General features: G+C 40.6%; 2 protein-coding genes across 6 annotated transcripts; both read left to right on the top strand.

Moving 5' to 3' along the window:
• Nucleotides 1–24,282: 24,282 nt before the first annotated feature.
• On the top strand, nt 24,283–43,053 carry pdik1l (PDLIM1 interacting kinase 1 like). Its single transcript, XM_047384116.1, has 3 exons — nt 24,283–24,497; nt 35,936–36,233; nt 37,891–43,053. The coding sequence occupies exons 1-3, from the start codon at nt 24,472–24,474 to the stop codon at nt 38,629–38,631; spliced, it is 1,065 nt and encodes a 354-aa protein (XP_047240072.1). The 5' UTR covers nt 24,283–24,471; the 3' UTR covers nt 38,632–43,053.
• A 2,427-nt stretch (nt 43,054–45,480) lies between these two features.
• On the top strand, nt 45,481–71,676 carry LOC124879613 (replication protein A 32 kDa subunit-like). 5 transcript variants are annotated; one of them, XR_007041063.1, is made up of 11 exons: nt 45,497–45,837; nt 45,912–45,964; nt 46,065–46,166; nt 48,733–48,846; nt 48,937–49,008; nt 49,098–49,208; nt 53,303–53,410; nt 68,029–68,126; nt 71,119–71,172; nt 71,367–71,453; nt 71,558–71,676. XR_007041063.1 is itself a non-coding variant. In XM_047384301.1 (9 exons), the coding sequence occupies exons 1-9, from the start codon at nt 45,825–45,827 to the stop codon at nt 68,992–68,994; spliced, it is 747 nt and encodes a 248-aa protein (XP_047240257.1). In that variant the 5' UTR covers nt 45,538–45,824; the 3' UTR covers nt 68,995–69,242. The 5 variants fall into 5 exon arrangements, 4 of the variants coding, with proteins under 4 accessions (XP_047240261.1, XP_047240259.1, XP_047240257.1 ...); XM_047384301.1 differs by lacking the exons at nt 71,119–71,172; nt 71,367–71,453; nt 71,558–71,676 and adding an exon at nt 68,919–69,242 and having other exon boundaries at nt 45,538–45,837; XM_047384305.1 differs by lacking the exons at nt 68,029–68,126; nt 71,119–71,172; nt 71,367–71,453; nt 71,558–71,676 and adding an exon at nt 53,942–54,497 and having other exon boundaries at nt 45,481–45,837.
• The last annotated feature ends 413 nt before the right edge of the window (nt 71,677–72,089 follow it).

The raw sequence follows: 72,089 nt of genomic DNA, 5'->3' as shown, positions 1-72,089 counted from the left end.
TCCTCTACCCTGCCCAAGCTCTTTCTAGATAAAGAAATGAAAAAAAATAATAAAAGGATGTGTTTTACTTTGTTGAAGTCTTCCTTCTGAGCAGAGTTGAGAGAGAGGAAGGGGAAAGTTGGAAGTTAATGTGCGTCCACAGTTAACTTCGGGAAGAGCGGTCAATTTTCGTCCTTTGTCCTCCTTGGCAAAAAGGAAAAATATGATTTGACCGTCAGCAGTCGACTAGAACCAAGCACGGAGGGAAAGTTGCGTCTCCTCGAAACTCCGTGGTTTTGGTTACATGTTAAACTCACGTCTTCGATCGGCAAAGTGAAATTTCTGGCCTTCTTATTTCAGAAACCTCGTTCATGAATTTTTCGTTGGCCAACGAAGGATAATAAATGAAATCCACTTGGGACTGTTCTCCAGAAATTGATGCGCTTCAGTTGCTGGTCCAGCTTCCAGCATGAAAAGCAAATGGTGGGTCGTCTCATCCTCTGTTATGTAGTTGACGGTGGCCTCAGGGCTGCGAAGCCCCCGTCTTATCAGCCGTAGGGGCCGCTGGGTTTTGTAGGACAGACTATCCCGCGGTACAAAATGGCCGATGACGTTGGAAAGGCATAGTGGCGTCCAACAACGTGCAAATGGTCCAATATTCAGCAAACAAGTGGTCCAACATATTGATGGAATGTATATCTACAAAAATCTTAATGCAAAAGTAGAATGTTATCAATTATGTGTACAGCACTACAGCATGTAACATGAGTAACTTTGTGAACATAGAAATATTTGCCAATGTAAATCACAAAGTCAGGTTTATTTGGAGTTTTTAATATCTAACTCTAAAATAAAATAAAATGATTTCATTATGATGTATAGTTTGAGGCATTATCCAGATTACTAAACCCAGCCAAATAACAGCTCACTCAGCCACACTTAGACAGTATATTCAATAATTATCTGCAATTTAAGAAGTGGGCTGGTGATATTTGATGGAAATCATACTAATCATTTTCCCTGCTTGCACTGCTCGTCAGGTATAGATGCCTGAGCCACCTCAACTGGCTCCTCTCAATGTGGAGGAGCAGCGGCTCTACTCCGACCTCTCCCGAATGGCCGAGCTCCTCACCCTATCTCTAAGGGAGTGCCCGGCCACCCTACGGAGGAAGCTCATTTCAGCCGTTTGTATCTGGGATCTCGTTCTTTCAGTCATGACCCAAAGTTCATGGCCATAGGGGAGGGTAGGAACGTAGACCGACCGGTAAAATCGAGAGCTTCACTTTTCGGCTCAGCTCTCTCTTCACCACAACGGACCGGCACAGTGCCCCCATTACTGCGGCAACTGCACCACTCCGTCTGTCAATCTCCCGCTCCATTCTTCCCTCACTTGATCAAAACACAAATCAAAACACAGCTCAGCACAAAACAATACTATCAGTATTGCATGCAACAAGTTGATACCTTGGATTAACTACTTAACAATGACTCATCCTGCCCAGACTTCTAAATACACCTATCCGATGAAATAAAAAAAAAAAAGAACGAAATTACTTTGAAGTTGATTTCCCTCTCCACCGGTTGAGGAAGGGTCAGATCTGAAGAAAAAGGAGGGGGTAAAATCACGTGTCCGTGATCAACTCCAAAAAAAGAAAAAACAGTAAACTTCTCATCTGTCCTGGAGGGGAAAATATCAAGAACCGTTTAGTTGACTGAATCAACGAGGAGGAAACTCATCTCCTTGGAAATAAAACCTATGTGGGTTTTTCACCTGTGCCAGGTCTTCTGACCTTCTTGTATCAGACATATTTCCAGCTTTCAAGGTCTTCCAGGAACGGCAGTGTGGAGCAAAAGTTTGCCAGCGAGGTTTTGTATCTCTAGATATGCGCCTCTGTTGCATTGTCCCATGAGACACGCTGGAAATGGCAACGAAAGTTTTTTTTCCGTGGGTTTTATAATACCGAGTAATGTCAGAGCTGCAATGTCTGCGGAGCTGCTCATGTCAAACTGCCCAACCAAAATGGATGACTCCAACACCAAAAAGCCATCAGCAAAACCATGCAGCACCAGAAGTCGCATTAATGGTAAGAAGTACTTTATTCATCATTGGTTAGCAACAGCATAATAACATTATTAAAAAGAATTTAGAGACTTATTGTACTTTAAAAATGTTGGTCTTACATAAAATGCACACACTTGTATTTAGTGTTAAACATATTGTGTGGCTCTCACGGATTTACATTTTAAAATATGTGGCATTCCTGGCTCTCTCAGCCAGAAAGGTTCCAGATCCCTGACGTGCAACATATATCAACAGGTTTAGCGAAGCAAATAGAGAGTCTATCCTCATACGTTATGTAAAGATATTCTTCTTTAAAAGATGACAAACACTTCAGCTGTTGAACTGCATGATTGTGTGAAGACTCAAAATTTGTTGAGTTCAACCAAAAAAAAAGGAGCTTCAACCAGACAAAATGGAGCTCCAAAACGAAAAGTTTGAGAATCATATCCTGTGATGTGCACAAATAAAAGTTTCTGTTTTGCAAATAACTTTTTCACTTTCACATTTTAAGTTTTGAATTGTGAATAAAAAATAAAACAAAACAGGTTTTGCAGACAAAACTTTACTTCTAAGAATAAATCATTTCTTTGCATTTAGATTGAATTTAAAAAGAGAGATAATTTTTCTCCTATTTTAGCTTCCCTTCATTGGCTCCCTGTTAAATCCAGAATAGAATTTAAAATTCTCCTCCTCACATATAAAGCCCTTAATGATCTAGCTTCATCATACATCAGAGATCTGATTGGTCCATATGTTCCTAACAGAGCACTTCGTTCTCAGACTGCAGGTTTACTGGTGGTTCCTAGAGTCTCTAGAAGTAGAATGGGAGGCAGATCGTTTAGTTATCAGGCTCCTCTCCTGTGGAACCAGCTCCCAGTTTTAGTCCGTGAGGCAGACACCCTGTCTACTTTTAAGGCTAGGCTTAAAACTTTCATTTTTGATAAAGCTTATAGTTAGAGTGGCTTAGGTTATCCTGAGGTATCTCTGTAGTTATGCTGCTATAGGCTTAGGCTGCTGGAGGACATAATGAGACTTTCACTCTCTCTGCTGCATTCTCATACTACTCTCCAGTTTTGTGTTATTTGCTGTTATTTCAGCTTTTAACATTATGTTCTCTCTCTGTTTTTTTCTTTTTCTAGAAGCTACATCTGACTTGGCTCTGTGTTTAGCTGTGACACCTTCCTGGAGGGAGACATTGGCTGAGCTGCTGCTGTTAACAACTTAATGCTCACCTTATACAGATGATCCACTTGGCCCTGTTTTTCCGTGTTTAACCCTATTTTTCTCCTAGACATAGCTACTGACTGAGCTTCTACTGTGACTATCTGTATGTGCTCTCTTTCATACTCTAAACCTGAAAACTGTCTTAGAGGTCATCTGCTTAGCTGTCTTTCTCTCCTAGATGAAGCCACTAAAGCAGCTATAACTATTAACATTTTACAAACATTTTACTAACATTTTACTTAGACATAGAAAGTACTCCTGGATCAGTGCTTCTGTGTTCTTTTTCTGTCTCTGCTCTGTTCTCTCAAACCCCCAGACAGTCGTGGCAGATGGCCGCTCACACTGAGCCTGGTTCTGGTTCTGCTGGAGGTTTCTTCCTGTTAAAAGGGAGTTTTTCCTCTTCACTGTCGCTACATGCATGCTCAGTGTGAGGGATTGCTGCAAAGTCAACGTCAGTGACTGTCCACTGTCTCTACATGCTCATCCAGGAGGAGGGAATGCTGTAAGTCACTGACTCGATGCAATCTGGTTTCCCGAGATAGAAAAACTTTTTAACCAATTTGAATAATAAACTGAATCCGACTATTTGATGGTTAGGATCAATTGGAATGTATGTACCTGACTTGAAATCTGTATGATTCCATTGGATTGACTTTCTAAAGTGCCTTGAGACAACATGTATTGTGAATTGGCTCTATATTAATAAAACTGAACTGAACTGAACTAAGTCAGTCAGTCAGTCATTTTCCACCACTTCTTCCATAGTGGGTCGAGGTGAAACTGGTGCCTATCTCCAGCAGTCTATGGGCGGGTGGCAGGGTTCACCCTGGACAGGTCGCCAGTCCATCGCAGGGCAACACAGACACACAGGACAAAACCATGCACAACTCATTCACGCCTAAGGGAAATTTGGAGAAACCAAATAACCTAATGGTCATGTTTTTGGACTGTGAGAGGAAGCCGGAGTACCCGGAGAGAACCACCACATGCACTGGGAGAACATGCAAACTCCATGCAGAAAAAAGTAGTCGAACCAAGGACCTTCTTGCTGCAAGGCAACAGTGCTACCAACTGCGTCACCGTGCAGCCTGAACTGAATAATAAAAAGACACCTTTCCCTCCATAAAGACATTATTCAACCTTTTTTCAAACAATATTCTGATGTCATTTAATGAACTGGTCGAGAAATACTAACTTTCTAAACATGACATTTTTTGTGCAAGTAAGGCATTAAATTACTCATAGAACGACCCTTGAAGCACTCAGATGTGTCTGAACTGTGTGAAAATATTTCAACACCAATCGAACAAACGATATAATGAACTGAGGGACCCTTCTCAGTTCATTATATTGTTTGTTTGGTGAACTGAATGTTACTAACGCTGCTGATGCACAGAGGCTTATGGGAGTTTGGGAGTGGGTAGTGTCTATGACCATAGATGAAGAAACATGGAACACTGTTTGGTCCCATGAAAAAAAATTGTCAATTGGTACTCGAACAAAATCACAACAGTTTAAAATCATACACAGATTACATATATCACCTAATTGCAGGCACTCCTTTAACCGCTCCCTTTCTCCACTGTGTCTCAAATGTAAAACCCAGGTAGGCACTTTGACTCATTGTATGCGGAGGTGTTAATTGGAGGTGTTAATAAATTGCAAGGACACTGGACTGAGATTGACTTTGAAAGTGTATTCCACACTGACTTAGATTTGGACATATGTCACTGATTATATGTCTCCCAAGTACATGTTTAACTGCTGCAGCCATCAAAAGACTTCTCTCCATTCTTACATTTGCAGCGAGGAAAAATACCCCCTACTTTGGATGAAGTTATTTCCTTAGCTACCAGAGTTGACAACAGAATCAGAGAGAGAAGGAGAGCCAGAGCAGAAAGGTCCAACTACAAACCTCAGCTAAAGAGTAATTTTCCACCCTATGTTCCGTGTCCACCTCGGCAACCAGTTCCTGAACCTGAACCCATGCTGGTGGGACGTACTCGTCTTTCTTTAGAAGAGAGACAGAGACGCAGATTATCCAAGCAGTGTTTTTACTGATGTTCTTCAGATCATTTTGTAGCAACTTGTCCTGTCTGCCCCGGGCCATTAAAAGACAGGGTCGACTGGCTTTGAAGGGGGGGTTCGTGGACCACGCTCAGATTTGTAAAGCCCCCAGATTTAGCTTACCTGCTACTATCATAGTGAACCAGCATACCATGACCTTATTGGCATTGATAGATTCTGGCTGCGAACAGAATTTAATAGATTCTGAGTTGGTAAATCAGGCAGGTATAGAAGTTGAATTACTTGATTCCCCACGTTCTGTTCTAGCTCTAGACGATAAGAAGTTGCAGCAAATAACTCAATGAACCAAACCAGTAGAACTTTTATTGTCAGGCAATCATAGAGAGAAGACATCTTTTTTTGTGTTTCCTGTATCTCAAGGCTCATTAGTCTTGGGTTTCGCATGGTTGCAAGAACATAATCCGCATTTAGATTGGTCTACGTGTCGTATTGAGTCCTGGTCCACTAATTGTCACTCATTTTGTCTCCAATCTGCCTTTCCCCCTAGTCAACCTCAACAGGCCAAGAAAGAGGTTAAGGTAATTGATCTTTCTCATGTGCCCCTTGAAAACCATGATCTTAAGAGAGTCTTTAGTAAAAATAAGGCCCTGTCCCTACCACCTCATAGAACCTATGATTGCACGATCAACCTTCTTCCCGGTGCGCCTCTGCCCACTAGCAGACTTTATAACATCTCCCGTCCAGAGCAAAAGTCTATGGAGAACTATATAAATGACTCCTTGTCTGCAGGTATTATTCGGCCCTCATCCTCAACACTTGGGGCAGGCTTTTTCTTTGTAGGGAAGAAGGACGGTTCTTTACGTCCTTGGATTGATTATAGGGGTTTAAATCAAATCACTATTAAGAATAAGTACCCACTTCCTCTCCTCACCTCAGCTTTCGAACCGGTTTATGGTGCCACTATATTCTCTAAGTTAGATCTTCGTAATGCTTACCATCTGGTCAGGATCCGCCAGGGGGATGAGTGGAAGACGGCTTTCAAGACGCCGTTAGGCCATTTTGAATACTTGGTCATGCCCTTTGGACTATGTAATGGTCCTGCTGTGTTCCAGGCTTTAGTCAACGACGTGCTCAGAGACTTTTTGAACATTTTTGTTTTCGTATACCTGGATGACATATTGATCTACTCAAAGGACGTTAAGGAGCACCGCAAGTACTGCAGCTCCTTTTGGAGAACTGCTTGTTTGTTAAAGCTGAGAAGTGTGAGTTTCATCAGTCTTCCATCACATTTCTGGGCTACATACTTGAGGGTGGACAGGTACGTTCTGATCCAGAGAAGATAAAGGCAGTACTGGAATGGCCGGTGCCTGACTCTCGCAACTCTTTACAGCATTTTTTGGGTTTTGCAAATTTTTACAGATGTTTCATTAAGGATTATAGTCTCATTGCTGCACCTCTGACTGCACTAACTTCTTCTAAGTCCTTGTTTTCCTGGTCAACTGAAGCCGAAGCAGCTTTCCAAGCTCTCAAAGAAAAGTTCTCTCAAGCCCCCATCTTAGTCCATCCGGATTCCTCAAGACAGTTCATCCTGAAGGTCAACGCCTCTGACATTGGAGTCGGAGCGGTATTATCACATCAGAAGATGGGAGACTTCATCCTTGTGCTTTTTTTCCCCGCAGCTTCAGTAATACAGAGATAAACTATGACATGGGTGACAGAGAACTGCTAGGAATTAAACTGGCCCTTGAGGAGTGGCGCCACTGGCTTGAGGGGGCTGAGCATCCCATCCAAGTCTGGACTGATCATAAGAACTTGGCCTACCTCCAGTCAGCTAAAAGACTTAACCCATGCCAGTGTGGTCTTTATTTTTTTCTTGTTTTGACTTATGTATTTCTTTCAGACCCGGACCTAAGAACACTAAGCCGGATGCCCTCTCCAGACAGTTTGCCACTGATGATTCCGTGAAGGAACCAGCTCCCATCCTGCCACCCAGTTGGACGATTGGAGCACTCAGGTGGGAGATGGAGGACACTGTTCTTAGGGCCCAACAATAAGAACCTGACCCTGGCAATGGACCGCCAAACCGCATCTATGTTCCATCTAGAGTACGTTCCCGACTAATCGATTGGTGGCACACAGCAAAATTTTCTGCCCATCCTGGTGTTAGTAGAACTATTGCACTAGTTCATATAAGGTTTTGGTGGCCCTCGCTGCATAAAGATGTGAAAGAGTTTGTGCAGGCTTTTGCAATTTGTGCCAGCAATAAGTCCAGTAACCAGTCATCCGCAGGTCTTCTCTTCTCCAACCCCTCAGCATCCCAAATCGACCTTGGTCTCACATAGCATTGGATTTTGTTACTGGACTTCCCCTTTCCTCAGGTATGACAACAGTTCTCACAATTGTGGATCGTTTTTCTAAAGCATGTCATCTCATTTCCCTCAGGAAGCTTCCGTCAGCCCTACAGACAGCCAAACTACTCACTAAACGTGTTTCGTCTTCATGTTATCCCTCAGGACATTCAATCTGACCGAGGCCCACAGTTCATCTCGCAGGTTTGGAAACAGTTTTGTTTAGCTCTAGGAGCTAAAGTTTCATTGACCTCTGGTTATCATCCTCAGTCTAATGGTCAAACCGAAAGATTGAATCAGCAGCTGGAATCCACCTTACGATATCTCACATCCACAAACCCCTCAGTTTTGTTGCTCATACCTATCTTGGGTTGAGTATGCATTAAATTCACACGTTTCTTCAGCTACTGGACGTTCACCTTTTGAAGCTTCCCTTGGTTATCAGCCACCCCTGTTTGCTGCCGACGAAAAGGATATCACGGTTTCATCAGTCCACCAACATGTCCGCCGCTGCAAATCCATCTGGAACTCGACTATCCAAACCTTGCACCGCACTGCTGACCAAAACAAACATTTCGTTGATCGGAAACACAGGCCTGTGTTCTCTGTATGTGGGTGTGATCTGTTGTAAACAAAATGACAAATTCTTTCTTTTGTGGATGAAAAGTGCTTTTGCTGAATGATTATTCTCTGGTATTGGATGCGGTGCCGCTGGAAGTATTTTTGTTGATACCTTTTTACTTTTGGACATTTGTTATGATGCATACCCAAAGCAACAAGGTAGTCTTTCACAACTGCAGTCAGCTGCTTAACAGTAGACCTTGCTGCTGTGTGCCGTGTCGGGTTGCCATTCACTCACCCGGAGCACAAACGTTTCTTCTTCATTTGTGGATTTATGCCTCTTTTTAACACGAAATGTTCGTTGACTAGTGTCTGTAATGGTGGCCACCTTGTTTCCGTTTTGTGTGCTGGTCACTCTCCGCTGAGTTTTCTTGTCTTTGTTTCTGCAGTCTTTTGCTTTATGTCCGTTTTCTTACAAATAAAGCATTCTCCATTGAAATATTTCTTCTCTTTCTCTTTAAACTTAGGCCTGGATGCTCTGTGATTAGCGATAATTATTTCGTCTGTTCAGGGCCTGCTGCGCTAGCGCAAGGTGCATTCAAAACTTCTAAGCCTTGTCTTGACCTCATTGAAGGTCAGTGTTTCCTTTGTCTGAGTGACGTCCACAGAAAATGGGTTGTAATCTTCCGTGAGTCCTTTTAGTACCATCGCCATCAGAAGTGCATAACTGAGGGTCTCTTTAGCTCAGTTTAACGCAGCCACTATCTTTTCCACATGGGCTAGATAGTCCACTAATGCTTCCCCATTAGCCATTAGCACATTTGTTAGCTCTGTGTACAGTCCGACAATTCGCGGCTTTTCTTCTGACTCAAAATGGCGCCTCAATATTTCTAGTTTTTTTTTTGCCGTCATCCGGTGCTTTATAGAGGATTAGCGTTAGCGTCTTGTCATCCAAACAACCATAAAATTCTGCATAAGCCAGATCATTTTTCCTAGTGGTTTCCTCAGCTTCTGGTGCATTAGCCTCCGCTGCTAACTCACTTCCCAGGATAGCGTCATTGAGGCCGATGGTTTTCAAGTACGCTAAAAACCTTGCTTTCCAGATGTGATAGCTGGCTTCGTCTTCATCAAACCGCGGCAGCAGTCCCCTTCCATGCATCGCTGTACTTGGAACTTGCCTGGGCCCAGAACCTTTTGGCTCTCCTGCAGCGGGTCTCTCATGATTCACTCTTGGGGCTACTGACTCTTCCTCACCATCTGCAGCTTGTGTAGACATTTTTTCAGATGTCTAACTTTCTCAGGTACATAAGACAAAGGAGACATTTTCTAATGTTGAACTGGTAACCACACTGCCCTGCTCTGGCCTGAACATGCACTGAACGTCAAACGCAGGGAGGCTCTGCCTTTATTACCTTTTATAATTGTGCGTAACACTTCCACTCTACAAAGTAGTGCCAACCCAAAAATACAACAGTGGCATACATTGTACTCAACAGGAGCCGCTGTGGATGCACAGCAGAAGCAAAGAGTAGAGAGAGAAGGAGGAAGTTCAAACCATCTCTTCCATTGATGTTGATGGGCAGTGTGAGATCATTAAGAGAAACAAGTTAGCCTCCAAGCTTTAACATATCCCTGACTCCAGCATCTCTCTGTGGAACCTTCTGATCATATGAGCAGACAGAAATTTAAAGAGGAGTAGCAAAAGCAGATAGGTGGATTATCAGTGCTTGTGAATGGTGAGAATTGTGATGGTGTAATCTACTAGGATATGCTAGGTGTCGTTTCTGCAGCCCGGATATTGAACTATTAGCAGTAAGTTTTGGTCCATATTATTTTCCGCGAGAGTTCACTTGTGTTAATTTGACAACTGCTTATGGTGTCTGCTGACACTCTATGTGCCGTCATCAGCTCAGTTGTTGCTAAGCTACAGACACAACACCTCGATACTATGTGGAATTCTGGTATTTTAACCGTAGTTCACTCACTTCCAATGTTTCAACTATTTGTCAGCTGTTCAACAGAGAAAACAGAACATTTGTTTTACGCAAATGTCAATGATTCATCCATCTCTAAAGTAAGACCTACCCTATCAAATCACAATCTTGTTTTTCTCTGCTCGGAATATAAACCCCTTGTTCAGAGGCAACCTGTAATGAAGAGAACAGTGCTGAAGCTGAAGAAGCTACAGACTGGGATGCACTGTGTCAGCCACACGTAGACGACACAAATGCAATGACTGAGTTCTGTGTGGGTAACAACATCACCAAAACTTTAGGTGCTCCCCAAGTAACAAACCCTGGATCACCAGTGACCTAAATGAACTGCTAAACAGAAATAAAAGAGCCTTCAGGGAGGGACACAAGGGATTATTGAGGGATACACAGAATCAACTTCAAGACAAGATAGGAGATAGCAAGCAGATGTACAGGAAGGAGCTCAAGAGCAAGCTCCAGCAAAACAATATCAGAGATGTTTGGTCAGGGATGAAGAAGATCACCGGCTTCTATCAGAAGGAGGATCAAACAGATAGAAGTCTGGATGGAGCCAATGAACTAAATACATTCTTCAGTAGGTTTGATTCAGGAACAAGCTCAGCATCCTCCTCTCCTGCTAACAGCCAAACAAACATCCCACCCTCCTTTGACCCATAGTTTTCCTGTCACACCTCAAGTGTCTTCCATCCACATTCCATACTCCCTTTGCCTCCCCATTCCTCCAGTCTGTCTCTAGAAGTCAGGTGAAGAGGCAGCTGAAGAGTATGAACTGCAACAAAGCTGCAGGTCCAGATGGTGTCAGCCCTAGAGTCCTGAAGGCCTGTGCAGAGCAGCTCTGTGGGATTCTGTCGCACCTCTTCAACCTTAGTCTGACCCAGAAGAATGTTGCAGTGGTGTGAAAGATATCCTGCTTTGTTCTGGTAGCAAAAAAACGGACCTATTAGTCCTTAATAACCATAGACATCTTGGCCTGACAAACCATGTCATGAAGGTCCTAGAAAGACTCCAAGCAAACAAGCAAATATCAGGACCCCTTGTAGTTTGCTTATTGCTGCGGAGACGGAGTTGAAAATGCCACCATAGACCTGCTTCAACAAACCTACTGTCATCTGGACAAAGCCAGCAGCACTGTGAGGATCATGTTCTTTTATTTCTCTGGTGCAATCACCACATCCTAAGTGTGAATACAACAGAGACGATGATTGTATATTTCAGGAGAAACTGAACTAGGTAAAACACAATTTCTATCATGAGAGAAGTGGAGGTGGTGGAGAAGGATAAATACCTAGGTGTTCACCTGGACCACAGACAGCAGTGGAGCTGGAATTGTGAAGTCGTCTACAAGAAGGGACAGAGCCAACTGTACTTCTTGAGGAAGTTTAGGTCCTTCAGCGATTGCAGTAGAGTGCTGCATATCTTCTGTAGGTCTGTTGTGCCCTCATCTTCGGCCATCATCTGTTGGGGTAGTGTTGTGGAATTTTCTTATCAAAGTGGGTAGAAGTTGACTCATAACAAGAGAAAATCCGGACTTTGTCTTTATAAGTTTTATTCAAAGGCATTCAGCGTTTGAAGACCCTGACACTGAGGTTAGTCAGTGAAACAGAGCCCCGATCAACATTTACACACAGTATTTATACCAGAACATGACAGTGTTATCTCAACTTCAAAGAGTCTGTGTTTTATGACCCCAGACCCTTCTCGAGTTCAGAGGTGACTAGGTTACCTAGGAACAACCATCTACTCTACCTGAGGCATCACCCTAACAAATGCCCTTAACCATTAAACTTCTGATAATGGCTTTTACAGCTTCCTCCTCTAACACAGATGTTCACTGGAGTGAGGTAAACCAAAGGTCATACACTGTGGAATGCTTACTGCAAGAATTTCCATCACACTCCTTTCTTCTGATTACAAGATAATCACAACTAAAGGAAAATTCTTCAAAACCATCACCCCTCTCAGCTAACAGATAATCCAAAGCCATTCTAGTTTGCAAACTCATCGTTCTAATAGCTTAGGCTGATTGAAGTATAAGTTGTGACCGTAGGTAGTAAGTGAGCTATATAACATACTCCAGACCAAGTAGCAGGCAGATACAGATATGATCTATTTCCACACATCCAACCCATGTTCTGAGGACACGAAAACCCATCTCTACTAGGAAAAGTAACAAGAACCCTGGTTAATTTACCTGCCATGCCATACAATTAACCTCCATCCGGTAAGGCTGTAAGATTAAGAGTTAACACAAAGGGATCTGGAGCCAAAGATTCTGAAATAGTATAAGGATCAGTCCTGACAGGACAAGGTCTAGATGTATTAATGTGGGTCAAGGCACATGAAACTGGTATAATAGTTTTACAACCTTCCGTCTTTCCAAGGAAATAAGGTGTACTTTCCTCCTGTGTAATACAAATATCTGGATCTTTAATCGGATTTCTAATACCCCGAATTCTATAAAGAGTTTCTGTAGACGCACACGTTAAATTAGTCTCACTAGAAAATTTACTAACATTTCTGCTTTTTCTTACAGTATAATTCCTCACCCAAGGAAAAATGACCTCCACCAACCGGTTATCTGGAAAGAAAGTAGCTAGGGTATAAGCAGTATCAATAGGAACTGGTACCAAAAATGGTTGATCATTAATAGCATGTGGAATCAAACAACAAACATAGCAACTATCATTTCTTATCTTCCTCACGGTTTGATGCATTAGTTGCCACCAAACATTATCAGTATGATCATAGTAGTCAGAAAAGTGATGAATCTCTCTTCGAATCCGCTGATGAATATTAATAGTCAGATTAATCACACATTGTCTTTGCTGTACCTTTCCCAAAATGAACACAAGAGTTATAAAAAATACTTGCAATACCAATGATTAGCATCAGAACAGACCATCTTCCATTTAACTGCATCGTGACCTTGAAGTGGAATGTCCTTTCTTCTGGTACTGAAAGCAAACAATTTTTTTTCAAAGAAAACAAATTATAAACACAACTTAAAAAACAAAAAAAACAAAAAATCCTGCTGACTCTCCTGAGTGGCTTCAAGCTGCCCTGTTACCACTCTGGTACAGGTGGGCGGTCGTAGGAAGCTCCTCTAGAAATATATTTAGAAACAGGAACTCTAACCTGCTGGAAGTTAGGCTTCCATAGTCCAACTAAACAACGGTGGAAATGAACACATTCAAATTTGTAATAATACCATAATGATAAATATCAAGCAATAAACATAAAAGTTAGATAAAAGCATCCGAGATTTCCTCCTCAGAGTCAGTTTCGCTGTCAAAGTGGGAGGAAAGAATCTCTCACTGTGGTGTGTGTGCAGTGAGGCAAATGACCTTATGATTTCTAACTTTCAGGCAATGCGATGGCCTTAAGTAGATTCTGAAATAACGTTGCACTGCCCAAGGGATTATTGTGCCCTTGTAAGAACAGTGTTTTTCAACCACCTCTTCAATCACTCGCCAGTGATCAGCTTACAGTTCTTTGTCTTGTGGTGATCCGCTGTCCTCAACACCTTTCAGCCGTGGATGATCCAGTTAGAAGATGACTTGTGTCCTGGAAGCCAGATGAAGCTGGAGGAGCTGGAGCTTTCCTGCAGCTTTCCTGCAGCTTTCCTGGGTGTCTAGTAGGATCTGATATGGGCCATTCCAGCGCCTGGACTTCCTGTGTTTTCTCCTAGATTCTCTGAGCAGAATCCAATCGCCAGGAATAAAGGACTGGAGGGTGGAAGTGGCTGTTTCTGGTAATCCAGCCTTCACCGTCTGTGAAACTTGAGAAAACACAGTGGACAGGTTTTGACAGTAAAACAACATCCTACCTTCACACAAAGATGTGGAAGAAAATGATCTTGGCAATATCCCCATGTCCAAATTAGGAGACCTGCCAGACAGCACTTCAAAAGGACTGAGATTTGCCTGTCCTTTGTCTCAATCTCATATAAGTGAGAACAATAGGTAGAGCCTTCACAACACTTGGCTAATTTTCAATTCAAAGTCCCATTCTCAAACCTAAGTGCTTAACTACATGAACTTCATCAAAACATCCAACAAAATCAAAAGAATTGATCTTCAGACTTCACCTGATATACTAGCAGTGACCATCAGCTAAATATTCTGAATATCAAAAGGGTGACATGATGTTTGAGGAAGGTCTGATTATAGGTCATTATTTCATAGTTTCAGAATACCCAAAAAGAATTTCAAAAATGGTCTAATCTGTGGAGATATAAAATTTCACAAAAGAATCAACACCATACTTTCAGAGAGGTTTTCAGAATGTGGTCTTAGGGAGCTATGCACCATTTATATTACAACGTCTCTCTCGCATTGTCACTAAGTCCTCACTGGAGGTATGAGCTACCCTTTTTCCCATGAGTGCTAAAACGTTTGGAACCCCATGTTACTTTATTCTGACATTCCCCTCTTCTGGCGCAGGGTCCAACCCATGCAACAATCCAGCAAAAAGTTTGTACAAAAATGTTTTAGTAACCAAGATCACATTACATAGAACCAAAGAAATGAATTCTGACATAACTATGTGTCACTATGAATTTAACGAAAGCAACATAAAGAAAATCCAGATGTTTTTAACTGCAATTCAGTTCCATTAACAACAAAACACAAACTTTAATTATTCAGTTCATCAATGTCTCACTTAGAAATTTGTCACATATCATCCTGATTTGTCTTGTATGAAGATGAGTATTAGATTAATGGACATCTAATGTAATTCAGATGCATAAACCCTACAAATTGAATCTCATAAATAATTCCCACCAAGTATGAAATCTCTCAGATACTTTATCAAAAATATATTCCTTACTCTTGCATATCTTGAACTGTCAGCTAGTTTTAATGGTACCAGGGAAACTTTCAATCTAATAAATCACCAATGATTCTGCATGCAAAACTAATTCTTCAAACTAGTTTAAACTATTTCATTAACCTTTTAATAGTAAAACACATAAATCTAAAAGTCATGCTACATCCTTAATTATTATACAAAAAAAAACATGTTATTAAGGCAACAATCACTACAAGCATTTTGACTCTATTGTCTCTTAAACAGTGTTAAAACTCAGGAAGGGAGGTGCTGAGCGTTACCATGACAACAAAGGCATGAACCAACCTGGTAGGTGGGCGGAGTCAGGCAGAACTTACCTCTGATTGACAGCCTATGGGCGGACCCACAGTTTCTTCATCCCATCCCACATTAGTGTAACTTAAACTGCAAAACTGTTAACATGCACCTACCTCAGAAACAAGCTGCTTCTTAACTCTCCTGAAAACTCAAAGTTTTAATCAATCTGGGATTTAGAAACATTATTCTAAACATGGATTATTGTTTCATGCAACATATAATCAAACATTCATTTCAACAAAACAAAGACAAAACATCAAAGACAAACAAATGAACAAATTTGAAGCTTCAAGAATTCAAAGAAATTTTTAACAATCTCTTTTCAGAATATGTTTTCTCAACCATATCTTTTAATGCTATAATTGATCAATTTTGTTATGACAATCGTCAGGATCCTTTTTTAAAAAATGAGTGCACATAGTCCAAAAAATCTCAAAGTATTTAGAAGCACAGCAACAGTTTTCTCTTATATGAATCCAAATTTAGTGATGCTGAAACCTTTTGCTAAATCTTTGTACTGTAACTCTGTAATAATAACTACAATCCTGAGAGTTATTGTTATAATTCTCTTTTTGTTTGGCTAAATTTGATCGCAGCTGTATTGCAGAATTTCAAGTTAAATGCAAAGAAGTATTTTAATTTAATTCAATTCAAATTCAAAGATACTTTATTGATCCCTGAGGGGAAATTAGAAAAGTCAGCGTTGACATTTTTATGTTATACCCAAACTAAACAAAACTGCAGTGGTTGACTTAATCAGAAATTAAGATAAGAAGCTTGTCTCCAAACTGGACTTTTTCTCATTTTCTTTAATTTGGGCTATTTAAATTTTGAGAGTTGGGGAAAACTTATTACTAGAACCCCTCTTTAATAATCCAAATGCTGATAAATGTTCTAATATTTTATCTCTTAGTAATCTGAAATCACCTTGTGTACCTTTGTACTCATATGTATTCCTTTAATCTTTAAACCCTAAGAAATCAAACAAGGAGACTTGAGTTTGAGCCGACCATCCTCTTACTGTTAAGAGGGCCTTTATTTCTTTTCTTTTCCTAAAATGAAGGATTTTACTTGTCTTGATTTTGTTATAAAAATCCTAACCTTGGTTCCAAAACTAAACTCTTCAACCCCAATCTGTGTTCCCCAAAGTAGACATTTTGAGTATTATTGCATTTCAAAGCCACCAAATGACTGGAAACAATCATTGTCTTAAATCTATTTTAATAAGTAATCAGTCTACCTTTAATTAAATATTATAATTTTATGGACCCAAAATCTATGGCTTACGGGCTTCAGGAGTCCAGGAACCACAATTTGAGTACTACTGCATTGAGCAATGGTGTTAACTTTCTGCAGAGATTGAAGGATTGGCTAAATATATTGTTTCTGCTTGGACCATAATCAGATTTAAAATTATTAGTTCACAGCTCCTAATTTACCTCAGATCATATTTGCTTCTAACACAGTTCATAAGAAGCTTCAGACAAACATTATGCTAAAAAGCCAAAAACAAAACAAAAACCAGATCTGTTTTAAAATAAAGAAAAAGCATCCTTAAAAACTTGATACTGTGGTGGAAAATAATTCAACGGTTCTGAAGGCCTTTTCATGCAGAGTCTTTTAGGAAACATGAGATTAGTTTAATTTTTGCGTGTTACCACTGTCCAATCACAATCTTTCTAAATAACCCCATTTTTCATTCTCATTTTAAAGGTTTGTTTTTACCAAGGGAAATGTGTTTAACAAAACCAATTACTCTCAAAAGTTTTAAAAGTTTTTAGCTGGTGATATCTTAGAAAACAACTAGTGTTTTAATATTTCTATGCAACACAGAACTGATTAGGTTTCCTTTCCTTCTCCAAAGGGAAAAAAAAGGAAACTGCAGAACCAAGCCTTTCATAGTTTTTGTCAGGACCTGATATAAGGTACAGTGTAAATCAACACGCTGCATGAATCAGAAGAGGGAAGAAAAAAACACTAATATAACCTCTTCCCAGCAGCTGCTGTGAAAAACAATGAATTTGTACTTTCCATAAGCGTCAGTTAACACTTGCGGACAAAAACTGCACCAAACTGTAAATACTGTGTCAGAAACTGTATGAAGACCATCTGCAGTAAAACTAAGACTGTTTTAATGAGGTCTCTACCCATTAGATTTATGGAATACAAAATCTGACAACAGAAAATAATATCTGAAGGAGAAACCCATCAGGTTTTACGCATGCGCTGGGTTTTAAAAATGCTCCTTCATGAGATCTGTCCTGAGAATAACACAGAAACACTTGGTTAGTGCTGAGTTTTGGAGATGTTGTAACTTCCTCTGCATTTAATAACTTTTAATAACTATAATAATTGACCCTGAATATTCCACGACGAAAGAGAACTTGCTTCTCTAAAAGAATTAACTGGAAAGTATCAAATGAGTTAAGTTATCACCCTTTTAAAGATACTTTTCTAACCCTAAAATAATATTTTCAACCGCTATATCTGTCAACGTCAAGCAAGCGTCACATGAGCAGTGGTTAATAAGCGTTCTTCATTGCAGAAAATAGGAAAAGATTTATGCAAATGTGTGTGTGTTTGTACATTACCCCCATCAGTTTCTTAATCGCTCCAGAGTCAGACTGTCATGGCACACAGTCCTCTATCAGTCCAAAAAACAACCAGGCCCTTCCCCGGTCTGTTGGTGAGACATTCAATCATTCTTTGTCCACTTTAACTTCTCCAGGAGGGAGAAAGAAGAAACTTTGCTCCGGTTTCTCTTCTGCCCGCATAAGATGCTTTCAATATAAATCCAGTGTATCGCCCTTCTGGCTCTTGCAAACAGCATGGATCTTTGTCCATCTCAGTGGGTCCAGACTTCTTCTGAGTTTTTTTTTTTTTTCTTGTAGAAAGTCACACTGCAATTTTCAACATGCAGGCAGACAGGAAGGCAGATCTCTCTCTTTCAGACCGTGCTGGAGAAGCGTCTCTGGTGGAGTAGCCATGGAGAAGGGCAGGTTTCTAAAATCCAGACTCAAAAACGCAGATGTTGAACTCAAATCCCATATATGTGTGTATTTGTGTGTGAGAGAGGCAGAAGAAAAGTTTAGTATAGGTTCAGATTTTGCACAAAGAAATATTATCAGTCAGTCAGTCAGTTGTCCCCCTGCCTGTCACTTCCTTCCACAACATGAACTATACTCCTTTCTAAAACAACTTTCTTTTCGACTCTCTAATGTCCCTTTTCACTTTTACCTTCTTTCCTGACTGATCGCAATATTTAAGACAAACAAAACTTCCTTCAGGAAAGTTTTAACTCTTTAACCCCTTAATTGATGCACTCTGTGCTTTTTAATCTTTTCTTATGTCTTACCCTCTTGCTTGAGGGTGTCAATAGTGGCCTTCTGGACAGCAGTCAGGTCGGCAGTCTTACCCATGATTGGGGTTTTGAGTGATGAACCAGGCTGGGAGTTTTAAAGGCCTCAGGAATCCTTTGCAGGTGTTTAGAGTTAACTCATTGATTCAGATGATTAGGTTCATAGCTTGTTTAGAGTCCCTTTTAATGATATGCTAATTTTGTGAGATAGGAATTTTAGGTTTTCATGAGTTGTATGCCAAAATCATCCGTATTAAGACAATAAAAGACCTGAAATATTTCAGTTAGTGTGCAATGAATCTAAAATATATGAATGTTAAATTTTCATCATGACATTATGGAAAATAATGAACTTTATCACAATATGCTAATATTTTGAGAAGGACCTGTATGTTTGGATGGGTTGTACTGGAATTCTAATTTCCCCTTGGGGATCAATAAAGTATATTTGAATTGAATTGAATAGTTTACAGTGTATTAGCTTACCTTGTGTAGAATCGAATGCCATCATCGAACCCTGCGAATCGTTTTAATCCAAATGTAGATTGAATTTTAAGTTCCTCAATCTCTTTCTTTAAAGCTTCTGTTTCTTCTTTTAACTTCCTGTTTTCCTTTACTGCCATGTCGATGGCAGCGGGTTCTGGGACAGAGTAATAGTCATGGTCCAAAGTAGGATTGCAGTCCGTAGGCTGCTCTTCTGCTGCGTTATCTGGGTCAGGTCTCCTCACTCGGTCCAAGACACTCGGTATTGGAGGCTGTATAGAATAATCGTTCTATTTAAACAATAACGAGACAGCTCCTTTATTTACCGTCCTTCTCACCCCAGCAGTTTTAGGCTGGATGATCTGATCTGGAGTGAAGTGCACACTTTAGACCTTGCTGTGTGATGTTACAGTGAACCTGCCATGACGAATACTCATTGACCACCATCTTCTTAATTCAGCATTGCTTGGAAAGTCGTGGAAACTTAAGTCCATTGTATTTTGAAGATGCCATGCACTTAGGGACACAGCAGTGTTCATGATATTGCTTTACTTTCTTCTGAAACATGAGATTGTCTTTCTTTGCATTCATAGTTACTCAAAGCGGAAGAAAGTAAGGCGCATTTCGCTCATGCGGATGTGACATCAGCGTTGTACGTGCAAAGAGTCTATTACTTACAGTGCAACAAGCTGGGCTAAGTTCATTTTGTGACACTTTCTAAAAGTATTATGGCATTGATATCAGATTCTAATACAAATGCATGAGCTGGCTAACGTTTATATACATGACCTGCTTTGCTAGGCTGTCCGAAATACCGCCAGCCACTTTACAGAAAGCGGAGGCAAAAGGCTATCGGGGACGGATTCAATTCAATTCAGTTTTATTTATATAGCGCCAATTCACAACACGTGTTGTCTCAAGGTTCTTCACAACAGTCAGGTTCATACATTCCAATTAATCCTAACAATTGAACAGTGCAGTCGGAGTTAGTTATTTATTCAAATTGGATAAAAAGTTTTTCTATCTTAGGAAACCCAGCAGATTGCATCCAGTCAGTGACTTGCAGCATTCACTCCTCCCGGATGAACATGTAGAGACAGTGGACAGTCACTGGTGTTGACTTTGCAGCAATCCCTCATACTGAGCATGCATGTAGCGACAGTGGAGAGGAAAAACTCCCTTTTAACAGGAAGAAACCTCCAGCAGAACCAGGCTCAGTGTGAGCGGCCATCTGCCATGACCGACTGGGGGTTTGAGAGAAAGAACAGAGCAGAGACACAAAGAGAACAAAGAAGCACTGATCCAGGAGTACTTTCTATGGGAAGGAAAAGTAAATGTTAATGGATGTAGCTCCTTTAGTTGTTTCACCTAGAAAGAAAGAACAGATAAACTCTGAGCCAGTTTTCAAGGTTAGAGTCTGAAAGAGAGCACATAGAGTTTGTTACAGTTAAGCTCAGTCAATCGCCATGTCTAGGAGAGAGAAAGGGTTAAACACTAAAAGACAGGGCTATGTGGATCATCGGTAGAGGGTGAGCATTAAGTTGTTGCCAGCAGAAGCTCGGACGATTCCCCTCTCCAGAAAGGTGTCACAGACACAGAGGTAGACACAGAGCCAGGCCAGGTGTAGCTTCTAGGAAGAGAATAGAGAGAACAAGGTTAAAAGCTGAAATAACAGCAAATAATGCAAAATTGGAGAGTAGTGTGAGAATGTAGCGACTGAGCCGGTTTTGGCTAAACCTGACTCCCCCTTACTCCAACCAACAGGGAGGGAGGAAGGCTCCCTCCCCGATAAACTAAGCCACTCAACTATAAGCTTTATCAAAAAGGAAAGTTTTAAGCCTAGCCTTAAAAGTAGACAGGGTGTCTGCCTCACGGACTAAAACTGGGAGCTGGTTCCGGATGATAGCAAACATTGAGGTGAATCTCGTTTTTTACACATGTGCAACTGGCTTCTGTGATTCTGTTTATTAAATTTCTTTATTCTGGCAAAGCCTTGTCTGACAATAAAATGTTACTAAGTAGCAGCAAAACAGCTCTCTCCTGGTTCAAACTAACTGCTATACCCAATCATGAATGCAGCTGTTTCCTAATAGACAACATCAGCAAAGAAACATTACTGAGCTCATTAAGAATAGCAGCAGGAGAAAAGCTGCTGCATCCATCTATCTTCTTCGGTAGAAAAGGACATGAGAAGGTTTTACATAATCGACTGAGCAGTCAGTTGTGATCTTTCTGCACAAACCTTAAACAGTGGGCTCACAAAGTCTCTCCGTGTTTAATTTGGTTGTTAGTGATGCACGTGTGTTCAGTAAAATCCAAACTTCTACACCTGTTCCAGAAAGTTGGGTTGGGTTCTCTGAGAGGGTTGAGGACGACTCTCTTCCTGTTCCTGTCTTAGGCTACGTTCACACTGCAGGTCTTAATGCTCAGTTCCAAATTTTTGGAATTGAAATCAGATTTTTTTGCATGGTCGTTCACATTTCCAAATATATGTGACTTTTAGTGATCTCCTGTGTGAACGCATTCATACAACTCAAGTGTCCCACATGCGCAGTAGACGACGCAATGAAGTCACATGTAGCGAGTGTGCATTGTATTTGCGGAAGTAAATATGGATGGAAATGTTGGCCTGTATTTAGTGATTTTTAAGTTGTTTTCCAACCAGAGCCAGCATATTAACAACGCAGTATTTTAAAGAAAATCAAAAAGAAAGAGAGTCAGGCTTTTGGCCATGGCATTTTGTGGGGCAGTGGCAGCGTCGTCGGTACACAGAAACGTGTGGGTTCGGAGTCAAAGCCAGCAGTGGACTTCATTCATAATTTTTGAATGACAAAGATAACCTTTATGTGCATATGTGAGCGCCTAGCAGGAGCCAGAATAGTGACGTTTGTTGAGTTTCAATGATGTACAGGTCGGATGAATGCGACCTGGCTGTACAGACGCAGGTTGCATTTGAAAAGATCAGATTCGTGTCGGATTTAGGACCACATATCCACGTGGCCTGGGTCGCATTTGAAAAGCCCATCTTCTGTTCCTGTTGATGTTCCTGGCTCCAAATCCTTCGTGAAGGTCTTGTACTACCTGCTTCGAGTTCCTGTTGCAGAGTTCTCGGATGAGGGTGTCCAGGTGGACTTACCCACTTCCATATGTTACAGAGCTCCATCGAGGGTGCTCCAGGCTTCCATGCTGCTCTCCAGAGCTCCATCAAGGGTTCTGTAGGCTTCCACCCCATTCTCCAGGGTCCCTCCATGGTTCCAAGCCTCCAGGTTTGCACCATGGTTCCAGGCCTCCAGGGTCCCACTAATGGAGCTCAAGTCTGTGGAGCTTCTTTGTGGATTATCGTCTCCAGAGTTTCTTTGTAGTGTCCCGTCTCCTGATATTCATGCCGTCTTTGGATGACCTTGGGATTGCCTGCCTGAACTCTATGCCAGCATGGGACGACATCTGGGTTTCTACTAGTCATTGTTCCTTGCTGGTTAATACTGTTCCTGTTCATATACAGCCTACCGATGTTCATGCCTGTTTTTGTTCTTTCTCCGTGCCTCATTTTCCTCATGTCTTTTTGTAAGTTTTTGTTCTTTAGTCATTTAAATATTTCTACTCACCGTGCCGCTCCTCCCTGCCTGTCTGCAATTGGATCCTACTTCAAGAACCAGTACTCATACTCATCATCTACTCATAGCTCTCACATAACGTAACACTTCCAGGCACTTTGTTGCTAACCACCATTTTAGCAGGCATGCAATAGCTGCAGACACTGCTGAGTAAGTTTGACCATCGAGGAGTATTTCTTTTTACTCAAATCACAATTGTTGTTTCATGTTGGGTTAAAGGATGTTCCAACCATGCAGACAAGCAATTTGGTTTGGCAAAGCGCAGTTTTCACTACATCTTGTCTTTTAACTTCTTGAAAGAAGTTAAAAGACAAGTTAGCCCCTTCTTCTTCTTCTTGATGTCTATAATTAATCACTGGGACATGATTATTTCTCTTGACGCAGAGAAGGCATTTGATCAAGTTGGTTTTGGAGAAAGGTTTGTGTCCTCAAACAAATTTCTTTTCACATCCCCTCAGGCTTGTGTTATGTTGGAAAATATTCATGCTATGCTTATAGGATTGGTATGGCTATGCTTAAGTATGTTTAATAATGTGTGAAATAAAATGTATTGTGTAATTTAGAGGAGGTCTGCTAACAGGCTCCTGTGTGTGTTTGACTTAGATAACTTCTGCCCAGTGATAACAAGATATTTCTGTATGTAAGACTTACTTCTGCCCAGTGACAACAGATATTTTTATATTTCTACATATGTAAATAAAGGTCAAAAGTAGAAAAGCAGGAAGTGTCGAAAAGTCAGCTGAATGGGTGTCAGAAAGCTCCAGCTATGAAATCAGACAGTCGATTAAAATGTATGTTTTTCATGTACAAGTATACGCCTGGCTTTTGAATAAAGACTGCTGTTCTTGGGGAAGTAATCAGAAGTTTCAGAAGGATTCGGACAATCTTCTCCCTGTACAGGCATCTAAAGACTGCAGTCTCCGTGTTTCTTATATTACTTTGTTTTTTATTAATAACAGTATAGGAGGTCTTAGCTTTACCAAACAAACGAGCATGCAGGAGTTTAGGGATAACTCCAACAGTTATTACTAACTCTGTCCAATCTGATTATATTCATGGCACTAGACAGGGTTGTCCTCTTTCTCCCCTCCTGTTTCCTTTAGCCATAGAACCTCTTTTTCTGGCATTAAGATCTCTCTTCTCATCCTGGAATTACCCACTCGGGGTTATTATTATTAAATGATAGTGATTGAAGAGTATTATGCAGAAGGGCATGTTGTTGTATTCTATCTGTAGGTGGCAGTTAAGTTTGAGGAGGCAGTTGGGAGGAAGCTGTCCGCTAAATAAAGTTAACTGAACTAGCTAAAAGCCTGTGGCAAGATCCACAATACAGGTATCACGTTTACAACACCAACGCTGAGGTGTTTCTGTGCAACTGAAAAAAGAGGTTTTAGTTAAAAAATATTTCAAATATATATATGTAAGTACAGAAACGTCGATGCTACGCAACGTGTGAAACGTTAGTTAAAATAAAAAAACAGACAGAACTGAGAATATGTTTTAATTTGAAAGGGAGCGGAAGCTGTCAGCCGCTCACGCATTGCGCTGTACAGCACCGCGCAGCAGCTGCACGCTCTCACGTCCACTGTTTGACACAACCTCGTCGGCTTGACTGAACGAGCGGAGCGTGTGCAGCTGTAATGGCTGCCAGAGAGAGTGAGGAAGACAACCAATGAACCTCCGACAAGCGACTCAAAGGTGAGCTTTATGACCTGGTAACATGCGCTGAGACCTCTTCTGTCCCTGCTGTATGTCCACTATTGTCTTGTCTGCTGTGGGTACCTGACAGCCCGGCTTGCAGGTGTGTATGCTGCGAGGCTCAGTCTCTTGATAGCACACGCACGTATACTGGACAATAAACTGTCAACACCTTGTGGTTCGCATGGATAGCTCTTCTGTGCACCGCTGTTGGAGCTGGATGAAGGGATATAAACGTGGCCGGGTTTATACGAGCAGACGCTAACGCAGGACCAGATTTCTGAATGTGCTGGAGCAAGCTGGACTCTTTGTTAGCTGCTGTTAACATGATTAGCCGACGTTAGCAGCCAGGGGCCTGGCCACATAGCTGTTAGCTGTGTAGCCAATCACCGAGGTCAGTGTCCCATTATCCGGCTCACTTAGCTGTCTGTCAGGGTAACAGCTCCCTCCTCATCACTCTGAACATATGAAGCTGTCTATGTTTCTTTCCAACATGTTGTGGAGATCCAAGAGCAAAAGGTGTAAAGACGCCCTCCTTGTCCTGTTTTGTTCTGGTTAAAAGGAAACACAGTTTGCTCACTTATGTTTTGTATCAAGTTGAAATTAAGTTTTGGCACTTAATCATGCTAACCAGTATTTCATGAATGTGTTTAGTAACATTTCTTTACTTACTTTGTATCAAAATAAATAACATTAATGGAAATAGAGCAAGGAATTTTTTCTTTCCAATCTCCCCATCCCCTCTAGAAAGTACAAATAATACAGAAAGTGTAAATGATGCCCAAGTCAGTCGGCCTGTGATCAAAATTGCCGAGTTTTCCATTGAATGGCTCTGATCCTTGATTAGGTACGTGAGAACCTGAGAAGTCATTTTTCCTGTTAATTCAGTGCTTCAAATCCTTTTTTGAACTATAAACACATCTTTGAAGTATTTCATTTTGGTGCAGGTACTGATTGGAAAAAGTCTGATTTTTAGTTTGTAATTGGGAGATGACGAATAAGGGCCAATAAAGCATACAATGCACCAATACTGATCATCCGGCTGATTTCTCTGTGCATCTCTAATTAGGGACATATGGCTTTATTGATAAATCTTGTCATTTTATTCTGTTGGATTAAAAACTACACACAATGTCAGTTTGAACACAACTGTTTTCTTACCTTTTTTCTCTGCTTAAGAACTACAACTCATTCACTCTCTGATTTAGTCAAATCTCACTGGCTGCAGCGTGTTTGTTTGAGGGATATCTGGAAAACATACCTGGAGCTTTGACACTGCATGTCACTAACTTGATTAAAAAGGGACAACCGCTCCAATGTTTACTGTGAAGTCAGGCTCGAACGATTCTTTAAATGATTCAATAAAAAAAAAAATCCTTCAGACAAAATCTCTCGGCTTGGTTCTTAGTTTATTTCCTAAAACGTAATACTGTTCAATCACTTAATTTGTTTCTGCTTGTGGTCATGTGTTTCAGCAGGTCAGACCTCAAGGAAACCGTTATTGTGGATGCACAACATGCTTGTGTTTACACAAACTGTGATTGAGAGACAGGCGATAATGAGCAGACAACATGAAATAGACCCTAAATGTTAAAGGTTTAGGTCTCTATCAAAAAAGACAGAAGTAAGCGTCCTCTACAGCAAGGAGTTAGCTTAGGATAACAGCACAACGTTGACAACGGATGTACAGGTCCTTCTCAAAATATTAGCATATTGTGATAAAGTTCATTATTTTCCATAATGTCATGATGAAAATTTAACATTCATATATTTTAGATTCATTGCACACTAACTGAAATATTTCAGGTCTTTTATTGTCTTAATACGGATGATTTTGGCATACAGCTCATGAAAACCCAAATTTCCTATCTCACAAAATTAGCATATCATTAAAAGGGTCTCTAAACGAGCTATGAACCTAATCATCTGAATCAACGAGTTAACTCTAAACACCTGCAAAAGATTCCTGAGGCCTTTAAAACTCCCAGCCTGGTTCATCACTCAAAACCCCAATCATGGGTAAGACTGCCGACCTGACTGCTGTCCAGAAGGCCACTATTGACACCCTCAAGCAAGAGGGTAAGACACAGAAAGAAATTTCTGAACGAATAGGCTGTTCCCAGAGTGCTGTATCAAGGCACCTCAGTGGGAAGTCTGTGGGAAGGAAAAAGTGTGGCAGAAAACGCTGCACAACGAGAAGAGGTGACCGGACCCTGAGGAAGATTGGGGAGAAGGGCCGATTCCAGACCTTGGGGGACCTGCGGAAGCAGTGGACTGAGTCTGGAGTAGAAACATCCAGAGCCACCGTGCACAGGCGTGTGCAGGAAATGGGCTACAGATGCCGCATTCCCCAGGTCAAGCCACTTTTGAACCAGAAACAGCGGCAGAAGCGCCTGACCTGGGCTACAGAGAAGCAGCACTGGACTGTTGCTCAGTGGTCCAAAGTACTTTTTTCAGATGAAAGAAAATTCTGCATGTCATTCGGAAATCAAGGTGCCAGAGTCTGGAGGAAGACTGGGGAGAAGGAAATGCCAAAATGCCAGAAGTCCAGTGTCAAGTACCCACAGTCAGTGATGGTCTGGGGTGCCGTGTCAGCTGCTGGTGTTGGTCCACTGTGTTTTATCAAGGGCAGGGTCAATGCAGCTAGCTATCAGGAGATTTTGGAGCACTTCATGCTTCCATCTGCTGAAAAGCTTTATGGAGATGAAGATTTCATTTTTCAGCACGACCTGGCACCTGCTCACAGTGCCAAAACCACTGGTAAATGGTTTACTGACCATGGTATCACTGTGCTCAATTGGCCTGCCAACTCTCCTGACCTGAAGCCCATAGAGAATCTGTGGGATATTGTGAAGAGAACGTTGAGAGACTCAAGACCCAACACTCTGGATGAGCTAAAGGCCGCTATCGAAGCATCCTGGGCCTCCATAAGACCTCAGCAGTGCCACAGGCTGATTGCCTCCATGCCACGCCGCATTGAAGCAGTCATTTCTGCAAAAGGATTCCCGACCAAGTATTGAGTGCATAACTGTACATGATTATTTGAAGGTTGACGTTTTTTGTATTAAAAACACTTTTCTTTTATTGGTCGGATGAAATATGCTAATTTTGTGAGATAGGAATTTTGGGTTTTCATGAGCTGTATGCCAAAATCATCCATATTAAGACAATAAAAGACCTGAAATATTTCAGTTAGTGTGCAATGAATCTAAAATATATGAATGTTAAATTTTCATCATGACATTATGGAAAATAATGAACTTTATCACAATATGCTAATATTTTGAGAAGGACCTGTATGTATTGGCTGCATGAGCACAAAATCATTGTCAGATAATGAGATTTCACCTCCTCAGTTCCTCCTTCTTTGAGCTCCTTTCAGAATGAGCTGTTTTAGGGCTCTGTCATTTTATGCAAATTAGCTGCATCTGGCCACGCCCCCACACAGGCTTCACAGAACTGCTGCTGAACTCCATTTGTGCTTTGTTCACCCCAGCACGAAACTATTGCTGCATGGAACAGTAATACAAATGAATGAATTCCAGAGCGCAGTTGGGCTGGTGCGTCATTTGGTGTAGAAGGCTCCCAAACAGCTTTACCTACAGACATAATCTATTATTGGCAGATAGATCATCCTGAATCATCATGAACAAATCTGAGTCCAAATGTGTGTAAGAAAATCTTCAAATGATGAGCTGTAAAGATGCCCTCCACAGATGGACCAGTTTGGCTTTATCCATTACTTGATCAATGAAGGAATTATTTGAAAGACCCAGCTGATAAAATTTTCTTTAGTTCCAGCCCTATTCTGAACATTGGTTTATCTTATTTTTGCTGATTAGAAGCTCACCATTGACTCCATTCACTTATTGTTTTCATTTGAACAGATTTTCTTCTGGATGTGCATATAGTGTACACAGAGATTTTGGCATAATTATGGAGATATTTTTTTTTCCAAAATTATTGCAAAAGTTGAACCTTCTTTTTTTGTAGTTTGTGAGTTTTACGATATGCATTCTTTTCAAATCGCTTTTTACAGATTATATTCTCTGTTTCTTGTCTCCACACTTTTGGAGGTGGGGCTTCCTCTGAAAGGTGGAGCAAGGTCGCATTGCTATAGGTTGGCAAGGACTTTAGCAATTGCATTTGTTTTGGGCAGTGGGCCGCAAACGCACACATTTCTGTTGGTCAACTCATACACAAACAAACCACTGTTGCCAACTGAAGGACTTTGTCACTTTATTTAGCAAGTTTTCAGATCCCTCTAGCGACTTTTTATTTTTACTTTTTCCCAAAAAGCGACTAGCGACAAATCTAGCGACCTTTTCTGTGTTTTTGGCGACTTTGGCAGCTACATGTGAACGCACCAATTGTACTGCAGTCACTGTACACAGCAAGCAGTGAGTGCCGCTGTGAGCCCCTCCCACTTCCCTCCCACTGACAGGTGGTCAGTATGGAGCCTCGTCATGCAGCATACCCCTGCTGTCACAGCAGCGAGGAGACCCACTCCACTTCGTGTCCACATTGCACATGAATCACGCATGCGCAAAGCTGGCTCTGATCCTGTCCTGGATTGCAAAGTGAGATTGACATATTATTTTTAATGTAAATTTATTCTTTTACTGTCTCTATCGCACCAGAATAAATCCTTGCATTTGACGAAGTTCATTTGCAGTTCTAAACAATTTTGGTGTTTTTTACTCAATTTTTGTCTTGCCAACTCCTACAGTCTGCATCACATGACTAAATATGCAAATATGCAAAGGCGCTGACTTCATCTAACGACTTCTAGTGACTTTTGGGACAGCCAATGGTTACTTTCCTTACTTAAGAGCTGGCAACAGTGATACAAACTGAGAAACATTTTGTTTGGTCCGGGTCTGCCTGCATTATCAGCAGGTTGATAGAAGAGAAGGCCGTTTCACAGTAGTTTTAAGATGTTTTCAGGCGAGAAAGTTGACCTCATGCAGTCAGTTCATGGAGAATGAGTCTACTTTGAAAGCAGAGCTCCCCTGATAGGTCGTGCTGACTGTAGGCTCAGCGACTTCTCAAAGTGGGACTTCCCCTCTAACCGCAGTCTGATCTCAGCCAGTCATTTTTTCATTTCCCGCTACCTGTTATCTGTTTTCAAAAAATCTGGTGAAAAAATGAATATAAAGTTTTTAGTAGGGATGTGGTGAATAACTGCAAGTACCAGAATAAAAAAATGTTTTTGCTGTAAATTTTTGACATTTAAGTTAATGTAGGTATTTTTTAAACTGTGTCGCCACAGTTTTTACTCACAATACCAATTAATTTAATTTGTCTTCCTAAGACTTTTTTTGGCAGGTAAATTAATCGTAATAAAAATATTTTAATACAGTACACCTTAATGATCAAACAGAGCACTTTCAACTTCCCTTGTACATAAAATTTGCAAAATTTCTTTAAGATTAACCTAACATTAACCTAACCTTGTGGAGTTTGAACACTTTAATATATTTCATTTTTAATAGTTTTATGCCGACGGCTTGGCAGGAAGAGAGACCACAGTTCCAGGTTTGGAGGCACTTTCTCCCAGTGATCTTCTTCACCCTCATGTCCTGCCATCCTCTACTCCACTGTCTCTTCATCTTTTTTTTTACTTTTTTGCATCAATTGCTTGTACTACTTGTTGGGTGATTATTTGTTTGTTTTTGTTAAGATGTTTTACTAAAAAACACTTCTGTTTATGCTCTAAATATCTGATATGAGTTTACCTGATGATTATAATAAACAGAAAATAAGTTCATTAATCAGTGTTTAGTAGTTATTGTAAATGAAACCTGCAGTTGTTAGGCAAAAACTCTGGCCTGATAAAGTTGGTAAAATATACAAAAGCTGGAAAAAAAATTAAATGTAAAATAATTTAAACTTTTCTTGCTGGTAGATCCAGCACAAAGATTCCTTCCAAACATGGGAGCAATTAATCAGCTGTATAACTCTAAAGCTGGTTGGTTGAGACCAAACATTATTCATAAGCAAATAGTCTTTTGAAGGGAGCAAAGTTATGTATTTTTTTAGTGGACAATCATGCTTCACAGGTAACAGAAGTTATAAAAGGTAATAAGGTAGTAAAGCACCACTGCGTCCTTGCGTTCTCAGTGTCGTGATCTATTATCCTGCCGTTGTTTATGCAGGAAGGCGTAGACCAAAAGCAAGAGCGTAGAGAATGTAATCTGTGAAACACGATTTGAAACTTGGTTTTCAAAAAACAAATTTTAAAAAATTGGAAAAAAAAAACAGCAAACCACAAAAATGAAGGTTAAACTTTGCTACCCAGTGTAAATTACAGTCAAATCCTTTTTTTGATTGAGAAGTTTGTCAAGTCCATTTTTTAATCGTGTCTCTGCTTGTAATAATCTTGTAATACATATAATTCTCATACATATAATTTCTCATACATATTTTACCATGTAATTGCCTCAGTGAGGTAAGAGAACCATGTAAACACAAACCTGTTCTGACTAATGGACTCAAAACAGTGGTCATTTGTGGCCTGTTGTGTGTTTGATGTGTGTGCTGTCAGGTGTAACACGGTCACATTGTAATGCTTCAGGACTGTTGTTGCTGGCCACAACAATTGACCAGGCTTTTTTCCTTCCTGCTGGGCTTTTAATCTGCACATGTAAACATTGTGTCACTGTCTTCATGATTATTTTAAGACGAGCCCTTACTGTTGAGCCATGCTCCAGGCTAGTCTCTCTCAGCCTCAGAAATGAAAAGCAACCGTGGCTAATTATCAGCAGTTTCAGTTAGCCACATGCAAAGTGGATTAGCCACAACCTGATTTTAGCACCGGTTGAAAAACAGAATGGTTACAATTGAACTTCAGTTTATTACAAGCTTAGACAAATAACTTGAAAGACAAATCCTTAACACCAAAATAAGCAGTGGTTTAGTGTCTCGGCTTATACACAGTATTACTACTTAATATACTACAAGTCATTGTGATCTGAATGTGTCACTAAGCCATTTCCAAGGCTTTTGGTTAGGTCAAGGTTATTTTAAATGTTAATATAAAACAGTGTTTTAGTTGAAGGACATCGTACAATAGTAAATCGTGGTGATAATGTGGTAGTCTATTTCTTCTCTGCAGCTTCAGGACATAAAGGGCTTTCTGTAATTGATGGAACCTTGAATTTTGCTTTGTACGAGAAGATCCTGAAGAAGTATGCCCCACCATCAGTTTGTCACATTAAAATCAAACTCACTTGGATTACATAGCAGCACAATGATGCCAAGCACACTACCAAGTCCACTGCTGAATGGCTGAAAAAAGGCAAAGTCTGGAATTAAAACTCTTTCAGAAGCTAAGATTTGATCTTTGACAGTGCGTTGATGTAGGAAAACTCCAGGTAGTGATGTAAGAGACTCATTGTCAACTATTAAAACACTGACTGTTGTTGATGCACAAGGGTCTCACAACCATGTTGGGTTTAGGGGTCAGTTTCTATTTCACATAGGGCTCGGTTGGAGTGAATTATTTTCTTCTTTATAATTGTAAAACTTTTTTTGTATTTGATAATTTAGATGTATTAGGTTTCTCTAACATTAAAGATTAAACAGGGGGGAAAAAAACCCCAGAAGAAATCTGTAGGAGGGCAAATACTTTTTACAGCATTGTAAATAATATTAGAACTGCTCAAATCTCCTTTACAAAATAATCTAATTACTAAATGTAAATATTTAAACTTTGTATTATTCTCTATTGCAATTCATTTTGGGCACTAAATCCCTGGTCTGGAAGTTTAAACTCTAAGATGGTGAGTACATCTAGAAAAAAACCCGTGACCCTCTTTACCCGGCAAGGCAAACACAAGAGCGCTGCTCAGAGGTGCTTTCCCTATGAGGTGACGAACATGGAAAAAAATGAAATGTCAAATGATGCCGCTACAACCATGATATTGGAAGATGCCCCCTCTTGGACACGAATTGCATTACATTCCCTGAATAAAATGACATATAGCGACCTCTTTTATAGATATAACCCTAGGCGTGCCAACACCACAATAGATGACCCTATTTCAAAACATTTAATTAAAATCTGGTATGAGGTGCATCTGTATCAAGGACTGAAAATAGGACTTTCACCAAGAACACCTATAAGACACAATAAACTTATAGCTATGACTATAAATAAGACGATTCTTAATATATGGTATTCTAAACGAATTCAATGCTGGGAGGATTGCTTTAGTGGAGAATCTTTTATGTCGTTTGAACAACTGAAGAACTGAAGAAGATATGATTTACCCAATCAAACTTCTACTGATATGTTCAACTAAGATCTTTTTTAAGGACCAATCTGGGTTGTAATATGGCTCTGCCTGGCTTAAATGATATTGAAAAATTGCTCTGTGACGGTTGCTCATTTAAATTCATTTCTAAAATGTACCATCTTTTATTAAATGACAGCCCAAAATCAGGTTTATTTAAATCAAAAATTAAAGATAACAATTGTTTGAACAACTCTGGGTGGATTTATGTCACAATAGTGTGTCAGTAGTTATCAATGCTAGGTAAAGGTTAATCAATTATAACTTTCTACATCAATCATATCTAACTCCAGAAAAATTACATTAAATTTAAATGACTGTATCAGAGAAATGTTTCAGATGCCATATTGAGGTGGGATCCTTTTTACACTGCACCTGGTCATGTAGAAAGGTGATACCTTTCTGGTAGGATAATTGTTCCACCTTAACTAATATTCCATTAGAACCGGAGCTTTGTCTACTGGGGGAATTTTACAACTTTCCGGGATTTATTTGAAAAACACAAATAACTGTTGAAGTTTCCTTGTGTGTAGCTAAGAAACGTATTGTATAATGTATCATTTTCAATTTCATATTAACTCTCACCAGCACTGACATATTTAGTATTTTAGTATTTGTTATATATTATATATTATTATTAGTATTTTTTTCTTCTGTGAGGGATGGGATGGGGAGGATTGTTAATCAAAAAGCAGAGAACATAGTATTGTCAATCTCTTGCCTTATATTAACCCCACCTGTATGTATTGAAATGTGTCCAGCTATGTAAAAATACAAAAAAGTAAGCAACATTAAAAGGTCAGTAGAGCTCCTGTATCTGCAACAGTGAGGTAGTAAACCAACTGAATTATATAAGCTAACGCTATCTGTTTAAATGTTAGCTTCATGGACACAGTGACAGTGACGTGCCAGTCTGAGCTCCCCCATCGAGATGCGCTTCCCAGGTGTAGAATTCCAAACTACACAACCCTCCGTTCTCTTGCGCTACGAATCAACGCAGGAAAATGTTAATGTTACGGCTCAGTACGTTCCTAAATAACGAAGCAATGAAACAAACCAGAGCGACACCCTCCCCATTACTACTTGTTGATTTGTAAAGGCATTTGAAGCTAATGTAGCTTATAAAAACAAGGGTTATGGTGGAGCCAGACTGAAGCTGACAATTGGAGCAGAAAGAAGTAAGAACCTGTAGCAACCTACCCTGATGGTGTAGTTGATTTCTGAAGAAAATATTCTGTAAAATTAGCAGAAAGACAGAAATTGTACAGTGCTGCTGTAATTAACACTTATACAAAGTGTTATCTTGTCTACCGTTTTACCAAACAGGGAAGTGACACTTTTAAATTATATAATTTTCCTAATGAGGGCTGAACTGTCCCTTATGTATTGGTTTTGCCCCAATTAAAGAAGTAAAAATGTTGTTATACCCATGACTTCAAAAAATGTTGCTGTGGTATTGAAAATGTAATCAGGTATCGATTATTTTTTTAGTATCGGTATCGAGTGTGAACCTTTTGCATCTTGATAACCCTAAACAGGACAAAGTGATTTTGTTAAAGAATGGTCAGGGCACCAAAGAGCCACATTTTGGGGAAGTTCTATTTTATTTTTTCAGCTTAGTCACATTAAAAGCTGTTGAAAATATATTTTTATAATTTTTTTACCCATTAGGATATACATATAAAAAAATGAAATGAATAGAAGCTGTTGTCTCATTAGTCTAGTATAGTAACAAAAGTCTCTAACTCTAAATCACTGAATAATTGTTCTCGAGCAGTTTAATTTGATCCTTTGTCACCATGATGCTGTCTCTTATTCTTTGTGCACACAGTTTTCCAAGTTGGCAGAGTGAGCAAGTGAGTGATGCATTTAAGGAGCATTAGGAAATACAAGAGTCTTAGCTAAAAATGTGCTAAGAGTTTTAGGTAAAGATTACTTTCAAAGTTTCTATGTATATTGACGATAGTGTCATTTTATTGTCATGTAGAGCAGATCTCAATATATATTAATATATTGCACAGCATTTCCAGCAGGTAGCTTAAATTACCATAACCCAACAAAGGGATCCTTCTCAGTCTTTCTTCTCCTTTTCATTCAACAGGTGAAAGTAAGTGAGAGGCAGGGCTTTTCTTTGACAGGTGGCTGCACACTGTTCAGAGCACAGCCTGAAAACACTAGAGCCAACAGATGCTGCAGCAGCCAGTACATTCTTTCCTTCATTGTGTTTTGATTGTGAACACTACTCTATAGTGTGACATACACTGCATATTAAGAAAACCCCAGCTTCCTCAGGATCACATCCACATGTTTAACAAATTGAACAATATTACGTGTTTTACAGCAGATTACTCCTTATTTTTCTAATTCTATGATTGAGCATTAGCCAGATTATGGCAATCTTGGGCCCTAAAAACTTCACAGATTGGAGTGTTCTAGCCTGGTTCTGATTTTGGCCAATTGTGTTATCAGTCTAAAAACTATGCTTAAACGCAAGCAAAACAATTAGCTAGGTTTGATTGTTAAATTGTATATTAATGATTTTAATAAAAAAATATTATAAATTGTCAGTTATAGTTCAAGTGTTAAATATATGTGTAAATGTGTTCCTTGTTTGCAGATTATATATTTAAAATTGTGAGCTAGCTCCTGGTGTTTCATTGTGAAACATCACCTTATTACTTCAGCCAGAAGAGAGCAGCTAACACACCCCGAAGAAGTCCTATTTCCTGTTAGTAACGTCTTTCACTTCACTTCTGATTTGAGTTTGATATTTGATCTGTAACAGAGATTGATCCTACATTTAGTAACAAATCCCCAAAGTTCATTTTACTTTGAATTGCAAACCATCCAATAAATTCCCAAGGATTTCCTCAGACTTTTTTTTCCAAGTCGAGGATTTCTGTTTTAAATAAAAGATCATCCTTTTCATTTCCGCCTGATCCAGAGTAAGGTCTGAGTTTTCCTCACTATCTTCTTATCCTGTGGATTTTACTCCCCGTAGTAGGTTGTAGGAACTGTTCACTCTATGGGAAACCCTATAAATTCACCAATAGTGTTTCCACAGCTTTGTATCAAACTTTACTATGGAGTCTTGCTAAGTCTGCCAGTCATGAAATGAAGACCTGTCCTGTTTCTCCACAGCAAGGATGGAAGGATGGTAAGCAGCCAGCCGAAGTACGACCTAATCCAGGAGGTGGGGCGTGGCAGTTACGGTGTGGTCTATGAAGCAGTGGTGAAGCGCACAGGGGCCCGGGTGGCGGTTAAGAAGATCCGCTGCCACTCTCCAGAGAATGTGGAACTGGCCCTGAGGGAGTTCTGGGCGCTGAGCAGCATCCAGAGTCAGCACCCAAACGTCATCCACCTGGAGGAGTGCATCCTGCAGCGGGACCAGCTGGCCCAGAGGATGAACCATGGCTCCAGTTCTCCGCTCTATCTTGAGGTGAGGATTCAGAATTAATTGTGAGACTTTTCCACATGCTCTTTTGAGGTTTAGCATGGAACCTGTTGTGTTAAGGGCTTAAAGCCCCACCTCCAGCTGTCAGTGTAGTGTGCTGTGGCACTAGTAACCTTACTGTGTTACATGTTCACATTAAAGTGGAAATAAACCCTATGTGAAAGCATAACTTGCTTTCTTTTTTGAGGCAACGTTCCCAGCATCAACATCCAGGAATAAACGATTTACTGAGGTCTGCTTCTTGTCACCCCGTGCATGCATCTGATCCCATTACAGTTGAGTATTTTATGCAGCTGGAGAACTGACTGAATGATAGGGACATACTATCTCCAAGCACTGATTCTTCTCCTAGGATCTGATTAATAATGTTATTGAAGCCTTATATTAAACTATCATTTTTACCAGTTTCACAGCTTGGCGGTCCCATCAAATTAGTTCGTACTGCAGGTTACATTGTTTCAGCATCATATGGACTTGTATCTGTGCAGGGTGGCTGCTGGTAAATGTGTGCTTTTGAGATGACTAGTTTGCTGTGCAGCTTAAATGTACCAGTTGGAAGGATCAATATTAGAAGGTAGAAATTCAGAATTAATCCTGAAAATATTCCACAGCTTAATGGATAAGTGTGCTCATTGCTTTATGTAACTGTAACCTTTCTTTCTCTTGTCTGCCTGTCAGCAGCCTGTCATGTTGCAGTGGCTCCCCGCTGCGTGACAGCGGCCTCACAGGCCTGATTACAGCCTTTGAGCAGATCAGTGGCCCATTGTCAGTCCATTCATTTAGTTTTGTGCAGTGCCAGCATTGGACACTTTCCCAGAAACCCTTTCTTTGCACTCTTTTTATTGCGCTGTAATGTTCCAGTACATGCTGTCAGAAGAGCAATCGATGGAGGGGTAGAGTTATATGACTGCTACAACCGTGGGATAACTGACATCTATTTACTTGGGCCACTCGATTGCATTGACTTGACAGCCTGTTATTTTCCACCAGTGAATGCTGCAAGTCACTGACTTGATGCAATCTGCTGAGTTTCCTTAGATAGAAAAACTTTGAACTAATCTGAATAATAAACTGAATCTGGCTGCATTAATTGTATTACCTGACTTGAAATCTGTATGATTCGATCTAATTGACTGTAAAGTGCCTTGGGACGACATGTGTTGTGAATTGGCGCCATATAAATAAACTGAACTGAATTGAGTGGCCTGCACATATTCAGCAGATTAGTTCTGCAGTTTATACCAGTGTTTACATTACACTGCCCTGCAAATGTATTCATAACCCCTTGAATTTATTTTTTTACATTTTGTCATGTTATAGCCATAAACTCCAGTGTATTTTATAAGGATTTTATGTGATAGAGGAACACAAAGCAGTGCATAAACGAATTGAAAGGAAAATGATAGTTTCCCAGTTTTTTTTCAAATAAAAATGTATGGTGTCGTGCGTTTATGTTCAACCCCTTTATTCTGATGTCCCTCTCAGTGGAAACCAATTGCCTTTAGATGTAATCTAATTACAACAGAGTCCAGCTGTGTGCATCTGAGTGTAAATGCAGCTGTTCTGTTTCTGGCCTCAGAGGTTTGTCTGCTGCAGATAGCTGCTGTGTTACAAAATGTCTTCCTGTTGTTTTGTACTGCAGCTGGTGGAGACGTCTCTGAAGGGCGAAATCACCTTTGACCCCTGCTGTGCCTACTACCTGTGGTTTGTCATGGACTTCTGTGATGGAGGTGACATGAATGCCTACCTGCTTTCTCGTAAGCCCAGCCGAAAGACTAACACCAGCTTCATGCTGCAGTTGGGCAGCGCCTTGGCCTTCCTGCACCGTAACCAGATCATACACCGTGACCTCAAACCAGACAACATCCTCATCTCGCAGGCGTGCACACCCACTGGCTCCTCTGAGCCCACCCTCAAAGTGGCAGACTTTGGACTTAGTAAAGTCTGCTCCACCTCAGGGCTCAATCCTGAGGAGCCAGCCAGCGTCAACAAATGCTTCCTGTCCACGGCTTGTGGAACGGACTTCTACATGGCCCCGGAGGTCTGGGAAGGCCACTACACAGCCAAGGCAGACATCTTCGCTCTGGGTGTGATCTTCTGGGCCATGGTGGAACGCATCACATTTGTGGATGTGGAGACTCAGAAGGAGCTGCTGGGGAGCTATGTGCAGCAGGGCACAGAGATTGTACCCTTAGGGGAGGCCCTGTTGGAGAACCCAAAGATGGAGCTGCTGATCCCAGCCAGGAAAAAAAGCATGAACAGCCACATGAAGCAGCTGATCCGTGAGATGCTGTCGGCCAATCCCCAGGAGCGGCCCGACGCCTTTGAACTGGAGCTCAGACTGGTCCGGATTGCGTGCAGAGAGTTGGACTGGGACACGTGATAGACGGGAGTATGGAACTATGAACTCAACCCATCGAGCACATGTACATCTCTTCGTTTGCTGTTAACCCATGTTACTTTAAAGAAAATTAAATTACTGTTTGTAACTAGGGAATAAGGATATTTACACGACTTGCATCTTGGTTAGAACTCCAACTGGTGTCCAAACACATACAGTCTCCTACTAGCTGTGTCTTTAAGTTGAAAGAGAGAGGTGCGACACCCACAGCTGCTGCTGCTGCTCCAAACTGCAGCTTTTTCTCAGGCCATTCAGAACATCACAGCCTCTGCTTCCTCTCACACATCTCTCGAACAGAATCACCCTGAAAGTCCGAAAAGAAAGACCAAGTATCCCTTTTACAACTTGTCTCCAAATACCATCATGAACCCGGTGCTGATCCCTACTAGATGCAATATGAGACAGTGTCCTGTGATTTGTTTACTGTGTACATTCAGCCAAAGGGCCTCGTGTTAAAACCCAGTCACCTCAGTGTTTGGGTTTTGTTTTGAAGCCACATCTGTGGCTTCATAGATTCTGCTTCAACATATTTCTGCATGGTCTTTACCACCAGCAGGAGCATATACAACATCTAGATCAAGATTTGAGTCAGATTTGGCATCAGATTCACTTCTGCTTTGAATGCTCAGGTAATAAAAACTTACATCATGATGGTGTTTGTAGACAAATGACCAGTGTTGGTATCAGTGTTTTCCGTGGTCTTTGGAACAGGAAGAAAACCAAACATTGGTGCTTGAAAATGAATCATTTTCTTCTGTCAGCTGCTTGGTTTGTTTGAGTGGATGGGGATCACTTATCAGCACACATCCAGCTACAAAGACCGCATCTTTGGTATATTTCTTTCTTTGCTTATAAACTGCAAACTTGAAGATGAGTTGACTGGCTCCAGCAGCACCCATTACCAGTTAACCAGAATGTAAAATGCTCAAGAACAGTCACTTTGATTTACACCCAGCCTTAAACACATCACTCAGCCAGTCAGTGAGACAAAGATTATACCAGATCCTTTGGGTGTTTGGCTCTCATGTAGCCAGAACGTTGTGCTCACCAAAGCTTGTTTTATATTTTTTCGAAGCTCAAAAGTATAACTGTTTGGCTTTCCATTTATCCACCTTTCACCGGTACTTTAGATCACCGGGTGCCTCAAACCTTTTCATTTCTGCTGATTGTAAACAAGCCCACGAGTCATTGAGGCCCCCGGGTCAGCATTACCAGTCATTCATACACCCCCCTGGTGTGGAGGGCTTTAGAAATGCAGGTAGAATGGGATTACCTGTTACACCCTTTTTTTTTTGTTTTTTCAAATAATTAGGGACGGTGTAGTCTAAAACATTACCTGTCACATCCTTTATAAGAGAGCTTGTAGATTTTGGCTGTTTCCTAATATTGGATCATTTATTTTTCTACAAGCAGCAGCTACATCTGCTGCTCACCTAAAATAATTAATCCTCCCCAATCTCATGTGTAGCTGTAAAACACCATAGATTGACATGTATTGTGTGAAAATATTGAACTTTAATCCAAATTTGATCTGTTGTGTGAGAGGAACACTTCTAAGGTCAAAAGTAGTGAAGTATGACTATTTACATCAGGGGTTTCAAACCCCAGTCCTCAAGGTCCAGTGTCCTGCATGTATTAACTGTGGTCCTGCTATAGGACAGCAGATTCAAGCTCTGCAGAAGCTTGTTAATCAAGATTTCATTAGAATCAGGGATGTTGAACCAGGGAAACACCTAAAACATGTAGAATACTGGCCCTGGAGGACTGACTTTGGACGGCACTGCTTTGCATCTCTTTAACTTGGTGAGTAACATTAAGTCGGACACTAAAGCAGAGCTCAACTGAAAGGACCTTGACACGCTGGCCATCCAGGTTGGTGTCAGTTAGCTTGTAACTAATCAAACTACTAATACTTTGGCCACACAGTTTTTTTCCTCTTATGCAGCATGGTTCTGGGGATAAATCTGAACATGCATGTCTAGCCTTTACATGAAGTGAAAGGCCTAGAGATGCACCAATCAGATTTATCGCTGAATCCATCTCTTGATGTGCCAAGTGTTCTTTGATAAATATAAAATGCTCAAAATGTTTCTCTGAAGCCTTCCTGATATTAGTCAATCGTTTATATTAGAAACAGAGACCAAATTATTTGGAAGGACCTGTCTTTAGCATCGTATGTTAGCAATTAGCATGGTTAGCATTGTAAGTGTTAAGAGTCCTGTGTGTGTTCCCTATAAACCAAGTCTATCGGTGTTTCCAGATGCAGCTTGGTCCATAGACGGACTGAAAGCTCTAAAATATAAAACGGCTAATTAACTGTGTTCAGCCTTCCTGTTATCTGCTGACCTCACCTCCAGGTTGCTTTCTTATTCACCAGTGTGAATAACAAACTGCTGCTTTTTGTATCTGAACAAGTTGGACAAATGACCGAAATTCAAAAATCTATATGCTGCCTATCACTCTGAGGCTGAAGCGAAGACGGGTTTGAGTCGTCTTCTTGTAGTAACATCTTGTTTAACCCAAGGTATCTGGGAGGGTGAGTTCAGGGAAAAAAGAGATTTCTGAATGAAGCTGAAAATCGGTCTCCAGCAAGTTTCTTGGTAGATCTCTGTAAGACACAGTTTCAGCTGTGGCTTTAGCTGCTGGTTCTTTCAGACTGTTGTTGAAGAGTCAAAGTTGCTTTGGTGAGCATAATGTTACAGCCAGTATGAAGTCACAATAGATCAGAATGATCCATGGAGGTAAAAAAGTTAATCTTCACATTCCCATTGATCCTGTTCCAGTGTTTTTTCAGCACCTGCTTGATGATGTGAAGTAGAAGCTGCATTTATTCAAATGGTGGTGACACGAGTAATCCCGCCTGAGCCTGTTTGAACCTGAATGTGTACAACATGCAAGGATGCAGTGAAAGCACTTTTATTTAGCCGTTTGTATTTATTCCTCCTAACTTTGCACTATGATGTGGAGGAATCTGAGGCAGAGTTGGCTGTGATAACAGGTTCTGCTGCTGCTCTGACTTAATCATGCAGCAGCTCTCACCTTGAGGGGAGAACATGTCTGCATTCAGTCTCCTCCATGAGCCAGAGGATCTCTGCTCCCCCCCCCCCCCCCCCCCTCACACACACACACACTTTGACACACAAAGCTGTTGTTTTAGTTGATCTCCTCTCACTGTCACCACGCTGCATTTCCTTTGGCTCTGAGTTTTACAGTAATCCATTTTGTCATGCTTCTTACCAGCTAATCCAAAGCCTATTAAGTATTTGCAGAACTTGGCAGAGGATTGTGCTTGAGACCCATTTTTTTTGTTCTATTCAGGTTAAATGTAATGTGTGTAGTTTTACATGTTTCTACAGGAGGCCAGAAAGGTCAACAAATCTTAGCGGTTCTTGGTCTGTAATATTAAAAGAAATTTCCCTCAAATTATCTCCAAGTTGGCCTTTTCCTTCGCCCCACATTCAGCTATTCCAGCTCAACTCCTCTTTTCTATTGTACGGTTTCATGCAGGACACCTCCTGGTGCTTCAGACAATATAATGTTTATTACGGCTTTTGGCACACAAGCAGGAAACTTTGAAGTTAAAGTAGGTCACCAGGATGACGGGTAGAGTGATTTTGGGCCAGATTTCTGCTTCTACCCATCTAGAGAAGGCAGCAAGGAGGAAGAAGACATGTGGCTTCCTGTCAGGTCTGGGGTTATTAGTTTGCTGTATTCAGTTGTTTTGCACATTTGTAAATACTGTATAGGATCAGTGGGACAGATATGGCTGTGTATACTGAATGAGGTGATGTGCTCTGTTTTTAAGAGCCTGATTGTTTGACATGTAAATTGTTGGGATGGCTTCAGTTTGCTTTTCTTTGACTCGGCATCAGTTTCCTGATGTGATGACTCACAGGAAGGTGAAAATCATATGTCTGTCATTGGCCTGTTTGTGGTTTTGTGTAAGAAACAACAAAATGTGCAACATGGATGAAGTCTGTTGTCCTCTCTGTGTGTGATGATCAGGGTGTTCTGGAAATAAAAGTTGGATTTGTCTTTTTAAATCATTTAAATCAATTTGACCACTTTACAGAGTGCTGACCCAGGATCACCTTCAACCATATTGGCTCTCCCTCTCCTTCCTGCTGGACATTGTAGTCACTGGTTATTATGGTGTGTTCAAACTTCACAGTTTAAGTTTGAATAAAATAAACCTGTTACTGTGGACCATTTAAAGATTTGTGAACCTTGGTAAATACTCAACCAGGCTGAAAGTCTCAGTCTGCAGTCCTCCACCCAGTTTTCAGTGCTAGTATCTGAATTAGACATGGACTCATGAACTAAATACCTGTTTTTTACATATGTTGAAAATCAAACTTTCTCTACAATAAAATGATCATAAAATAAAGATTTTCTCAAGAACAAGCTACAGATCTTGTCTCTGCATCACTGAAAACCAGAACCCTCCAGCTTCTGGAACGGCTGTATCTACACAAATACAACACAGATGAAAAACTACAGGATTTCTCCTTTAGAAGGAACATTAAAGCTGACTGACCTTTGTTTGCACACTATTAAATGTGGAGCTGCACCAAGATTACACAACAGCAGCTGTGTTCAGCCTTATTTACAGTCAGATTGTTAAATCATTCTTTTATTGCAGTTCTACAGGAACCTTCCAGATTGGTAGTTTATTTAGAACCACAGGGTTCTGCTGAAAGCACTTCCACAGATCTCCAGTTAAACAGGATCTCCACATTGCTTCAAAACTAAGACAAATGTTAAACTGTCTTTAGTATCTTATTTCAGTGTTAGCACAGTTAGTATTCCTCCAACAGTCTATGTAATCCCTGTAGATTCTTATCTGAGAGCTTTCCAAAAGATCCCAGCATTTCCTAATCCAGTTTTTTCCAGATCAGGTGTGATACATTCAGCTTGTTTTTTGGCTGATGTCTCCTTCCTGTTTGTTGCAGCCTAAATGATATGCCTCAGTAGAAAATATACATACTTTCCCCAAAACCTCACTGGTATGGACATTAGCTGAGACCTCTCAACACGTTACCAACGTCCACACTGAAGAGAGCTGTCCTGTTTGCTCCTAGGAATAACAGATTCATTTGAGAGTTTTAGTTTCCAGTTGACAACTAATAGAGGACCATCATTAGCCAATTTCTCTGCATTTCTAATCTGAACCACAGTTTTAGATTAGCAGATTCTTGTGTAAAACAGAAACGATGGTGCCGTTTGGACACCTTTCATGCATCTTTTTGGTCATTGTTGCTTGTAAATGGCCTCTGTAAACTGGCTTTTTGAACTCAACAAGGGCATCTATCTCAAATACCCATCTGAAATTGTGGAGGTCCTGCCAACCATAGACACATGAGAACAGCTCTCCAGTCACTGTGTGATCTTATTGCCCTTGTTTTTTTCATCAGGCACCTTTAGAATCGAGAAATCAAACACTAAACATTTGCCCAAAGGAGAAAACTAAACTACAATTCTTATGACATTTAGAACTGATGCAAAGAGAATGTAATCTGTTTGTGTATACACTCACTGACAGCAGAAATGAAATCTTATCCAGATGTTCTTTGGTCCAAATGCAGACCAGTGGTAGCTGGCAAACCTAGAACAACCCTTAAAGGTCATCTCAAGTGGAATAATACCATGATCAGACAGTTACTGGAGCATCTTACAGTGAGTCAATTCAGTGTCAGCAGAAACGGGATGCCTTGAAAGCAATAAAAACTATCCCCATTATGGGTTTATAGGAAGTCATTTTAATGCATGGACAATGATACTACATCGGCGCCTTCACATTCTCATTGGTTCCACTATTGGGCCACTGGGACTGTGCTGCGTTTTAGAGTAACCCCATGTTTCTGGCAACTGCACAATACATCCACCCAGCATCATGCAAACCCAAAATGTGATCCATTAGGTACTGGCGATGCTGTCTAGTGCATCTACAAGTCATCCTATGTGTGTCTGACCTTATAAGCGCTTTGACTTTTGGATGTTCCAAAAACTGCCCATTAACACTATTGCTCCTACTATGGATCACCTATGCCCTCTGGTGGCTGCTCTACACAAGTTAGTTGACATTATGTTTTAACAGTTTTAAAACAAAACTGCCACTTCATTATCATTTGTTTAACAGGAAATACATGTTCAGACTTTCCTTAGCAAATGTTTAGTTTGTACTGGGAAGTCTCATGTTCTGAGTTCCAAGTTGGAAAACAATCGTCTGGAACGTTATCCAAGGTTGGAAGGTCAGCAGTTTCTTACCAGCCCAAACTACAAAATGCAATATGTTGGCCCTGCATATAAAACCTGCAGTAATAAATAGTTTATGTTCACTTCTGACAGTTTGTATTTCAGTAAATCATTTGGACACACAGGACTAAACAATCTCTGTTTGGAAACATGTTCCTTCAATGTTTGACGCAGAAGGGGAATCAGTTTAAGCAGCTTGTAATACTAACAGTTGTGATGATATTCTGAGATCCAGCTTCTGTCCCTAAAGGAACACGAGACAGTTGCATGCTTAATTCATCTGAGGACTATAACACATACAAGCAACATTTTGTTTTCTGTGTGCAGACCTGACTCTAAGGAAGCATTTATTTCTATGTGAACTCTCCTCTAATGTTACAGTTGGCATTATTCTGGGAAAAATCATTTGAACAAAATGAGATGATCAGCATGATGTTCTTTTTAACTGGTAACGCACTGGATTTTTGTTTTTTATCTGTCTGGTTTTCCCACTCTGGAATATCGAGACTATGAATCCTGGGCCAGTGCCCCACCCACCTCCTCCTATGTCGGGAACATTCGCTGTCAGATAATGAGTCACACACACGTCCCTGTTCTCATCATGGCTATGCATGGTACTTTGAAGATATTAAATGAAGTATAAAATCCACTGATCAGTGTTGGTTGTAAATGAATAGAAATGAGCTAAAATAACTGAATTCTGGTGAAGAAATGAGGGATGTTGTGTGAATCTGACTTCTGTCATCAGACTGGTTCTCCTCAGCTCTGCGCTGCCTCGCAGGTGATTGCTGTAACTCGACTCACCTGCTGAAAAAATTGCAGTTTGAGCTCAGTGTCCTGTTCTGTTTACTGCTGGGCATTTACTGATGAAAGCCTGCAGCTGCCAGTTTATATTTAGATGATCCTGTTTGACCTTTGCCATGTGGAATCAAGGTAAGTGGTACATCTCTAAAATCTTCTGTTGAACATCCCTCACACACATTTAGACCCTTGTTGCCCTGATATAGGCTGCAGTCATTCCATTGTTGGAACCTCAAGCTACAAAACTGCACCATCAAAGGTACATGTCTGCTGGATCAAGTAAAAAGATCCTTAATTTCCAAGAGAAAGTTTATTTATTGAATTCATTTTATTCTGCTCCCTCACTGTCCTTGCCACAGAAAGCCCACCTTGAGATTTTTCCCTGCACCGTATCTCAGCTGCTGGCTGCTGCTCAACTCAGCAATGATTGCTTCACTATCTGCAACTGTGAGCTCAAACAGGTGGGTCGTTTACTTCAGGGATCAGGATTTAAGGAGAAATTGTAAGTTTGCATGGGGTGGATATTTAAGGACATGCATAAAATATAGTTTATTCTGTGATCATACATGGAAAAGTATAAACTAAATTCAAGACCTAAATTAAATGAATAAAAATGACTGAATAACTTACCTATAACTTGCTTGATCTCTCAAATAGGTCAAATAAGTCTTTGCTGTGTTTAATTGGTCTGCTTTCACACCTACTATTTACAGTAAGCTTCAGACAGTTACTGATGACAGAATTTAGCCACCTATTCAAATACCTGATTGCAAACCAGCCAGCCAGCCAGCTGCAAGGCAGGGTACTCCCTGTGCAGGTTAACAGTCCATTACAGCGCAGCTGAACATTAGAGCTTTGTAAAACACGCCTCAGAAACATAACTTCAAATGATGAAACTGCTAAATGTTCAGCAAGATAATTCTGAAATCACATCTAATTACCATGTCTAAAACAACTTCTTGCACAAGTCTGGTCATGCAAACAAATCTGCAGTTGAGATTGATTGGCTGATTAACAGAAAATGTCAGCCCAACAAGAAGGCTACCAGTTGAATCAACGGCAGGGGATGAATTACCTGGTTTAAGAAGGGAAGTGAACACAATGTGTGAAAAATATTTGTTGTTCCCAGCCAGCTTGTACTAAAAACCGGAGCGAGTATGAACAGATTAAAGGAAACATCCAAATGGACAACTCAAGGCAATATGATTTAAAATACAAAAAAGAAATAAGCAACAACAAGACAAATGGCCAGAAATTGTCTGTTTGCGACTGAACCTTTGGAAATGGGCTGACAGAAATGACAACCTTGTCAAAACACCTGAAGAGAAGAAGCAAGGTTCCAGTGGACGAAAGAGAAAGTCAGACTGAGGTTAAAAGTGGGTTTTAGTGATGAATCTGCACTGGCTGAGGCGGTGCTGGAGCATTTGTCTGTCGTCAAACATACAGCCTGAAGAAAAGCGGCTCATTTCCACAATGAAGATGAGGGGCTGTGTTTCAGGTAAAGCAGCAGAGCAGGTGGCAGTCAGCACCTCAGCTTTTTCTATCAGTTTAAAATAGGGCTGTTGGCAGTCATATTCTAGCATAATGATGGGGAATTTAAACTTTTCTTTAGCAAAGGCTGAACTGCTCATTGACCCAGCAAGCAAAGTGCTGCCCACTATATCCCACATTAAAGGGAAGAGAAAAAAAATCCTTTCCTTGTTAAAATATTAGACGGCTTCTTTACTGGATCAGCTTGACTCCATGGGTCCTCAAGGTTCTTGCCTTTTTTTTTTGTTTGTTTTTGCTTGTTTTAGAAACATGCTGTCAGGGAGACTTTCACTAAAAACTGCATTACAGCATTTGCTATAATGCTCCACAAGAGAAAGAGGTGGGTCAAAAAATTAAAAAGGAGAGAAGGATAAAGAGAATAGAAGATAACACCCTAGAAGTCTGCTTCTACACCTGCAGAATAAGAGAAAAACAGAGGAAAAAAGAAAAACCACAGGGATGAACGATAAATGCATAGATAACGTCACTGAAAATGAATGCAAGATGTATTTAGTGGCAACAACAGCTCAATATAGATTATATTTGTGTGTCTATAAACACCTGAATCCAAACTCTGTGGGTGTGAGTGTGAGCGCGCCTGTGTAAGGTTTCTTCATAAGAATAGTGGGCATGAGGAGCCACAGACCTGCCCCCAGGAACCGAGGCAGACAAGGAGGAGCTCTGAGCCACAGACATCCAAACACCCCCCAGAGCATGGGAGGACCACTGCCAGGATAACCACCCCTCATGAGTACACATACAAACACTCACCCACAGACCCAATGTAAAGACACACAGAAATAGATACTGTACACTCATTTGCACTCCCCATACACTCTCCATTTTCCCAGGTCCCCTAACCCAAAAGGGGCAACCAGCCCCCGAAGGTGGTCTCCTTCATTCTGGGGTGAAGACGGGGAGACTGCCCGAGCAACCAGTCCAGACTAGGGCCAGGTCCCACCTGAATTCCAATGAAAAAAACATGTAAAAAAAGTGGTCCACCCGGTCCAAAGGAGCCAGCCAACCAGAACCGCCCTAGAATGAAATGGCCCCAACCCCCAAATGGATTCCAATCTCCCATGAACATCCCATCCTCCATGAATCCCAACATGACCACAGAGCCACCCCTAACCAAAACCCAGATCTTGAACACATGCTCCCGAACACAAATGCCATGAATCCTCTCCCCACTATCGGGTTCTTACCAAAGAACCTGGATCTGGTTGAGGTCATTCTGTTTTGTACTAGAGGTTTACTCACCGCTACTGTTAAAGGACAAAATGAGTCTGACTGAAGGTTGTCAGTTTGTTGAGGCTGTCAGCAGAGGCATTTCAGCCTCTGCCAAGTACACATTAAAAAGTTGACTATCAGCTGATGAAATGCATACGTTTTTTTTAAAGACAGATTGGGGGATCTGTATCTGAGGGTAAATTTGAATGTTTGGTACAACTATAATTAAAACCAGTGCTCAGTATATCTTTAAATGTCTAATTTTAGGTTTCTGTTGTTGGAATCATCAGAGGATTTGCTCCATTTGTGACCAACGTTCAGTACTCTGTGGATGACATGACTGGTCCACCCCTGAATGTAAAGCGTTGGGTTAACGTGGAGGCCAGTGCTATTAATGATCTCTTGGAGAGACGTAAGGTGGGCATAGCATGGCTATGGTCAATGATCGGTTCTAAACTCTGATGTTTACAGGACTGTTCGCTGATGACCATAGCTTCTCCAGGAACGTATGCGAAGGTGATTGGAAGCCTACACAGCTACAGTGTAAGCACACTTTCTAGAAAAGCAGGCTGTAAGAGAAGGAGAGCACTGGGGGGAAAAATACCACACTGCCTTTTCTTCTCCCCATTCAGCAGGGACAAAGGTCATTACTGGCAATGGAAATCCGATGTATAAAGGACCTGAATGAGATCAGCTCCCACATGTTGGAAGTGGTACAAGCTCATATGAAGCTTTTCGGAAAGGTATACAGTGATGAATTTCTGCTGCTTTTCAAATTATTGTTATATTAAATCCAATTTGTAGGCCTTTGTTACACGGTAACCAACACTGCACAATTGAAGAAATTCAATTGAGTTTTATTTGTATAGCACAAATTCACAACACATGCCATCTCAAGGCACTTCACAAGGTCATTTGAACCGAATCATACAGATCTCAAGTCCAGTACATACATTCCAATTAATCCTCACACTGTAGTCAGATTCAATTTATTATTCACATAAAAAGATTTAAAGATTTAAAAAGATTTTCTATCTAAGAAAACCCAGCAGATTGCATCAAGTCGGTAAATTGCAGCATTTAATCCTCCTACACATACAGTGCAGCATGACAGACTTGTGTGTCTGAAGTTTACCTTTTTTATCACCTGTCCACCACTCTTACTCCAGACATCTATACTTACTATAGACTTCTTTCAAATCAGCAACTCTGTTATGAAGGAGATATGTGAGGAACAAATTAATCCAATTTTCTCAAGCGAGCTTGCACCAGTAACGATAACTTTGATGAAAAAACATTAACACCACTTGTAAAACTTTGAACGTTGGGGTTAATAATTGGTATGCAATAAGTAATAAAATAAGTCTAATCAATCTAACAGACTATTGTAACATCCAAATTAAGGGGGTTTATCTTTTCGTTAGATGCAGAAAAAGCTTTTGACAAGGTTAATTAGAAATATACATTTTCAAATTTGGATTTGGACATCCTTTTTTTTGTGTGTGTCATGGATCAAGCTGCTTTATAGCTGCCTAATGCTTGTATAAAATCATATGGCCAAATTTCTGAGAGCTTCAATCTTGAATGAGACCCAGGAAAAGGTTGTCCACTCTCTCCCTCTCTGTTTGCCATATTCATTGAACTACTGACGTAGTGGGCTGGTGCCTGCCAGGCATGTAGGGAGCTCTGGGGTGTCTCCCCTGCTTGCTGCCTGGGGTGGGTGCGGGCCCAAGGGTACAGGGTCCTGGACCTAGCCTGGGTGGCTGGAGATGGCGGTGTGGCTTGTTGGGGTGTAAGGCTTCCTTGGGTCAATGTCTTGTGTTTATTTGCCTGAGACTGCAGAGGCTTTCGCTGCTTTTGGGTGCTGTGTTGCAGGCCTTCTACCATTCTTGCCACTGTTACAACTGTGCACCTCCAGGTGACTCACTCGCTCACTCCAGCTTCTCTCTATGGTATGCCTGAAATGCTGTGACAGGACACTTGAAAAAGAACACACAAGAAAAATGATTATGAAAAAAACAAAACAAAGTACAGTAGGACAAATAGTGACTCGTGTATTTCCCTGCTCTTCTGACTGAGCCGCTGCATCCTGACTCCGCTCTGTAGCGTTTTTTTCTTCTAAAGCCCGTGGTGCAGGTGTGTTTTTTCGAGAGAACATAGTTATTTGTAGTTGATGTCGCTCTTTTTTTCTTCTGGGCAAAAATATTGTTATAAACCGACATGCCACAATCGATTATGTTTGAGAACGGCTGATCAAAGGGTCCCATTCTTGAGCTGCTCGCTGAAGTTCAGTGGCCATTCTTGGCATTGTTGCTAAGCGAGTGTTAGTCCATCCTCCTCATCTTTATCCACACTTGTGTCCTCTTCTTCCTCTTCTCTTTCATCGCCGCTTGGTGGCTTTGTCATTTCTGCCAGGTCTGCATCGGTCAGCGGATGTGCGTCTGCATCAATCAGGGCATTAATGTCATCCAGAGTCATGTCATGAAAGCCACCTCCTCCAAGCTGTTTAGCGAGATTCACAGCTGTATCTACGGCAGAGTAATTGATTTCGTCAAGTGAGCCTCCGGTTGGGTTTTGCACTGCCTCTGGCCACAGTTTTTTCCAGCAGGCATTTAAAGTTTTAGTTTTCATCTCCTGAATGGCCCTCTGAATATTTTGGAGACATGATGCGATGGTGTATCCACGCCAGTAGTCCGTTAGTGAGAAATCTTGATCCAAGTCCATAGCCTCAACAAGATGTTGCAGGATGTTGTGTGTATAGAGAGCCTTGAAAGCACGGATGATGCCTTGGTCCATGGGCTGAATCAGGGATGTAGTGTTTGGCGACAGAAATTCGATTTGCACGCCATCATCCGCCAAATCATCAGCGTGACCTCCGGCGTTGTCGACGAGCAGAAGCACTTTAAAGTCTAGTCCTTTTCCTCTCAAATAACACTTGACCTCCGGGATGAAACAGTGTTTGAACCAATCCAGATTGGGCGCTTTTGTCATACAAGTCTTTGCATTGTGCATCCAGTAAACGGGCAAATTATCCTTAATTTTATTTTTCAGTGCTCTGGGATTTTTAGACTTATAAATAAGCCCTGGTTTAATCATAAAGCCTGCAGCATTTCTGCACATAATCAGAGTCAAACGATCTTTTTGGGTTTTAAATCCTGTGGCTTTGGCTTCTTCCTGCATGATGAAGGTGCGGGAGGGCATTAGTTTCCAAAATAAGCCAATCTCATCCATATTAAAAACTTGTTCAGGCTTATATCCCCTTTCCTCAATGATCGCTTTCAATTTATTGTTCACAAACGCTTCTGCTCCAGCGGTATTCGCAGAGGCGATCTCTCCATGCAGAGAAACATTTTTAAGTCCAAAGCGTTTCTTAAATTTTTCAAACCAGCCCTTGCTAGCATTAAATGCGCTTGGTACTGCGTGAACAGCACTTGATGATGGCCCAGTATCTGCATCCTCCTCCTCTTCCCTGTCACTGTCGCTGTCAGCAAAGGTTTGATACAGTATTCTAGCTTTTGTGCAGATAACATTCGTATCCAGTGTAATGTTTTTATTTTTCTGCAGTCATTAATCCACAAAGCTAATGCAGTCTCCATCCTTACCATGGTCTTGTTGCAGACAGTTGCAACCCTTTTTGCATCCTTATTAAAACTTATTACTGCTGTCGTCCTTGTGTTATTTTCCTCCTTCTTTATGGAACGAACGGAAGATTAATTAATTCCGTAATGGCGACCTACAGCCGCATAGCTTCTACCTTCCTTTAGCATGTCCAGAAGTTTAACTTTTTCTGCGATAGTTGGCATCTTCCTCTGCCTTTTGGGCCCGACCGCAAGTACCTTTGTTGGTGCAGAACGTTTTGTCGACATTACGGGTTTTAGAGAAACTTGAAATTGCAAGAGAATTTGTAAACATAAATTTGGCAACCTGTTTTACGTACGTGTACATATTAAACCGCAACATTATTGACACACAGGTAGAGAAGAAGCGGAGAGACTGTTTAGCCAATCAGAATGCAGAACACAATGCACGATGCGAGACCGTGAAAGGTGAACCGCAATATAGCGAGGGTTCACTGTATTCACATAGATAAAGAGAAGGTGTTTGTGTTTATTTTGTGCAAGAGTGATTTGTCAGTCAAAATAAGGTGAAAGTTCCCCACGTTTCGGCAGAAGCGGTTGATTAAACAGTGACATCTATTAAATACTTATCAACTATTACTGAGAATTTACTAATTGTAATTATCAAGGGCTTTGAGCCACAATTACAATCCCAGAGGACATCTCTGATTTTGATTCATAAGGATTTTTGGTTAAGAAATTTATTTTGTCAAATTATGATTTTCAATTATAATTATTGATAAATATTAATTAATAATCATAATCCCAACAGCATGACTCAGCTAAGGTTTTGTGATGGGCTGGAAGCTGATTTGACAGATTCTCGCAAATCTTGGACTAGACTCAATGGTGTGCTTGGTATCTTTTTGTTTTGTACATTACATTATTTAGTAACCTTAGGCTTAAATTTAGTTTTCAAATACTTGCTGTCCAATTTAAAAGGCATGAATGTCACTAATTATCATTAATGTTGTTCACATAAGTGAATGCACAAAGATTAATGATAATTAATGATAATTAATCTTGTTCACATAAGTGAATGCACAAATACTTTGTTCCCTGTCTGGACTGAGTTTCATAAATTAACACCAGTCACAATGTGGAGTTGAGATCTGGAAACATCACTGTAGACCATAAGCTATGCTTTTATTTTTTATGTAAGTTAATGGTTAATTACCAGTATCTGTTTCACAGTAACTGGTTTTGCACTGTATCTTCAGGTTTTTGATGTGAACATGAACACCACTGTGGTGCCGGAGCCTGACTGGAGCAGTGGGATGGATCCACAAGATGTTTTACCAAATGGTTTGTCCACAGTCCAGGGACAGGTCAGTGGCTTCTAGGAGCAAGTTTAGTCAGAACACTTTTCTGCTCCAAAAATTGTTCATGATGTACAAAGTCTGATTTTTATTTTATTTTTCATTTTGACAGGACATTGTTACATTTTTTTTTTAATCTAACCTGTTTTTGAAACTCCTTTTTTCTTTTGAAACTGTGAAAAGCTCTTACTGTTTTCTTTAGGTGGCAACATTCCTAATCAAAAGTACTTTTTGGCTAGATCGTACAGCTATTGGAGAAAGAAAGTACCCTCTTCCAGTTCAAGGGTTTTACAGTCAGGACATAAAAGATCTAACCTCAAGTTTAGGAAAACATGCAATGGAGTACACACTGCCATTATGTATTAATAGGTGAAACTAAAATGGAATAGCTGAGTGTGTGAATCAGCTTGCAAAATTTCATTTAGCAACAATACCAGTTCAATAATCAGTCTATGGTATAGTGGATCAGTTCTCTTCTTTAGCACATTGCTTCCATTCATAGAGACCTATTTAGTGTTTTCCTCATCCACTGTCTTTCAGAATTGCTGCTGTGTTTAGGACCAGTGTCCTGTAGGTGACCCTGTTTGGGTCAAGCTTTGAATGTGGGACAGATGACTTCACATTTGACTCTAAGGTAGTTCGTGGTTGACTTGACAACTGCAAGCGTCTACAGCGGCTCTTTGAAGAAACCTGTATAAAATGAGCTACAACAACAATTCATTTCCCTTTTGGGATGAGTAAAGTATTTTTGAATTGAATTAAAGGTGCCTAAATCCTTGGCTTCAAAACAAGCCAAAATCCTCACTCTTTCACCACCATGATAGAAATGATCTTACAAACCTTCTCAGATTGATCTGCAGTAGCAATTGCTTTTCTAAGCTCATTGCCATTGTCTTTCCATCCTGGCATTGTGACACTTGTATACTCTAGACCAAGAAACAACCAAAACACCTGTTGGTGATGTTTGCTAGTAATTAATGAAGTGCATTTTATTATAGTTTTACAGTATAGTATTACAGAAATGTCTTAAATATGCTTTAGAAATGTATTTTTTGGTTTCCAGATGTCTCCTGTATGAATAAACTAGTCACATCCATTTCTGGGGTGCGATATGGACTTATTCTTCCACACAAAGGGTCCTCAATTCTTGAAGGTTCTTGGGGTCTTTTCTTAGCAATCTGACCTTCAGTTCTTTCCATACATTTTGGATATGAATCAAGTCAATTATCATCCTAGCAGTTTTACTTTCTTTCCCTGAAACCAAGTAAGCGTTTCCATGGCTATGTGATGACTAGATGGCTACATTGATTGTGGACTTCAGAAAACACAGTGGACCAACACCAGCAGATGACATGGAACCCCAAACCATCGCTGACTGTGGAAACTTCTCACTGGACATAAAGCAAAGTGGATTCTATGCCTCTCAACTCTTCCTTCAGACTCTGGGACCTTGATTTCCAAATGAAATGCAGAATTTAAATTAATCTGAAAACAGGACTTTGGACCATTGAGCAACAGTCCAATTACTTTTTTTTTCTTAGCCCAGATAAGACACTTCTGACGTTGTCTTTGGTTCAGGAGTGGCTTGACACAAGGAATGTGACATGTGTAGCTCATGTCTGGTATTTGTCTGTGTGTGGTGGCTCTTGATTCACCGACTCAAGCCTCAGTCCACACCTTGTGAACCTCACCCAAATTCTTGAATGGATTTCACTTGACAGTCCTTAAGGCTGTGGTTCTCCCTATTGCTGATGCACATTTTCCTGCCACACTTCTTCTTTCCACACAATTTTCTGTTAATATGCTTGGATACAGAACTCAGTGAACAACCAGCAATGACGTTTTGTGGCTTACCCTCCTTGTGAAGGGTCTCGATGACTGTCTTCTGGACATCTGTCAAGTCAACAGTCTTCCCTATGATTGTGTAGCCTATGACCCAGGCTCAGGAAACCTTTGGTGGTGTTTTGAGTTAATTAGCTGATTAGGTGTGACACCATGTGTCTAGTAATGAATATTTATTACAGAATTCTAATTTTCTGGGACACAAAATTTTCTTTACCTGTAAGTCATAATCATCAAAATTACAAGAAACAAAAGTTTGGAATCACTCTGTGTGATGATTCTACAATGAGTTTCACTTTCTGAGATGACTGGCAAAAAAACTGCATTTTACGCAATATTCAAACATTTTGAGATGTACTTGTATGTGTGTATATATAAACTCACTACTCCCTCTCAAAAGCATTGCAAAAAATAAATTTCTTTTTCCACAACAGAAAATGTTCTAGTTTAACTAGAAGTGCTAGACGTGATCCACATCTCTCCTCATTACTCTCTCATCACCCAGTTTCACTTTATAGGAAACGGGTCCAGTCAATGACCCCTGTGTCTCCCTAAGTAAACCATAGCTTTTTAGCCTTCATGTCATGATCTTTGATTTGTTCATATGGGTGCAGTCTGTCACACCTCAAATGTTATCTTCCACTTCAGCCATGGAGCCTTCTCCTTCTACCTGCTTGTCTTCAACCAAATCAGAAGATACTGATGCTCCCTTTGCCTCCACCTTCTACCTGTGTGTCTCAAGAAATCAGGTGAAGAGACAACTGGAAAGACTGAACCGGAATAAGGCAGCCCTAAAATCCTGAAGACCTGTGGTGAGCAGTTCTGTGAAATTCTGCAGCACCTCTTCAACCTTAGCCTCACCCTGGAGAAGGTTCCACTGTTGTGGAAGACCTCCTTTCTTGTTCCAGTACCAAAGAAAACTCACCCATTCGTCTTCAATGACTATAGACCTGTTGGCCTGACATCCCACATCACGAGGGTCCTAGAGAGACTCCTGTTGACCCACCTGAGCAAGCAAACAATGAACAATCAGGAGCCCCTTCAGTTTGCTTATTGCTTTGGAGTTGGAGTTGAAGATACACCTGCTTCAACAAACCCACTGTCATCTGGACAAAGCCAGCAGCACTGAGGATCATGTTCTTTGATTTCTCCAGTGCATTTAATACAACTAAACCTGATTTGCTTTGTCAGAAACTCCAAAAGACTCAGGTGGAGGCCTCAAAAATCTCCTGGATCAAAGACTACCTGACAAACAGACCAGTTTTTTTGGTTTTTTTTTTACCGTGTCCCGTCCAGCAGAGTAGCACTCAGAATTGTTGTCTGAGTGCCAAGAAGACCAACAGATTTGCTTCCACAAGTGGAGCATTACGACTAACACAACAGTGCTCCAGTTGATATTTATCACATATGTTAAATATCAAGTGGAGCAATTTCTAACTAATGACTGCAAGATGTATTTAGTGGTAACTGCGGCTCAATATAGAGCATCACTTTGTGGCATGGTGTTAAAACAATTATCTCATCTTGAATGTGGATAAAATAAAGGAGATTGACAGAACAGACTGTACTTCTTGAGGTCCTTCACTGTTTGCAGCGAGATGCTGCATATCTTCTTTAAGTCTATTGTGGAAAGTGTGATCTGTTCTCCATCATCTGCTGGGGTAGCAGCATCAGAGCCAGGGACTTAAAAAAGCACGACAAGCTGATAAGACAGACGAATACAGGAGATCGTTCCTGCCCACAGCCATCAGCATCTACAATGGCTCTTTGAAAAATCTGCATAATATGAGCTACAACAACATTTCATTTCTCTTTGGGATTAATAAAGTATTTCTGAATTGAATTTGAATTACGTCTAGTGTACAGTGTAACTTCCTCCATAATAACAGTTCTGCTGTAGGCAGACCCATTGTAGCCTGTTGACATTTTTCCATAATTCTTGTAAATATCTGTACTCTCTTCTCTGCTAATCCATTGCTAGATGTGTAGTAGGGAGTAAAGTTCAAATGGCGAATATCATTCTTGTACAGGAAATCTTGGAACTTTGTACTGATAAAACAGGTTCTGTTGTCTAAAACCAACAACTAAGGTAGTCTGTGGTTGCTGGTATGCAAGCTTTCAATAATGCTACTTAAGTAGCATTACTCACTGCATACATGTCTATCCATTTAGATCCATGTGTATCAATGAACACAAACATGTTCCCCCCTGAATGGTCTGGCGTAATCGTCATAAATCCAGGTCCATGGCATCTCTGGCCAGTCCCAGGGATACAGCGGAGCACATGATGAAGCATTTCTGTTCTTTTGACAGACTGTAGAATAGAACTGAAATATGCTTTATTGTTCCACAGTGAGGAAATTCATGTGTGTCAGCAGCAACATATTGGGTACATGGGAGCATACAGGTACTCGAACATGTAAAAAACTAAAAAAAAAAAAAAAAGTAAGACTACTACTGTCAAGGAAAAATATAAAAAGGAATATGACCTCAATTCCAATGAACATGGGATATTGTGTAAAATGTAACTAAAAACAGAATACAATGATCCTGACAAACATTGTTTTTTTCTCAAATATTCACTCATTTTGAATTTGATGCTTGCTGCCTGTTGCAAAAAAGCTGGGACAGGGGCAACAAAAGACTGGGAAAGCTGAGAAATGCTCAAAAACCTGTTTGCAACATTCCACAGGTGAACAGGTTTATTGAAAACAGGTGAGCGTCATGATTGGGTGTCAAAGGCTCAGTCGATTACAAGCAAGGATTGGTTAGTTAGGCAGTCAACAGGTTCGGCAGTCTGTCACTGAAGGAGCTGTCCAGTTCTTCAACAGCTTCATGCATGGGGTGGGAGAAATTGTCCAACAGTGAGGTTAGTTTTGCTGGAGTCCTTCTCTCCCCCATCACGTGTACTTGGTCGAGGGGGCATTCTAGGATAGAGCTGGCCTTCCTGATGAGCCTATCTAACTGCTTCCGTTCAGCTGCAATCCAAAAGATCTCGGTCTGCTTAGCGGGTAGAGTCTGTCCTGACGTATCCTGTAAAGAGCATCAGTGTTAGTCCAGTCCAGTGTCCAGGTGAACACCCAGGTATGTATGAGTCCACCATCTCAACATCAGTTCCCTAGATGTCTACTGCGGTCAGTGTGGGGGGTCTGTGACTGTGAAAATCCACCACCAGCTCCTTGGTTTTCCCTGTGTTGATCAGGAGGTGGTTCCGCTGGCACCACTCCATAAATTCCTTCTGAAAATGGAAGCCTGGGGAGTTGATGGAGAAATCTGCAGTGTAGAGGGTGAACATAAACACTGTCGGCACAATTCCCTGCGGTGTCCCTGTACTGAAGACCTGCATCTCAGAGACACAGCCTCATGTCCTCAGATGGTGGCCTCACAGGTGGCCAGTGAGGTAGTCCAGTATCCACAGGGACAAGTGACAATCCACTTCTAACAGCTCCAGCTTGTTCCTCAGAAGTCCAGGCTTGATCTTGTTAAAAGCACTGAAAAAATCAAAGAACATGATCCTCTCACTGCTTCCAGGCTTCACCAGGTGGGTCAGAGCACAGTGCTGGTGGCGTCAACCACCCTGATCCCAGGATGGTAGGCGAACTGCAGCAGATCTAACAAAGACTTCACCAGGGTGCGAAGATGGTTAAAGACCAACCTCTCAAGGGTCTTCATCAGATACGAGGTCAGTGGTACTGGCTTGTAGCCCTTGGATGAGTGGTCTTATGCACTGGAACCACAAAGAATGTCTTCCACATCTGTGGTACTTTTCCCCTGTTTGTGGAAAAGCACTTGGGCAAGCCTTGTTTGGAGTCTGCTGTACAGGCCTTTACTGTGTCCTCAATTTTATTTTTCAGCCTTGGCCACCATACAGGTCCTTCTCAAAATATTAGCATATTGTGATAAAGTTCATTATTTTCCATAATGTCATGATGAAAATTTAACATTCATATATTTTATGATTTCCGAATGACATGCAGAATTTGCTTTCATCCGAAAAAAGTACTTTGGACCACTGAGCAACAGTCCAGTGCTGCTTCTCTGTAGCCCAGGACTGGGGAATGTGGCATCTGTAGCCCATTTCCTGCACACGCCTGTGCACGGTGGCTCTGTTTCTACTCCAGACTCAGTCCACTGCTTCCGCAGGTCCCCCAAGGTCTGGAATCGGCCCTTCTCCACAATCTTCCTCAGGGTCCGGTCACCTCTTCTCGTGTGCAGCGTTTTCTGCCACACTTTTTCCTTCCCACAGACTTCCCACTGAGGTGCCTTGATACAGCACTCTGGGAACAGCCTATTCGTTCAGAAATGTCTTTCTGTGTCTTACCCTCTTGCTTGAGGGTGTCAATAGTGGCCTTCTGGACAGCAGTCAGGTCGGCAGTCTTACCCATGATTGGGGTTTTGAGTGATGAACCAGGCTGGGAGTTTTAAAGGCCTCAGGAATCTTTTGCAGGTGTTTAGAGTTAACTCGTTGATTCAGATGATTAGGTTCATAGCTCGTTTAGAGACCCTTTTAATGATATGCTAATTTTGTGAGATAGGAATTTTGGGTTTTCATGAGCTGTATGCCAAAATCATCTGTATTAAGACAATAAAAGACCTGAAATATTTCAGTTAGTGTGCAATGAATCTAAAATATATGAATGTTACATTTTCATCATGACATTATGGAAAATAATGAACTTTATCACAATATGCAAATATTTTGAGAAGGACCTGTACATAACTCCCGGCTTTTGTTTTGGACACCCCTGGATCACATTGATGATGCTGCCTCAAAACATCCTCCTGGCCCGGTTTTGACACGATCACTCTTGGACCCCATGAAACACACCCACCCTAAATACTGAGTTAATCTTTTCTCAGTATATACTCTATATGGGGCAAAATCAGTTCAAGTTCAGCAGACCACCCTCTTTTCAAAGTCTCTCTCTTGTGAAAGGACTAGATCTTTGTGTCCATGCTTTCACGGGAGTCACTAATGTGATGTCTCCAGCACTGGAACACTCTCTTCTAGCCCCTCTTTTTCAGGCTCCTCTGGCAATCCGCAAATGGCTTGGTTCATCTGCATTTTTCTTTACACATTATTGTGTACTCATAGGGTCTCAAGGTTGTGACTGTCTTTGAACTCTTGGAGATTCAATGTGTGGGACTGCACGTACGTCACTGAAAAGCGATAACAGCTTGTGATCACTCACTGCTGTGAACTTCCTTTTGTAAATATGCTCTTTTAAGCATCATATTCCAAACATCACTACTAATGCTTCGTTGTTCAGTTGTGAGTTGTTTTTCTCTACTGCGTTGAGTGTTCCGGAGATAAATCCTATTGGTCGTTCTGTTCCAACCATCATGTGACGTTAGAACACTGCACTTATATAGTGCTTTACATACCTATAGTGCTCACAGTGCTGTAGAGGTCCAAAAAGAAAACATAAGCAATAAAATTCAAGATCTACAGTTAAACTAATAAAATAAGACCAGTTCAAACTATTTAAAAAGTTTAGAGAAAAACTATTAATAAAACCAGCCTGAAAGTTCTGCTAAACTGGAATAAAAAGTTATGGTAAAAAGAGAAGTCTTTAAAGATATTTAAAATCAAAGTATGGGCCATCCTTTCAGTGAGTGGGAGATCATTCCAAAGTTTGGGAGCCACAACAGAGCCTCAACCCCTCCTCTCATGGTAAACGGAAGAGGGCTGGCTTTGAAAAAAAACAGGGGGGCCCTTAACTTTGCCAAGTATGTCCTTGAAAACCTCCCCATGCTCCGTTAGGACCTCTTCTAAAGCAGGTGTTGGTAGCCCTTATTACCAAAAGAGCCATTTTGCTCCCTCTTCCACCAAAGAAAAATAGTGTGGAGGCACAAAAGATAGCACAGCTAATAAATGTTTAAATTTTTATTATTTTTTATCAGCTGTAACAATAGAATTCAAACAAGTGCAGTGTACGTGTGCAGGTCTACTTAAAAATAAGTTAACAATGAACTACGCAGGCCTTTTTAAAGTCCTTCTCATATTCGTATAAATTCAAATAAAACTTAGCCCACTTTAATATCGAAACCTCTTGTTGCAGCTTAGCTGTTTTAGTAAAGTAAACGTAAAATCAGAAACGTTTTTTGACAAGTCCATTTCAGGGTGCTCTCATCCTCTTCTGGTTTCTTTCTCAGCCAGCAATCAAGCAAAGCACCTGAACATACAATAAAAAAAAAAAACGACATCAACCCCGCGTCTAAACAGTCCTTTTTTTAAGTAATAGGCATTTAAATGCTATTGTTCATTCCTGTTTAATGTCACTTCTGTTTTTCAAGTTCGATTCTGATCTTCCCTATGTCGAGGTGATTCCAAACACGGGTTCTTCATGTATTCTCCATCTATGAACGAATCCCCCTCCTTAGGATCTCATGGGCTGCCACAAAACTAGCAGCTGTAGTTGAGTTTGGAGTTGATCCACTTCTTGAAAGGATGTTTGCTCTGCTTTCTGTAGTAGTTCTGAAAAAGCTCTTTTCTGCTCATCCTCAGTTGGGTGCTTTTCAGAAAATACTGAGTGCTTGTTTTGAAGACGTCTTTTAATGTTACATTTTTTTATTGATTTACTAATTTCTCACCACATATCAAGCATTCAAGTAAGCCAGCGTCGTTACCAGTAAAGACAAAATAATCTGTTCATACAGAATTAAACTGTTTTCTTCAAAATTCTTTTTTTGGGATCTATTCATGGTTAACTTACCGTGGGGATCACAACCTCAAGAAGACCCTTCCAAGTAAAGGAGATGGCAACAGGTGTGGATGTGACATTTATTTTATATTAACATTTTATTAAACCCCGTTTAAAATTCAACACTAATGTATCCCCTCGACCTCCAGCACAACTAGAACCGCGGGTTGCCGCCTCTGCTCTAAATTATCCTTTGTTCTGATTTGGTGTAAATTTCAGTGCAAAAGAACAGTTGCAAACAAGTGACAAGTCAGTCTAAAACTGTGAGAACAAGTGACAAGTCAGTCTAAAACTGTGAGAACATAAAAATAACAGTGAAGATTAGGTGAGCTGTTTAACCAGCTGACCCAATGGATGAGCATATTTTTACAAGCTAAATGTTATCTGTTAATGTCAATCTTTAGTTAGCTTTTGATTTAGCTAGTTACATAGCAATAAAATAAAGCTACACACTAACTCGGCACCATGCACGTAGTTGCAGTAACGTTAAACTTAAACTTGCCTGTTGAAATCCCAGACACAGTTCCGTCCTCGGTACTCTCTGACGAGGCTGAGTCAGGTGGTGGAGATTTTGAAGCACGCCACTCCAGTTTTGTACTGACCACGGGCTGCTGAGAGGAGGATGACTGTGCTGGCTGCGGGCTGCTCTTCTTGCAGTCAAACACTGAGCAACTTTCTGCTTTTACATTGATCCCTTGCATGGTTAGGTGCTTAATCAAATTAGTCGTGTTGCCAGCCTTGGCAACAATGTCTTTTTTGCATATATTGCATTGTTCACTATTGGCATCAATCTTTCTAAAGTGAAGCCACACTTTTGACGTCTGTAGCATTTTTAAGTGGTACGATGACGCTCGCAACCAGTTCACAACACAAACACGTGAACCCCGTCTGTAGGCGTAACCACATATGCATTTTTCCTGGGTTACTCAATCACGTTTAACGTTACAGCCAATCACCGAAACTTGGCACCGAAAGAGGAGGCATGTTTTGATACTCTGTAAAACCGTTGCATTTCGGTTGGTACCATAAACGAACCGAAGTTCGGTACCCAGCCCTACTGCAGTCTTCTTGATGATGGATGAAAAGAATCCAAGGACTGTAAATCTTTAACATTGCTGCTGATCGTCTCCATGGGCTGAGCCAGCTCCAGTGCCTTATCAAAACTTGGTTGTTGTCGGAGCCAGACCTAATGCCGGACGTGGTCATCTCCAATCCCACAAACAAGTCTGTCACTCAGCATCTCTGACAACTTCAATTCAATTGAGTTTTATTTATATAGCGCTAATTCACAACACATGTTGTCTCAAGGCACTATACAAAGTCAATTCAGTCAAATCATACAGATTTCAAGTTGGGTACATACATTTCAGTTGATCCTAATTAGCAAACGGTCATATTCAGTTATTCAAATTGGTTAAAAAGTTTTTCTATCTAAGGAAACCCAGCAGATTGCATCCAGTCAGTGACTTGCAGCATTCACTCCTCCTGGATGAGCATGTAGAGACAGTGGACAGTCACTGGTGTTGACTTTGCAGCAATCCCTCATACTGAGCATGCATGTAGCGACAGTGGAGAGGAAAAACTCCCTTTTAACAGGAAGAAACCTCCAGCAGAACCAGAACCAGGCTCAGTGTGAGCGGCCATCTGCCATGACCGACTGGGGGTTTGAGAGAACAGAGCAGAGACACAAAGAGAACACAGAAGCACTGATCCAGGAGTACTTTCTATGGGAAAGAAAAGTGAAACATTAATTGTTATAGCTCCTTTAGAGGCTTCATCTAGGAGAGAAAGACAGCCAAGCAGATAAACTCTGAGCCAGTTTTCAGGTGTAGAGTATGAAAGGGAGCACATAGAGTTAGTCACAGTAGAAGCTCAGCCAGTAGCCATGTCTAGGAGAGATGGGGTTAAATACAGGAAGACAGGGCCAAGTGTATCATTTGTATAAGGTGAGCATTAAGTTTCTGGCAGCAGCAGCTTGTCAGCATATTTGCAGTCCTGCGATAACTTCCTCAGCACTGCTACCATCCCATAACTGTGGAAATAATGAAAAAATCGTCTTAAAAAAAATCAGCCTGACAGCTCTCACCTGTTCTCCTTTCTGGATCTAATCTATCAATAATGTGATTTTTAAACCTTACCTCACACCCTGAAGCTGCCCCTGGCTCTAATAATATTTTTTTTCACTAATCATTTAAGACCTCACCTGAGCGCTTCTGTTTCTCCACCTTTTAGTGCTTCAGTTGCCTCACTACTTATGTAATATCATTCTCCTAATGAGACATTATTGCAAATAATATCTAATATAATGTCAGACGTGTTAAATAGCTGAGTATGATTAGGACCTCGTGATGTGTAACCGTTACTCACACTGGCATCACTCATCACACAAAGTCCCGCTGTAGTTTAAGCATTTTCTTTGGTGGTGGCATTTTGCGGAAATAAGATGTCAAAAATATTTGGATGGTGTTGCCACTTGGGAACACTGACAAAGTTAACAGTTCAGGAATGGACAGGTGCCCATCCCAGGATTAAGGTGGCTTAACAGATATGATTTCTAAATATAAATGTAAACTAACAACACGTTATAAACCAGCCATATTCATGACAACATTGCCTACAGACAGTTTCACCTCATTCAGAGGTCTCTGATCAGACTATAGCTGATAGCGCAGTCTCCTGCATCTGCCCCGCTTCCCGTTGCGCTTTCACAATAAAAGCACATGAGGTAAAGATTTGAAAACCAAGTATTTTTCTCCACTGTATAATTTTTTTAGGGGGGACAAAGGCTCTGAAACTCCTGTCATCTGTCGTGGCTCACAGCCACGGGAGCTTAGCTTTTCTTCTTTAGTGAAGGAACAAGCTAAAGACAAAACGATTGCATAAGTGAAGATGATTTGGCTAAGGTAGAGTAAGGTTTCCATAGTAAGCCAATCAGAGGCAGTGTTTAGTTTACACACAGACAACAAACGCACACAGCCGCCCTGCTCAGGCAAACTAGCAGCTGTAAGCTGCAACAATGGTGGGTCTGGAGGGAAAGATTACGTTTTCAAAGTAGAAGTACAGAAACTACTTTATTCTCCTTGAGGTAAAAGGCAAGAATGTACATGTGAAGTAAATATGAAAAGTTTGGTCTAAGTAGCCTGCTTGTCTATGTAATTCCACTTTATGCAACTGGCTTGTGAAACCTCAGAAAAAAATCTAAATTTACATATTTAAACTTAAAAAAGGAATACAATAGTTAATTTCCCTGTTAACTAGTTACTTTTATAGTGGAATGTCTCACTTGCTAACTCAGTTACATTTTGGGAGAAGTAACTATAATTAAGTACTAATTACTAAAGTAACATGCCCAATTCTGCTTATAACTGACCCTTCAGTTATGAAAAGTCTTCATATGAAACTATTTTATATGTGACACCAAACTGAAAAGCTACAGCTTTAAATTTGTTTAGAAATGCAGCTGGAGCCATTGTCAGTAGCATGTTTTGAAACAATAAAACTTTTGGGGAAGTGTTTTTTTTTTTTTTTTTTTTTACCAAGTGTGCCACTCTGTGCAATACTGTGGTAATATGAAAAGTTTTCATAGGCCAGCAGTTAAAGTAGCAAACATTGATCTCAAAATAGCAGCAGGGATGCTTCCTAAATACAGATTTCAGCTGCTTTCTGGACTTTCCCTGCCTTTCTTTACATCAGTTTCCTCCTGTGTTCAATATTTCCACTTCTTCACACATAATTTATGAACCGCTTTGCTATGATTTCTCTATTTGTGGATTACTTGGGTCATCAACATCTGGTGTTAATTTCTTGTCAAATGATGTATCGGAAATGCACTATACACCAAGTATGTCTGTCTACTTTTATGTGAACTTGACATCTTTTCTTCATCTATAAGGTCCAGTTTGTTGATGGAGCCACCGTTGCCAGCAATAGCAACATTAACAATTCTGTAAATATTTTCCACAAGGTTTAGGAGTGTGTTCATAGTTGGATCAGGAAACCAGAACTGCAGCCTCCGTTCTAATGTTTTCTGATTCATCCCAAAGGTGTTCAAGAAGGTTGAGGTCAGGACTCTGTGCAGGATAGTCAAATTTCTTCACAGCAAACTTTATACACCTGCAGCCATGGAAGTGATTGGAACACTGGAATTCATTGATTTGGTGGTACTTTTGGCAATACAGGTCCTTCTCAAAAAATTTGCATATTGTGATAAAGTTCATTATTTTCCATAATGTAATGATGAAAATTTAACATTCATATATTTTAGATTCATTGCACACTAACTGAAATATTTCAGGTCTTTTATTGTCTTAATACGGATGATTTTGGCATACAGCTCATGAAAACCCAAAATTCCTATCTCACAAAATTAGCATATTTCATCCGACCAATAAAAGAAAAGTGTTTTTAATACAAAAAACGTCAACCTTCAAATAATGATGTACAGTTATGCACTCAATACTTGGTCGGGAATCCTTTGGCAGAAATGACTGCTTCAATGCGGCGTGGCATGGAGGCAATCAGCCTGTGGCGCTGCTGAGGTCTTATGGAGGCCCAGGATGCTTCGATAGCGGCCTTTAGCTCATCCAGAGTGTTGGGTCTTGAGTCTCTCAACGTTCTCTTCACAATATCCCACAGATTCTCTATGGGGTTCAGGTCAGGAGAGTTGGCAGGCCAATTGAGCACAGTGATACCATGGTCAGTAAACCATTTACCAGTGGTTTTGGCACTGTGAGCAGGTGCCAGGTCATGCTGAAAAATGAAATATTCATCTCCATAAAGCTTTTCAGCAGATGGAAGCATGAAGTGCTCCAAAATCTCCTGATAGCTAGCTGCATTGACCCTGCCCTTGATAAAACACAGTGGACCAACACCAGCAGCTGACACGGCACCCCAGACCATCACTGACTGTGGGTACTTGACACTGGACTTCTGGCATTTTGGCATTTCCTTCTCCCCAGTCTTCCTCCAGACTCTGGCACCTTGATTTCCGAATGACATGCAGAATTTGCTTTCATCCGAAAAAAGAACTTTGGACCACTGAGCAACAGTCCAGTGCTGCTTCTCTGTAGCCCAGGACTGGGGAATGTGGCACCTGTAGCCCATTTCCTGCACACGCCTGTGCACGGTGGCTCTGTTTCTACTCCAGACTCAGTCCACTGCTTCCACAGGTCCCCCAAGGTCTGGAATCGGCCCTTCTCCACAATCTTCCTCAGGGTCCGGTCACCTCTTCTCGTTGTGCAGCGTTTTCTGCCACACTTTTTCCTTCCCACAGACTTCCCACTGAGGTGCCTTGATACAGCACTCTGGGAACAGCCTATTCGTTCAGAAATTTCTTTCTGTGTCTTACCCTCTTGCTTGAGGGTGTCAATAGTGGCCTTCTGGACAGCAGTCAGGTCGGCAGTCTTACCCATGATTGGGGTTTTGAGTGATGAACCAGGCTGGGAGTTTTAAAGGCCTCAGGAATCTTTTGCAGGTGTTTAGAGTTAACTCGTTGATTCAGATGATTAGGTTCATAGCTCGTTTAGAGACACTTTTAATGATATGCTAATTTTGTTCGATAGGAATTTTGGGTTTTCATGAGCTGTATGCCAAAATCATCCGTATTAAGACAATAAAATACCTGAAATATTTCAGTTAGTGTGCAATGAATCTAAAATATATGAATGTTAAATTTTCATCATGACATTATGGAAAATAATGAACTTCATCACAATATGCTAATTTTTTTAGAAGGACCTGTATAGAGTATATTTATTGAGAAAATCGTTGATTTATTCAATACTTATTTCACCTGTTGTTGTAGAACCTGAAAATTGGAAGAGGAGATATTTTTACAGCAGGCTTGACCCATCAGCTTACAGAAGATGGTTACTGACCCAGCTTCAGTGACGTGGTGCTAGTAATTGATCTGCCAGTGCTTCCACCCAGGTGGTAATTTGTGCATCTAACTGAGCTAAACATCAAATCAGCTACGCTTTGCTTGCTTGTTTTTGTTTTAGTTAATGATCCAGTAGTTCGGTGATAATGATTCAGTGACCAACTAAATCTAGCATTTAGGTCTGTACATTGTTCTTCTCTTAGGTGTTGCATCTTATCCAGATGTTCTCTGACCATGATAAAGGCATCAGTTTCCACGACCTAAGAACAAAACTGGATTACATTAGCATGCGAGACATCAGGTACCTCCACCTACACACTCCTTTTTTCCCCCCAAAATATTGCTATTTATTACTTTTAGTTCCATTAATGTTATTACCTAAGATTTATGTAAGTTTTAGACTTTAAATGTTTCAAATGGTTGAAATTCGGGGTTTATAAATGACCGAGTTTTACAGTAAAAGTGATGAAGGGTGGTTACAATGGTAAAACTTCCTTGCTGGCTAAGAAAAATTAGCTTTGGCTTGATTAAAAATACTAAACATTTCAGAATTCTTGCAGTCAGATCAGAACAATCCAGAACTGTACAGATGTATTTAATTTTCAGACTTTTCAGACTGAAGCAATAAAATGTTATCTGCAACAAAACAATTCTTGGTAACACCACCTCTGATATTTTAATCACTTCCTGGAGCAAATAACCAATTATGTTGGACCTCCTCTCTTGTGAGAGTTGAGCCAAGCAAAGACCTCCTTAACATGTGTATGGAAAATGTTCAAAGTCTGCACAATTTATTGTGATGCCTTGGGATGTTCAGGTTCAGACTGACTTCATCATAGCAGTTTATTAACATATCAAACTTAGTTCATGTCACAGAGATGTGATTTTTATTTGGTGATTGTATTTCTGTATCATTTTTGTGTGTTAGCAGATATGCTAACTACAGTAGTATTTTAATTATTAATCACTTAATCTTTCTTGGTTTTCTAATCACTGAAATAATCTACAACCAGAACTATGGCTGTACAGTATGTCCTAACTACATTATGCTAATTTTAGGATTTTAACTAAGTTGATATTGTTTCTCATGCAGATCTTCCTTGGCTTTTCTCATAAATGAAGGTCACATCTTTTCCACCATTGATGAGCATCATTTCAAATCAGAATAACACTAGCTCCCATTGGGAAATTGAAGGATAACTTGTTCTGGACTACATGCCAGACAAAGCTTGATTATTATTTTGTTAAAACTGAATCACAATCACTTTTATTGTAAATCGCTACTAGAGTAAAGGTATGCTCAGACTTTAGTTGTACTATGTATGTACAAATTTTGTGGGTTCCCTACACCCTGATCTGTTTGCTGCAAATAAAAATCCTAAATGCATGTGTATAACACACACTTAAACAACTCCTAGTCCTAGTGGATCGTTTTATTTCCATTTATATATATTGCATATACAAGCATTATTAGTTTTTAGTTCATATTATTTTGTATTTTTAAATGTATTTATTGTTTTACTCCAATTACTTTAATGTGACAGTCACACAATAACAGCACACTACACTGACAGGAGGTGGGGCATCAGCTTCCATAACTCCACCCGTCAGTGGAAACACAACAGGTACCATACAGAGTAGAGCGAGACCAAGTGGACGGAAGTGCGCTGCCTAAAACGAGCCAATGGAACTTAGGAGGGCGTGTCTGTCTTTACCTATTGCTACTGCAAGCAGTCTGTGGGAGTTTCAGCCAGATACCCGAGCGAACCACACAAACAACATGGATTGTTTTTCAAGCTCGAACCGAACCATTGGTCCCGCCCCTTAAAGATCACAGAGCTAGCAAGGCTGGTGGCCACTGGGAAATGTCCCAGTGTTCCTGAAGGCCAGCCCACCCCTGGTTCACACTGTTGCTGTTGCACCTTTTCCTGCCACACAGTGAAAGACCGTTTAAAGGCTCAGCAAACCTTTTCAGGTGTTTTTGGTTAATTGGCTGATTAGGGTGTGACACCATAAGTGTCCAATAATTAACTTTTTTACAGTATTCTAATTTTTAAGACAGAATTTTGGTTTTTCATTACCTTTGAGTCAATCATCAAAAGTACAAGAAACAAAGGCTTGGAATCACTCTGTGTATTGATTCGATATAATCTTTCTGAAATGAATGGCAAAAAGAGAGTTTATTTAATCAGGTAACATTCCCTTCAAATTAAAAATAATTTATATGTATGTGTTTATATGTATCCATCCATCCATCCATCGAAATTTGAACCATCCATCACAACCGCCCCGGTAAATCGAGAACTTTGCGTTTTGACGCGGCTCTCTCTTCACCACGACAGACCGGTACAGCGCCCGCGTCACTGCTGACGCAGCACCAATCTGTCTATCCATCTCCCGCTCCAGTTTTCCCCTCATTCGTGAACAACACCCCAAGATACTTGAACTACTCCACTTGAGGCAGGACCTCCACTCCGACCCGGAGTAGGCACTCTACCCTTTTCCGTCTCAAGATCATGGCCTCGGACTCAGCTTCCTCAGTGGAAGACGTGTCGGTGGGATTGAGGAGGTCTTCGAAGTACTCACAACGTCCCTAGTTGAGGTCAACAGCACACCCTCCCCACTGTAAAAAGTGTTAGTGGTGTACCCCCAGCTCCTGCTGTCATGGAGGTGGTGGACAGCAGCAGTAAGGAGTCAGAGCGGGAACCTTCAGGTAAAATTTAAGAGCACAAAACACACCTGCAGGCTATGCTTTTAGAATACTTTGTGCCTCACTCATGACGATCTGTATACAACTAACTTTACAAGCACAGATTATTTAAAATGTTCATTTCATTTTACAGAGCAGCCAGAATGAGTGAGACGGTGACAAGTACAACAATAGACATGAAAGTCAAGAGAAGCTATTTGATTGTTTTTCCTGACCCCTCAATCCAAGGATTTGGATTTATTTTTAAGTGCCACCTAAATCAGACAATTCAGAATATTTCCAAATCATTTGCTGTATGATGCTATGATTGTTCACAATTTTCTGTTTACTACATTATTCAAAAATTTCCTTCATCAATTTGATCACTTCAGCATGTCTCTACAATGTAGGAAGTAATAAAAATAAAGAAAAGATGAAGACAAAGATGTGTCTATACTTTTGACTGGTAGTGTGTTTGTGTTGAGTGGGTGTATGTGAGCAAGTTTGTCACCTGAAGATGTGCAGTAATTTTTGACACTGTTGTTGGTACCTGTATCCCTTTAAAAAAAAACACATTCAACTGAACCCTGTTTTACTTCACCAGGGGTGCCAACAAATGTGCCTGCCATTGTAGATCAGCAATGCTTTGAGAACCCTAGTGAGTGATATACATTCTGTACTGTGCAGTTTAATGATTGACAAACATAAGAAATGTGTGATCATGATCTATGCGTATTATTTTACCTTTCTGCCTTAATTAAACATGAGTCATTATCATAACCACCCCATTTTGTTCTTGTTTCTGTTTTCCTGACCATAATCTTCTTTTTTACAATTGTATTTGCTCAATAGTGGATTTCCCTGATAAAATATGAGGAAAATGTGGCAAAGAACAGTAACTCTACCTGTAATAGACCGTGACAGGGCTGTGAACTGCAGGTGAACACCAACTTCAACAGAACTAACAAAAAAAAAAAGAGATCCATGTCAGTGGAATCAGTGTCTTTAAATTTTTCCCTATTTTTAAACCTTTTCTTTCACAGCTGCCACCATCATCAGATTTCAAAGAAACAGTGAGAGTGATGACCAAAAAGGATATGGCTGTTATTAGTATTCATCTGTGCTTGATATTTGTATAATAAAGTATAATATATAGCTCTCACTTGGCTGTGTGTGAAATGATGTGGAGGAAGATTAGTGGGTCCCTGGAGAAATCCCCTGCTGAGCTTACCTTACTTTCATGTTCCCACTTTAGTAAGAATGCTGCCAATGCTGCTGTCTATGCCACAAAAAAAGCCCTTGAGAGTGCTAATTAATAAACTTTATTTTATTTCGAAGCAAACTGGTTGTGATAGCACACTCTAAATGTATAATTTTTCTCCCATGTTGATGAAAATATCTTGTGAAGATCCAGAGCACCTCTCCTTTCCTTTTGATTTGTGACAGCTCTTGTTTGAAAGAGCTCAGTTCATCTGCAGCACTTTGCAGGTTTATTTTGTCTTGACTGCTATGCAGTGTGTCCAAATGTTTACATGACCATTGATATTAATCATATTAAATTTAAGCTTTTAATGT

This window comes from Girardinichthys multiradiatus, chromosome 13 (assembly GCF_021462225.1).
Source record: "Girardinichthys multiradiatus isolate DD_20200921_A chromosome 13, DD_fGirMul_XY1, whole genome shotgun sequence".
NCBI classification, from domain to species: Eukaryota; Metazoa; Chordata; class Actinopteri; order Cyprinodontiformes; family Goodeidae; genus Girardinichthys; species Girardinichthys multiradiatus.
The sequence above is the reverse complement of the archived record's forward strand: the minus strand, read 5'-3'. Positions and strand labels throughout refer to the sequence as shown.

What these genes read in the sequence shown, in the direction of transcription:
- pdik1l (XM_047384116.1), top strand. Translation starts at nt 24,472, where the DNA reads ATGAACCTCCGACAAGCGACTCAAAG. An exon ending in CTCCGACAAGCGACTCAAAG is followed by an intron (nt 24,498 to 35,935) that starts GTGAGCTTTATG and finishes GTTTCTCCACAG; the next exon opens with CAAGGATGGAAGGATGGTAA. An exon ending in GTTCTCCGCTCTATCTTGAG is followed by an intron (nt 36,234 to 37,890) that starts GTGAGGATTCAG and finishes TTTGTACTGCAG; the next exon opens with CTGGTGGAGACGTCTCTGAA.
- LOC124879613 (XM_047384301.1), top strand. An exon ending in GCAACTGTGAGCTCAAACAG is followed by an intron (nt 46,167 to 48,732) that starts GTGGGTCGTTTA and finishes GTCTAATTTTAG; the next exon opens with GTTTCTGTTGTTGGAATCAT. An exon ending in ATATGAAGCTTTTCGGAAAG is followed by an intron (nt 49,209 to 53,302) that starts GTATACAGTGAT and finishes CTGTATCTTCAG; the next exon opens with GTTTTTGATGTGAACATGAA.